Source organism: Mangifera indica, chromosome 13 (assembly GCF_011075055.1).
Source record: "Mangifera indica cultivar Alphonso chromosome 13, CATAS_Mindica_2.1, whole genome shotgun sequence".
In the NCBI taxonomy this organism is placed as follows: Eukaryota; Viridiplantae; Streptophyta; class Magnoliopsida; order Sapindales; family Anacardiaceae; genus Mangifera; species Mangifera indica.
This window is the reverse complement of record NC_058149.1, coordinates 9443116-9515204: the sequence shown is the minus strand read 5'-3', so window position 1 is coordinate 9515204 and position 72089 is coordinate 9443116. Positions and strand designations below refer to the sequence as shown.

The 72089-nt window shown below is 30.9% G+C and overlaps 8 protein-coding genes across 12 annotated transcripts in view; 3 read left to right on the top strand and 5 right to left on the bottom strand.

Moving 5' to 3' along the window:
* Positions 1–70, top strand: part of LOC123194390 — a 2824-nt gene extending 2754 nt beyond the window's left edge. Inside the window, exon 2 of the mRNA XM_044607579.1 lies at positions 1–70. This exon is cut by the window's left edge and continues 318 nt beyond it. The gene's annotated coding sequence lies outside the window, so the exon portion shown is untranslated.
* Positions 71–2404: 2334 nt separating this feature from the next.
* LOC123195355 (probable flavin-containing monooxygenase 1) lies at positions 2405–4932 on the bottom strand. Its single transcript, XM_044609059.1, has 5 exons — positions 4474–4932; positions 4006–4246; positions 3286–3464; positions 2850–3199; positions 2405–2763 (listed from the first exon to the last, which is right to left on the bottom strand). Exons 1-5 carry the CDS (start codon positions 4930–4932, stop codon positions 2421–2423), a joined length of 1572 nt encoding a protein of 523 aa, XP_044464994.1. The 3' UTR covers positions 2405–2420.
* A 7280-nt stretch (positions 4933–12212) lies between these two features.
* On the bottom strand, positions 12213–16052 carry LOC123193843 (3-ketoacyl-CoA synthase 10). The gene is made up of 3 exons (XM_044606910.1): positions 15584–16052; positions 14877–15502; positions 12213–12920 (listed from the first exon to the last, which is right to left on the bottom strand). The coding sequence occupies exons 1-3, from the start codon at positions 15995–15997 to the stop codon at positions 12359–12361; spliced, it is 1602 nt and encodes a 533-aa protein (XP_044462845.1). The 5' UTR covers positions 15998–16052; the 3' UTR covers positions 12213–12358.
* Positions 16053–34372: 18320 nt separating this feature from the next.
* Positions 34373–36034, bottom strand: LOC123194350 (protein WHAT'S THIS FACTOR 1 homolog, chloroplastic). The gene has a single exon (XM_044607531.1). It carries the CDS (start codon positions 35822–35824, stop codon positions 34508–34510), a length of 1317 nt encoding a protein of 438 aa, XP_044463466.1. The 5' UTR covers positions 35825–36034; the 3' UTR covers positions 34373–34507.
* An 8800-nt stretch (positions 36035–44834) lies between these two features.
* LOC123194084 (ethylene-responsive transcription factor ERF017-like) lies at positions 44835–45622 on the top strand. The gene has a single exon (XM_044607230.1). The coding sequence runs from the start codon at positions 44900–44902 to the stop codon at positions 45524–45526; it is 627 nt and encodes a 208-aa protein (XP_044463165.1). The 5' UTR covers positions 44835–44899; the 3' UTR covers positions 45527–45622.
* A 2472-nt stretch (positions 45623–48094) lies between these two features.
* LOC123194083 (DNA cross-link repair protein SNM1) lies at positions 48095–55244 on the bottom strand. Of its 2 annotated transcripts, XM_044607228.1 has the most exons (10): positions 54578–55244; positions 54297–54491; positions 53579–53980; positions 52874–52937; positions 51632–51849; positions 51422–51535; positions 50670–50775; positions 50385–50596; positions 49161–49264; positions 48095–48439 (listed from the first exon to the last, which is right to left on the bottom strand). In XM_044607228.1, the coding sequence occupies exons 1-10, from the start codon at positions 55193–55195 to the stop codon at positions 48295–48297; spliced, it is 2178 nt and encodes a 725-aa protein (XP_044463163.1). In that variant the 5' UTR covers positions 55196–55244; the 3' UTR covers positions 48095–48294. The 2 variants fall into 2 exon arrangements, with proteins under 2 accessions (XP_044463163.1, XP_044463164.1); XM_044607229.1 differs by lacking the exon at positions 54297–54491.
* Positions 55245–59541: 4297 nt separating this feature from the next.
* Positions 59542–61944, bottom strand: LOC123193820 (peptidyl-prolyl cis-trans isomerase Pin1). The gene is made up of 2 exons (XM_044606875.1): positions 61472–61944; positions 59542–59938 (listed from the first exon to the last, which is right to left on the bottom strand). The coding sequence occupies exons 1-2, from the start codon at positions 61704–61706 to the stop codon at positions 59814–59816; spliced, it is 360 nt and encodes a 119-aa protein (XP_044462810.1). The 5' UTR covers positions 61707–61944; the 3' UTR covers positions 59542–59813.
* Positions 61945–69037: 7093 nt separating this feature from the next.
* LOC123194436 (3beta-hydroxysteroid-dehydrogenase/decarboxylase-like) overlaps positions 69038–72089 on the top strand; it is an 8577-nt gene continuing 5525 nt past the window's right edge. For 3 of the 4 annotated variants that reach the window (XM_044607629.1, XR_006497277.1, XR_006497276.1), the window contains exons 1-5: positions 69038–69203; positions 69283–69522; positions 70008–70097; positions 70192–70325; positions 70583–70753. In XM_044607629.1, coding sequence (XP_044463564.1) covers positions 69288–69522; positions 70008–70097; positions 70192–70325; positions 70583–70753 — 630 coding nt within the window. In that variant the 5' untranslated portion in view covers positions 69038–69203; positions 69283–69287. The remainder of the gene's footprint in view (positions 69204–69282; positions 69523–70007; positions 70098–70191; positions 70326–70582; positions 70754–72089) is intronic. The other variant, XM_044607628.1, reaches the window with a different exon arrangement.

Here is a 72089-nt window from a genome sequence, read left to right as displayed (position 1 = left end):
ATTTTTCTCCTCGCATAGTGACATTCAGCACATTTTAATCATCTATTAAAGGACATTTGACGTTACCATGTATTTGTAGTAATAGTATTTTATTGTACAGTTGGAAAGCATCTAAAGTAGGATTGGATAGAAGTAGACATGGTAATAGGTTGTACCAAGCCGGCCTTGGCATGGCTTATCATGTTGGTGGGTCAATTCGTGCCAAGATCTATGACAATGTGGGTCTTATGAACTAAGTTGATCCAGTAGATAAAAAAGGTTTACGATGCGGTTAGGACCTCTTATATTATATCATGCCAACTTTTAATAGGTTAATCCACACACTTTTATAGATCAGTCAATCAAATTATCAATTTTTTAATTATTTTTAATTTTTACTTAATTTTTTAAAAGTTTTCATAGAAAATATTATGTTAGTCCACAAGTCTTACACCAATGCTTTGACAGGCTCCATTATTTAAAAGTTTTCATAGAAAATATTGTGTTAGTCCACAAGTCTTACACCAAGACTTTGACAGGCTCCATTATATTAGCAGGTTATGCCCCTATGGGCCGTGCCAAAAAAAGGACGAACGCCCTTACCCTTTGACAAATCTAAATAGAAGAACCAACAAATTATTTGGCGTAGGGGTAAAAATCTTTCTACTTCCCATAACAAACAAAGCTAGCATCATTGGTGGTAGCCCCGTTCAAGCCATTGGCATTCGGCCTAACACTAATGATAAAACCCAATACCAGAGAACTCAAAGACACCCCTTTGACTTGACTTCTTCCACCACCATCTTCATACCCATAAACAACTACTCGATTATCAAACGTTTACTTATCAAACCCTAATTTAATAATTTGGAACTTAATTTACGTTTTGAGAAATAGATTGCAAGTTTTTTTAGTCAATAGATTGGAACTTAATTTAATAAACAAATAGATTGGAACTTAATTAATTTGTATCTATAATGTGACAAATTTAGATATTATGTGTTTTTTTTTTAATTTGGACAAAACCATATTTTCTTTTGTTAATATGGGATTTAGAAGCAATTATCTTATTATAAAAGTTTTAAGATTTTTTATGATTTTGAAAACCAATTTTTTCTTTTTAAATTTGAGTCACCCAAGTAATGAAAATCTCTCCATGGACAAGCAAATATCTTTCACAGTTGAAGACAACTAGGCATTTTTATATATTTGCAGAATTTTATATGGTTAATTTTTTGATTGAGTATATCTTAGTATTATAATTAAATTGTCCCATTAAATATATGTAATATGAGATGGATCAAATGTGAAAGAACCAGTGCGTTCTTCAAAGGTCAAACCACAGCATTTGGCCACCCTTGTTGACCTCTTCTATACACTATCACGAATTCACCAATCATTTAATGTTCTAATCTATTCTATACATTTATTTTCTATTCTTCAACTTTGCATTATTGTTGTGAAACAAACTTACCCAGATAAGTAAATAAGAAAAACTTATTCATACAATTTAATATGATATTATTTGATTAGATAATTTTATAATAAAAAAAGTGAATAATTTTATCATCCAATTACTAGTTGTCGCATTAATTTGTATAAATAAATTAGTATAAACTTATTTTGCATAAATATATAAATAGTACAAATTTATTTATATGATCTAATATGGTAATATCTGATTATGTGATATTATAATAAAAAAAAGAGAGTAAATAATCTCATCACCCAATTATAAGTTACCATTTTAGTTTGTATAAATAAATTAGTATAATTTATTTAAACACATAATTTTAATGGTAGATCAAAATTTTAGTGGTGGACCTAGACATATAATATACAAAGGTCAAATTGTGGAAAAGTAAAATTACTGAGGGTCAATTAAAAAAATGATGAAATCTAAGAAAGATTAGTATCATATTTCAGAGATTATTTTTATATTTTAAATATATTAAACTAATAAATTTTAGTCCTAAATGAATATTAAATGTTTATTTTTCATACCTAAAGGGATAACTAGATTTCCTTTAAATTTGTCACTGTATAATTTTATTCTTTTATTTTATGTTATTTGATACGTTAAATCGATCTTTGTATAATTTAAGTTGTTCAACTCAAATATTATTGATTACCAAAATTACATATATTCATTGGGGTAAGAACAAATTGTTTTTCATGATTTAGATTATTATTTTTCATGGTACTAAATCCATATATTTTCTAATAAATTTTTACCAGAATCCACTGCCCCGTTTATCCATTTCTAGCTTTTCTGCCTTATAATATATAATTAAAATACTAAGAAATCCTTTTATTCTATAATAATAACAGCAACTAGTACATAGGATAGGAGAGACAGAAATTAAAAATAAAACTAGTGGTTACATGAAGACACAGAACTCTCAATTGTTCTCATCATAATTTTTTTAGGTTTAAAGATTCTATTTTTCTTCTCCATAGTCTTGGCTAGTGTAAGGGCTGAAAGCTTCCAGGAGCCAGTTCTTCTTCCTCCATGATTTCCACCCCATCTCTTCACAAATCTCATCACTGTGATTGATACTGAATGTTGAAATGCAATGTCTCGTGAAAAACCTCGTTGTTCTCCTCATTATTTCTATCTCTTTTCCAATTTGCTCTATCATTTTCTCAACACTCGGAAGCTTGAATTTCTCCTCGGCCAGTCGAGCCAGCCATTTGCACCGTAGCTCTGCCGTGTGAAGATTTGAAACACTCTCAATATACCCCACGAATGCCATGTTTGGAATCAAAGGATGAATTGTGCCCCTGTGATCATATTTATAAACTTAATTAGTTTGAATTAATACATGAAAAATTGAGAAACTAATCAAGAGTAATTCATTTTTGTTTACCTGTATAAGGGCATGATCCCGGAAGAGTCGACGATAAGACTAGCAAAATGCTCAGGCAGTAAAGATTGAAGCTTTTTCTTCCCATCATAACCAGTGGCAAGAAGCACAACATCAGCTTCTAGCCTGGATTTGTCTTCGAATTCGATTCCTCCATTCCAAAACCACCATTTTGATGCTCTTTTGAACAATATTTTCCCCTTTTCCGCCTCCGGAAAGAAATTTTCCGGCAAGATAGCCATTTGGCAAGATGCATAGTCCTCCTCAAATGGATGGTCTGGTTTTAGTCCAAACTTTGACAAGGGTAACTTCCAGGCCAAGTAAGACTCTATAAACTTGGAAATGGCTCTTCTCTATAATCAAAATAGTAAAAACTCGATCATTAATAAAAAAAATATAAATAAAGAAAATATTTTAAGGTAAAGTTGAATTTAATTACCATTGGAGAAAGCAGAAAACAAAGCAATTTCCTGATGAAGCTAAGATTTGGCTTTTCGTGTAAAAATTGAGAAGACCTTGTTGAATAAAACAAGAAAAATGGCAATCCCCATATGGAATAAGATGGAACAGTCCAATGCAAAGTCCTTATCACCATAGTGCATGGTTGTCCATTTGGTCCTGCCATGGAAAAACCAAATCAAAATTATATAAAGGTGCCAATGTGATAAAAATAGAAGACCTCATTTTCTCAATCACAATCAACTGGCATCCAATCAATTTCTAACGGAGGACAAATCCATGAAATTGACTAACTAAGAGGAAAAATATTTACAAAGAAAATTTGTAGCCATCCTGAATATTCGTTAATATTCTTTTACCCCCAGTGGTTAGTAGTAAAGTCACATAATTAATCAGTTAAGTTAATAATATTAGGACAATCATGTGAGCCTAGGAGGGAGAACTAATAATTGGCACTTTTAATTATTATAAATTATTTGGTCCAAGACTCGAAGATCATGTTTACATAAAGATTTCAGAAAGTATTTAATTTTCTATAAAGACGAAGATTGCCCTGGAATAAATATTTTAATCCACAACTTGATTCCTTGGTCCTTTTCACCTGAACCATTCTTTTTTCTAGCAAAAACTTTTGCAATTTTCTTTAAAGGATCTGATGCAAATTAACAGTATACTTGGTTAGAGTTAATTTGATATATACCTTGATTTGCCTCAGCGCACTCAACAGCAAGATCAATGGCTGATTTCTTGTAACCAATAATTGCAACCTTCTTTCCTTCAAGTAACTTTGTAGCGGCCTTCTTGTCAAGCTTGGAGTAATCCATGGCGTGCATGACCTTACCACCAAACACTTCTTCACCTTTATTGCAAGGGAAATTTGGCATTCTTGACATGTCTCCATATTTTCCAATGCACACCACAAGCAACTCAAAAGCATACCACTGCATGTAACAACAAGATTAAATCATTATAAGCACATAAATTCTCATAACGAGTGTAAAGTAACAAATGCATAAAACATTGTAACATGCATGCAACGATGCTTATGGGTCCTTGATAACTAATCTTTTCCTTTTTTTATGATCGGAACCTGTAGGTAAACCTAGGAGACAGTGATTGGACCCTTTATAACTAATCTTAAGAGAAAAAGAAGCAAAAAGTGTGTAACCTGAGGGGTTTTGTGCCCGCTAGTCTCCACAGCAACCTCCCAAACGGGATGGCCTCTTAAAAGAGAGCCATATTCTCCTGGAACTATGGCTGCTTGGGCGATTTCTTTGTCACCAACACATCTCACAGAGACCACCCTGGAGTTGAACTTGATGTATTTGAGCACATCAAAGTGTTGAGCATAGCCATGTAAGTAATCCAATATCTGAATATAAGAAGGAAAACTTGCATTATCCCTTTCAGGCCAAGGATAATCAGAAAACTCAAAATCGCATCGAGGGGTTTGGAGTTTGGTTGAAGAAAAGGAACAATGTTTCCAAACACCTCCGATTGAATCAGTGGCTTCAAACACCACAGGATCATAAGCACGAAGCTGTTTAGCGGCAGCAATACCACTAATACCAGCCCCGATGATCCCAATTTTTGAATACTGAACATGGTTTTGCAGCTGCCTAGCCATATTGGTTGATAATAATAGAGCTACTAAGCCTTAATGAATAAGATTTCTGTCGATGCTGGAACTACTAGCAATGGTATGGTATTTATAGAGATGGAGGGGTGACCATTTCCTCATTAATATATAATTAAAATTTTAATATAGCTTCTAACTGAATTATTGTAGGTTCAATACTATTCCACGCTTTCATTTTCCTCGGCCAGTAAATGATTTCATTACTTATATTGATTTGTATATTTAAATACCCAGTTGAAAGTTTCAATTTTAAATTAAGTTCGTTCATTACCGGTTTGGTACTTGGTTAACAAAACCGCACCACATTTAGTATTAATACAATGTTTGGTTTGTGTAATATTTTATTATCAAAATTAAAAGATTATGTTAAAAATAGATTACTTAAAATATTACTGTATATAAGTTATAATTGTATTTGATAAATTTTGATAAGTATAAATAATTATTATGTTTGTTTAAAACAAATAAAAGAATACTAGTATATTATTTTACTTCTTAGGGTATAATTGTTTTAAAATATTTTTATATTAATTGAAAATAAAATTATTTTTATTTTATAAAATTAATAAATAAGAATATAATTATAATAAAATCAAAATAAAGATGATAATAAGATTACCTTTTATATTATATGTCATATCACTATTGATAATAAATAATTATTATAATGTTTTATTATTTATAAATTAAACAAAATAATATAAATTATAAAAATAAATTACTAAAATAATCTTTCAAGCCCGTTAACCAAAGGTTAACTAGGTGTTTAGTTGATTTTTTTTTTCTTCTTCTGCAAAGAGTATATACAGTCATTGATTTTTTTTTTTTTCCTTTGAAACACAAGGACACATGGACTTGTTTTAAATATAAACATTAGTTAGGAAGTTAGGAAAGACTGCCTTGAATTCTGAGTGTTCCCACCCACAAACACGCAGAGATATTTATAAAAATATATAATATATATATACTTATTAATTTGACTGTGTAAACCCTTGCCCTTCAGTTCCTCCTTGAAGTCAATGCATATAATTTTGAGGTCTAATGATCTACTAAATTAGTTGCTTGATGTGTTAGTGATGCAAGTCACAATGGCATTGCCTATTCGCTTTTATGTATCCGTTGACTTAAGGCTTAATTTAAACTTAATTCTTCCAAAAAAAAGTTAAACACTAAATAAAATCTTTTCCCTATTCAAACTTATGAAATAGCATAAAAGATGTGATTAGCTCCACCAATAGTTTACAATGACTTGTTACATCATATGTCTATTGATTAACTTATATTATAGATAAAAACTTATTTACTTAGGAATAATAAAAATGACAAATCTTAGTAATTTGTGATATACCTATTATATAATAAACTTTAGCATATGAAATATATAACTTTCAAAGAAACAATTAGCTAAGTTGTAATCTGTATCTTAAATTGTGGATAGAGTTTCTTCATCAAAAGAACGCAATCTACCAATTAGTATTTTTTCTATGTCACTTGCCTAAAAAGTAATAACTTTTTACATTATGAAGTCTCAGTGGTTATCTTATCTCTAATAAATAATGTATTAGCTAGACAACCAAGCTTATTAAAGACATGGACCATAGTGGTGACTTACAAATACTATTTCTGATAAAAAAAAAAAGTTTGTCACTTTCCAAAATGACCAAGTCTACTTGGCTACCTCAACATATAACTTCTAATCCTAAGGACAAGAATTTTGTCAATCAAAAGTGAGTTAATGTTCGATTAGAACAATCGAGATGACTTGCATTATCAAACTAAAGTATAAAATGATAATTAGTAAACAACACCTCTCAACATACAAAACATGTCTTTATTCGAAGGATAACATTTGCTCAACATCTCACACATTGGTGTTATACCTAACTTTGACAAGTAAAACAAAATTGATTGTCAAACCCAAACCACCATTTTAATGCTTGTTGAGCCTTTCCAAATACGGTGGCTGAATGTAAACCTTGGAATTAGTCTCAACATGTTAGACTATAGCTTGCATCTATTCCCATGTATGAGCAATATCAACTAAGCAGAATGTACCTTTGACATTCTGTGTGCATGCTAGAGTTATAACTCATATTAAGAAGTTGAGAATTGACATTTATTGTACAAAAAAATACTCTCCATCATGGAGGCATCAACCTTTGACATTAAAAAATTAATTCAAGTCTCATGGGTTACACCAATAATAAGTCTAATACTGAGTATAACTTGTTTTAAGGACAATCCAACCTAAGCAACTTGAGTAGGACTTACACAAAGTGAGGATAGTGTAAATTTGCAATATCTAGAGATAACTCATATCAACAAATTTCCACTTATCATGTGTAAAACATCACGATAGAATAACTCTACTTGTATGTCTAGGGCCTAATCCTTTAAAAGGGCCTGAGGCATTGGTGATAAGGATCCACGTGGATCTTGTCTCCAAATACATGATTTAAATCGAGCCTTGGTTCAAACCCTATGTAAGAGTCGACCAAGTCAAAATTTGGCTTTTGGGTCTGTTGGTTCTTAATATATTAATTTAAAATTTTAACTAATTTGTAAAAATGAAATTAATATGTCAATAATTTAAAATTTGAAAAAAAAAATTATAAGTGATAAATATGATTTTATATAAGTTGTAAAAATGGAAATAATCTAGATACGTTGTTGATTTGGATATGGCTGATTAACATATAAAATATGTAAACTATTAATTTCAAATTATAGGTGAATGAAATTAGTTTGTAGACACCTCCGTCCATCTAAAGTCTCATACAGTGACATCTTAATAATCGTCTGATAACTATTATTATAAACAAACTTGAATAATGAAAGTAGCTCCACCCAACTAGCCCTGTGGCCAAGCCACGTGCTCTAAGCATGTCCTTCAGTACTTGATTGGTCCTCCCCTTTAGACTTTCTATCCAAGGGCAATCTTTTATACTGAAAGCTAAATTTGCACTCTTTGATTCTTGAAGGCTTGTAACATTCATGTCCAAATACATACTGTTACATAGAATATGACCTAAAAAATGTACAAAATTTGATCTTTTAACTTATACAACGGAACAAAAGAGTATGCAATTTAAATATTTACTCAAATGCATGTAAAAATGTGCAATTGAAATACTGAATAATATCATTACTAATAAAAATTGTTCATAACGACATTTGAAATGTCAATTACACTCAAATAGTGTTAGGCATTGACAAATTCTCAAATTGAAATAAGTACAATATTTTATAGTTATTCAGTCCAATTCAATAAAATATCAATGAATATATGCTCTCGAATAGTAGGGTGATCTATTTTAAAAAAATTGATCCGATTGTCTTACTTATTATTTACTGTTGCTTGCACAAAATTATACCCGCAATTTCGCTCATTTTTCATCCTTTTGCATCAATACCGCACCTTTAGTCTTGCATACTTTTCATTGGTTCAAATTTTCCGGCAATTATTATCGTGTGTTTGAACTAATTGGTTTCCTCAACTAGCACTTAGTTGCATCCATCAATTAATTTTGTTTGCCATAGCGAAGTCAACTTTGATTAATTATTAATCATAAACTTGATATATTAATTGCTCAGTAATCTGACGATCATATGGAAGAAAATATAGTCCATGTGGAAGATAACGAATTTCTACACGCTTTCAAAGACCAGACTGATTCTACCTCCACTCTCAAAGCGATGTCGTATACTTTAAATAATTGAAGTGAGCTAAGACTCTTGGGCGGTTCGGAAAAATAATAGGAAGACGAAGAATAGAAGCATCTGGGAAAGTTATAAGGAGGTCCTCGGAACTTCATGCGTTCACATGACTTCAAATTCACTTGGAAAAATCAACTTTTGTAAAAGGAAAACTTATTTCTAATTTGTCGAGATGTGCATGCATGTATTGGAGTTGAAGCTGTCGTTTCTGCAGCCATGCCTAACGATGGAAAAGACAAATATGCCTTGAATTTTGCAGTGTCATAGTAATGTTATTTAGAAAATTGTAGCAAGTGCTTATCTTCTTTTCCATTTCAACTAATAATACATCTACCTGATTCTTAAGTATTTAAATAAATATATATTATTATATATTTTTAATAATTTAAAATTAATAATAAAACAATATTTATTTATTTTTTTGATATATAAATAGACACATATTTATAATTTTATATTAAAGATAAAATAATACTTATTCATATGATAATATACATAAATATGTGTCTATTTATATACTCAAAATCAATATATATAATATTATATTAATACTCAATCATATAATAACACACATAAATATATATATATATATATTTATGTATTTAAAATAGGTACGTAGAGTATTATTCTTTCAACTAAATATTACTTTCCAGTAGTGTTTGAAGTTATTAGAAAGTGTACAAGCCGTCGCACTATCACAGCAATTTCCTGGATTATATGAAGATGTCCTGGTGCGTCTGCAGATTTTTAAGGGAACCGAAATATATGCATGCATGTTAATTTCTTCATGAAAATGAAACATATCCAGCTGGCGCGCAGCCCCCATTGATTGATTGATGCGTGAAGCTATTTAACACTTCATTGCAACTACATTGAAAGGGAGCCAAGACAAGTATTAATTTATTTCAATATTATAATTTGGTTGTCAATATGATGATTAACATCAAGTATATATTATGGGTTAGGCCGGTCCCCCGTAGACTAAGAAGTTTGGAACTAAAAGTCAAACAAATTCTTCATCTGTTTTTATCAACTTAATAATCAAGTCAAAAAGCAACATGTATGTAGTATATATTTTCAACTCAACAACTTTTCATTACTTCATATATAATTGTATTAAATATATGCATATATAAAGTTTTGAGAATTTTATGATGATTTCTGGTGGTTTATTGTCAAGATATTATTTACTTTTGAACACATAGTTAATTATGATTTTGTTTTTGAATTTCGTAACTCAAAACATGTTTTGACAGTTTAAAAAGTTTACAAACATTTAACCAATCATCATCTTAGCAATCCAAGCAATGTGGGAGGCATAGACTAACTCATCATCTTTCTTGTGCTTTATCAATGTGAAATTTACTTAAAAGTGTCATATATATAGTCAACCATAGGGCAATATGTAGTATGTGTTGAAAATTATAAAATCGTGTTTCAATTCAGATTTCATATATAATTCAAGTTTCATATATAATTTATACAAAAAGCTTTACTTGGGCTTGATAGTTCGGTCGAGACCCACCCAATCACCAAACAAATGAAATCCCAAATCTAATGACGTACCTATAACATTATCTTAGATAAGTTGAGGAAGTATAATATTACTGCACTAGGCAAACCATCTTACCCCATGTGCATGAAATTAAAACACTGAAATCCTTGGATGTACAATGAAAATGAAGCTATTACTCTTGTTGGTTTTCCGGGCAAACGTAGCTTAATTAGATATATTCATGCATCAGTTATTTAGCCAAACATTTCAGTAAACGATTAACCGCCTAGTGGCTTTGAATTTTCCATATGAAAATGAAGTAACATCCACAACCACCGTGTACATCCCTATCGTGGTAGAAATTTATTAAATAATTCTGGCAGGCCATCACAAAGTGAAGAAAATTTTAGTTCATTTTTAGTATATAGATATAAATTAATTAAAAGTGCACCATACTCTTATAATTTGTTTGAATATAAATAGAAAATCGAATTTTGACTTTTTGAATGAAGTCACACCGACACATGAATTTATCATATTTCTGAGGCGATTTATTCTTGAGTGGTAAGTGGATCTTCTTCATTATTACATACTAATTTTAATTTTGACCAAATCTGGGGTTAAAGTTGGTCTTCCATTTTCCAGATTTGAGCGAACAGAGAACATGATAAATTATTATTTTTATCCTTTATTCAATTTGTTCATCTGACATTCTTTTATTTTTATTATTTTTATCCTTTCTTCACTCATTATCTTCAATTCTTCACCATCAATTGTCGATCATTTTTTTCTACACCCGTTATCTTCACTGCCACCAACCAACCATCTCTCTCCTTTTATCATCTTTACTACTACTTCCTAATTTTAATGTCTAGGAAACTCTTTTGATAACCGCTGATATATACTTTTTTGAATTTAGGAGAAATGAGGAGGATAAGGAAGAGGAAAAGATATAATGACATGTATTGGAAAAAATGAGTGGGAGAAGGTTAAGAAAGAGATAGGAGAAAGAAGAGAGAGAAATTGTCATTTATTGTAAAGAAATAAGTGGAGAAAGAAAAGGAAAGAGGCTGAAAAGAGAAAATGAATGGCAGAAAGAAGAGTAAGAGACAGACTGATACTTGTTGAAAAGACCTGAGTGAGACAGGACGGGAAAGAATCAATGAGAAAATGGAGAACGAAAAATGTATAGATATTGCAAATAAGATAATTTTTGTTTGGGTTTGTGTTGAACTTACCTTTTTAACACTTTCGCATAACATAATTTACTAATTGAAGTAGACGTCAGATGAACAAATTGGATTTTCTGAACTTAGAAGTAGGAATTTGTTGTATCACCAAACCTTGGTTAGAAAAATAATCATTTGGCCTACTAAGAAAAGTATACATGTTTATTTGTCTAATTAATCACCAAAAATATTTTAAAACACAGCATAGAGAGAAATTTATTTTGAGCAATTATTTTATTAATAAAATTATGTATATTCATTTTAAATATAAAAATATATCGTATTTATATATATTATAATGTGAATAAATGATTTTAAATAAATAGTAAAATAATACTTAATTATATGATAATATAAATAAGTATATATTTATTTATGTACTTAAAATAAATATACATAGTATTACCTTTATTTGAATTTGTGTACTCAAACTATACATACTCATTTTAAATACACAAATTCAACCATCGATGAAATGAAAAAAACTGACAAATATTGGCCTGATAGGGCCAATTATACAAATTCATAATAAATAATACAAAATAAATAAGAAATATAATGCAGGCATGCAGTTGAATCATTAATGGAAACTCTGTGTTATTGTATACTTAAAATTTGTATATTTCTTCTCCAAATATTCATTAGTAACCTCATCCTTAGGTTTTTTCACATTTTCCTTCACTTTCTTGGAAAATCCCAACAACCATGAAACATTGCAATCAATAAAAGTTTCCCTAATTAAATTTACACCATGAATTATTCATTGGTTGCTACTAGCTGGATCATATTGGTGACAGCTGAGGACTGCACCAGACAGATTTACAAAATTAATTAAAACCTTCATAATTTCATTATTTTTTCGTACTAAAACCATATAATATAGATTATCTGTATCGCACATGCCAAGGTGCTACAAACTTAGAAAAGAAACTAGTGGCTAATACATTATTATCATCCTTTAATTTGATTGACCCTAATTAGATGCCACAGGATATCTGTCAATGCAGTCCAGCCATGGATTCCTGGCAGTAGGCTTCCTTACTCGGCGCATCGCCTGCCAAACCACACTGTTACATTTGAACCCAGAGCCGAATGAGATTTGCCAAACCCTATCTCCTCTTTTAACTCTCTCTTTAGCTTCCAAGTACGCCAGTTCGTACCATATACTGCTGCTAGATGTGTTGCCGAAGCGATGCAATGTCATTCTTGAGGCCTCCATGTTGTTGCCGCTCAACTCCAGGTTCTTCTGCAGTTCATCCAGCACGGTCTTGCTTGCTGCATGCACGCAAAAGTGCTCAAACGCCAGCTTGTAATCAGGAATGTATAGCTTTTTGGGCGATGTTGGGGATCCGGCGCCACCGAATAAGTGCCTCCAAACCAATGTGGCAAAGAAGAAGAGCTGCTCAGAGAAAGGAAGGACAAGAGGTCCGAGGGTGGTGATGTTGGTTTTGAGAGCTTCTCCGCCTATTTCTACAAGATCTTTGCTCACCTTTAAGCCTCTGAATCCTTGTTCATCTTCCTCTTGGTAAATGCACCTGTAATTAGTACAAAATTCACATACTAGAATGATGAATTAATTCACAAATGGGAGGTGACGAGAGAAATGCACCCAATTACCAGGCCAACATTAAGCTTATTCTAAATTTCACACTTAAACAATCATATAATTAATTTTCACTATCAACAATTGTACCAAAATAATTCAATTGAAGAAAAAAATTAATTTCCTCTACAACTATATTAAAGTTGTAAGAAAAGGAAAATTCAATAACAATTATATAACATCTTTACCTCCACTCTATTTATGATTGATATTTAATATACCAACAAAATTAAATATATTTACTTTAAATACATAAATAATACACATTTATATAGATTATTATATAAAATTAAAGATAAAATAATATTCAATCATATAATAAAATATATAAATATGTATATATTTATATATTCAAAATGAGTATATATAATTATTAAATAATGGAGACAACTCACAATAAATTATGCTTTCAATATTTTGAACAGCGATAACAATGTAATTATGAATTACTATACTTACTAAAGAAAATTTTATAATTACTTTAGACTATGCAGATTGAACTTAAATGAAGTTCCTAGAATCTAATTTATTTTGCGTGGACCACGTGATATGATGCATCAAGATTCAATGGGGTCACCCCTAGGGCTAGTCAAAATAATAAATAAATGTTGTCATACATAATTATCTGATTAAATATTATTTTATTTTTAATTTAAAATTATTTATTTATATAATGATATATTATTTATATATTTAAAAATATATGTATATAGTTTTATTAAAAATACTCATAAAATTAATAAAATAATGATATATCATTATGTAATTTAATAATTAAAAATTAATAATAAAATAATATTCAATTATATAATAATATATTATTATTTATATATAAAATTATCTATATAATATTATGGTTTATTAAATTAAACTCTAAAATATAAACAATTGTGAATATGACTAGTTTATTAATATTGATCTCCTCTCTTAATTTCACATCACCAACCCACTTTAATGATTTTCAAATCAACAGCCCACTTAAATGATTATTGATAACAATAATTTCCTTTTCCCTCTCCAGGATTCATCAGAATAATATACCCCTCTTAAGTATCAGAAATAAAAATTGACGCCCCAGCATCATTCTCTTATTAGGATTTCGTTATTTAATTTAACATTATCCAACCATAATATCTCCCCACTAGCACACCTAAACATGCCAAACAACAATTAAATTAAGAGTAATACTATATATATATATTTTTAAATATAAGAGGTCATTTAGTTTCAGATATTTAAAGATTATTTTAGTAATCAATATTTTATTATTTATATTACTTTGTTCGGTTTATCAATAATAAAATATCACGATAATATTTTATTACCAATACTAATGTGAGAAGTAATATAAGTGGTAATCTAATTATCATATTTATCTTAAATATTGAAATATTATCAAGATAATCTTAATTTTATTATAATTATATTATTATTTATTAATTTTTTGAAACACAAATAAATTTATTTTTAATTAATATAACAAATAATATAAAAAGTATTTAAAAATAATTATATCCAAAGATATTCAAGTAAAATAATTTACTAGTATTTTTTTATTACTTTTAAACAAACACAATAATTATTTATATCTATTTATTTTTATTAAATTTTATTAAACATATGAATCATTTATATTCAGTAATTTTCTAAACAATTTATCTTAAAGATAATTTTCCTATTTTGGTAATAAAACATTATCCAAACCAAATACCTCCTAAGTGTATAGTTGATGTATTATTATGTAAGTGAATATTATTTTATTTTTAATTTGAAATCTCCTAATTATATGATGATATATTAAATACATATTCAATTTGTATATTCTAGAGTACATAAAGATAGTTTTATTTTTAAATTAAACTACTTAAATTTAAGAACAAGAGCAAACCTGAAGCTCCGATCATCGGCTCCTTTATGCGTACGAACGATATGTTCAAGGCGGTATTTGGCACGGTGGTAGTCACGCCGCCGGTTGGATAGGAGGATAGCAGAGCAGCCCATCCTGAAGTAGCAATTTGGAATAAGCATGGACCGGTCCTGGCCCGGGTACCAGTTGTAGCCCACCATTTCAGTGCTCACCACAACGGCATAATTGTTGGGGTTGGCTTGCAACATGTCACGGGCCAAGTCCACTGCTATGATCCCAGCGCTGCAGCCCATCCCGCCCAGATTGTAACTCAAGATGTTGCCTCTCATTTTATACTGGTTGATTAACATGGCTGAGAGCGACGGTGTAGGGTTGAAGATACTGCAATTCACAACAAGGACCCCCACATCCTTCGGACGAACTCTAGTCTTCTCGAAGAGCTCATCCAGAGCTCCAAACATCACCATTGAGGCTTCTAGGCGACCTTGTTTCATAGTTAAGCAATTTTCATCTGTCATCACGGCTTTGGGGATGTATGTTTCATCGCCAATACCGGATGATTCTATAATTCTTCTTTGGAATTCCACGCTTGCCTCATCAAACTTGCCTGATTTTCTTGCTTTTTCGATGAATTGCTCTTTCGTCACCTGAAATTAAGATAATATTTTGTGCAACAAATGAAACCAAAAGATTAAACATAACCATTCAGCAGTAAGTTTGTTGTGTACCTTGAGTTCATCCGGAGGACGATAACAGGCGAAATCAATGAGATAAATGGAGCGAGGGCGAGACATGAAATAAACCGAAAGAGTAAACACGAACACACCAACAAACCCAAGCACAGGGGCAAGATCATAGCGTGCATCTTCCCACAGTTTCTTCCAGAGCTCTTCCCGACTGAGACTCCCAACCTCAGCACCAAAAACAAGTAATAAAACGGGTATGGTAGCCAAATATATGCCGTGATTGATGAGATAATGATAGCCCAACTTCACATACTTCAAGTTAACCGAGTGAAGAAAATCCGGCAGGCGTCTGCGAACTCTCACAGAGAATGTAAGAGAGCCAGCATTGGGCCCGGAAGATTCAATCCCACGGTTGACAATTTCAGTTGACAAGAGGTCTTGTTCATTTCTAGCCATAATTATAGTAAAGAAGAAGAGATTGAAGTACGTTCTGATAAGAAATGTCAATAGAGGGAAGGGGTGATATATATGAGGATGGGAGTGTAATGAAAAAAGGTGGGTGACGGATAGTTAATGCTGGCAACAACTAAAGTAGGTGAGCAGTTGAAAGATTTTCAACCGTCTTAAATTCTTCATTAATTGGATATAGAGTTGGTTCAGATTCAAAGTTGAACTGGGTATCGTTTTCTGTATTTCTGGGAAATATTGATAAAGGTAATAATGCAACTGTAATTGAAAGTTTCTTTCTCGTGATGAAAAGGAAGTAGATTTACGGGGTTTGGATGGGGAGCTTTTGTGTTTCCTCGTCAGTACCAGCTGGCCTGGTTGTTCGCAGTTTAGCTACTGCATGTCTTCTCTTTAAGAAAGCAATAATGAATTTTCGACAGTTTTGCAAGCCTAACACTTTCGAACATTTTCTTAATGTAATATAATACAAAGGAAACTCACATCTAAATATTAATTGCTAACCAGAATACACGTTTTATGCAAAAAAATAAAAAGAAAAAGAAAACTCCTCTGTCAAACTCACACAATATCGCGGCATGTTATATGGACAATGATTAGGCATATCTCCTACATATGAATCGAGTATTACGGTAGAAACCTCTAGCTCGTGTCTAAAAAGAAAAGTAATTGTAACTTACAAAATTAAGATTATGTAATTACCTTGTATCCATACAAAAGGGTATAGGAATTAAGTTTGAATTTAATGTACTTATTATATCATATAGAATTTTAATTCCACATCTTATCCCATATAAAATAAAAATGAACAAAGGTATAAGGGATTTCGAGGACTCTTCTAATGATAATTTTTCTATAATCATAAAGATGTATTGTTGGAATTTTCCAGAGACATAAATAATATTATTGTGAACGTATACTCCAAAGCAACAAACCAAACCATGTTTAAAATACTCTTATTCTCATAATATTTTACACAAGATTACACTCTCAATTTCAAATCTTGCATATGATCACACCTCTAGCCTTATATACTTCTCATTAATGTAAATTTTCACATCAATAATTCGGTGCTAAAACCTATAGCGAGGGCCTCCAACAAACTGTCGTTGACATTCTAGTAAAGTCTCTCGTTCCCTCTATCACATGCATACTTATAAAGAATAAATATAAAAGAAAGTTTTTACTGTTACCGTTAATGAAATTAATAAAAGTGTCTTTCCAATAAAATCATATGATCGTCGCCAACAAAACCAACCTATCCTAATAGTTTAAATACAACTAATAGTGCCCAACACATGACATGACTAACACCAAAACACATTGGTCCAAAGATTAGATAACGCTACCCAATAACAACACTAGGAACTCTTCTCCCCACTCAATTGGTAGTCAAACCTCCCACACAATAATTCTTCATCATTGCCAATAAGGGCAACAATATGGTGCATTCAAAGAGGGGATCTAGAGTCCTTTCCAACATGCATCATGTCACAGACCTACTGTATCCCTCCAAGGGCTCCCTTAGTTGTGACAATAATAGGATGCTTCCAAGTAAGGCTGTAAACGAGCCCAACCTCTTGCAATGTAGCTCAACTCGAGAATTATACTCGAGCTTGATAAGAACATACTTATATCATTTTTTATATTCCCATGTACTTAATTTTGATTAGTTTTTGTCTATTTTACTTTAAATATTACCTTAATTTGGTTATATTTTACTCTATAAGTAAAAATGGGAAATTTAGTTGAAAAAAAAAAAGAGAGAGAATTTTGTTCTCAAAATTAGGTCATAAATTAGTTGTTGGTATATGAAGGAAAATTCCAAGAGGAATAGGCATTTGAAGGAAGAACGGTCATTCCAAGGTAAATATCCAAATCAAGGCAGACCGTCTAATGGATAGAGGAATAATGTTGCTCCTAATGGAGCGATCTTAACTAATCCTAGACCAGGCATTTCAAGTTGAAACTCTAAATTAAGGTTGAATGTCTAATGGTCAAAGGAATGACTAATAGAACAATCATGACTTAAATCCAAAATGGGTGTTCCATCAACTATAATGCTCGTTCTATCATAAATATAAATTTTTAATTTGAGAAAATTTTGGTAGAGAGTGTAGATCTAAGAGGTTTTTATTTAGATTTATTCATTTTATTTTACAGAATCTTGAAGTTTGGGGTTTGAGAAGAATCGAAGGAGACCCGATTTGTTGCTATACACTATAGATTGATATTCCTTCCTTTCATACTAAAATTTTCAATATATTTTCATGTCAATGATAGTTGTAATTTTTTGGTTAGTTATGAACTAATTTCCTTATACTAGGATCACAGAATGGTCGAAACTATGTAATGCAAGATTGTGAGATTTTATATTAATTGAATGTTTATGAATTTTGCTAGGTAGTATGGTATTGCATCTAATGCTTGTGGGTGTTTGGTCATCATTTACATGATTAGATGTTTAGTTTTGAGACTGAGAGAAGTTAGACCAGGTTAAGCAGCATATATGTAAAATCTTGGTCCAATATTTTAATTCATTGTCAATATATTGTCCACTTTAAAAACCCAATCTATTATAATTTTGCAATCCAAAAACCAAAATACATCTTGATAGTTTTAGAGCTCATGGGCTAAATAAACAATCTTGTTTTATCATCCTTAAGAGATGTGAAATACCCATACATACCTAACATCTCTCTCATGTTTTGTTGATATGAGATTTATCTAGGAGAATTAGATTCACCCCTTTAAGAGACTAGCATTCTACTAAGTTTGTCCCACCAATACTCAAGAATACACACAAAGTCGTTCTAATATCATTTATAATATTTTGAACCAATAGTCTAGTCTATTATCAAGATATTATCCACTTTTGATAGAAAATTTGTCACAATTTTGCATTTGAGTTTTACCATCCAAAACACATCTTAATAGTGTAGAAGCTCACAAACTATTTAATTACTTTTGTCTTATCATCATAAGTGATATGAGATGTCTATGCATACCTAATATATCATTATATTTTGTTAATGTGAGATTTTCCCATAAGCATTGCAATATATATAATACATAATAAAGCAAAATCAATTAGAGATTGAATTTGATTTCTTTGTGGGACTTTTTATGATAAGATAACCTATAAGTCTCATCGTAAGCTAGGATTTTCACAAAGCATAATAAATGCATTAGAAGATTTGGTTGTTACATATTCAATCAATCAATTCAATTGTGTAAAATCCAAAATTTGAACTACAAAGCTACACCACAACATTATGCATATCTAGTCATGTCATTCATTGTAGTTAAACCTACCAATTTGCATAGCTAAATGTTACAACTACAATTGTAATTTTTCGTAGCTGATTGTAGCAAGAAGTGGAATGGCTAAAAGTGAGTCATCCAATTTACTTTCATAGCTAAGAGTTTATAGCATTTGTCATGGACGAGATCATCATGCATATAACTATAAAGTTAAAATTTTTTGCTATAATGATAAAAAGCTTGTAGCAAGAGATTTACCTTTTTAGCCATGAAAAATAGTATTTATAGTTATAATTGTATTTTAGCCACAAGCATATCATTTTATAACTAAAACTTGCAAATTCTTGCCACTAAAATATTATCAACGACAAATATATTAACACCTTACCTACGTGATCACTAAACCCAAAACTAAATGCAAAAAGTATTTGCTATAGACATAGCCCATGGCTAAATATTAAGTTATTTGCTATGGGCATAGTGAGTTCATCGCGAAATACTAAAAATGCATGTTATGAATACTTTTGATTCATAGCTAAATATTAGAATTATTTGCCATGGAGCACATTAATTTATAGCAAGAATTTGGAATATATTGTTTTAGATAAAAGTTGTTGTAACAAATATAATAATACTTAGTATGAACATGAAAATTTGATGAATAACATTTGAGAACTTTTACTATGAATATTATAAATTGATGAATAACATGAAAAATCTCATTTTATTTTACAGAATCTTGAAGTCTGGGGTTTGAGAAGAATCGAAGGAGACCCGGTTTGTTGCTATACACTATAGATTGATATTCCTTCCTTTCATACTAAATTTTTCAATATATTTTCATGTCAATGATAGTTGTAATTTTTTGGTTAGTTATGAACTAATTTTCTTATACTAGGACCATAGAATGGTCGAAACTATGTAATGCAAGATTGTGAGATTTTATATTAATTGAATGTTTATGAATTTTGCTAGGTAGTATGGTATTGCATCTAATGCTTGTGGGTGTTTGGTCATCATTTACATGATTAGATGTTTAGTTTTGAGACTGAGAGAAGTTAGACCAAGTTAAGCATCATATATGTAAAATCTTGGTTCATATATTGTCCACTTTAGAAACTCAATCTATTATAGTTTTGCAATCCAAAAACCAAAATACATCTTGATAGTTTTAAAGCAGATGGGCTAAATAAACAATCTTGTTTTATCATCCTTAAGAGATGTGAAATACTCATACATACCTAACATCTCTCTCATGTTTTGTTGATATGAGATTTATCCAGGAAAATTAGATTCACCCCCTTAAGAGATTAGCATTCTCATTAAGTTTGTCCCACCAGTACTTAAGAATATACATAGAGTGGTTCTAATATCATTTGTAATATTTTGGACCAATAGTTCAATCCTTTGTTAAGATATTGTCCACTTTTGATAGAAAATTCATCACAATTTTACATTTGAGTTTTACAATCCAAAACATATCTTAATAATGTAAAAACTCACAAACTATATAACCAATTTTTTCTTATTATCATAAGTGATATGAGATGTCTATGCATACCCAGTATATCCTCATGTTTTGTTAATATAAGATTTTCCCATAAGCATTGCAATATATATAATACATAATAAAGTAAAATAAACTAGAGATTGACTTTGATTTCTTTGTGGGACTTTTTATGATAAGATAACCTATAAATCTCATTGTAAGCTAGGATTTTTACAAAGCATAATACGTTTAATTTAATTTAACTTTCTAAGTGATATATAAAGTTATTAAATAAAAATAGACTTGTTATAACCTATAAATAGGACAATAAATGTGCTAGGAGATTTGGTTGTTATATATTCAATCAATCAATTCAACTATATAAAATCCAAAATTTGAACAATATAGCTACACTGCAACATTATCCATATCTAGTCATGTCATTCATTGTAGTTAAACATACCAATTTGCATGACTAAATGTTACAACTACAATTGCAATAATGATAATAAGCTTGTAGCAAGAGATTTACCTTTTTAGCCATGAAAAATAGTATTTATAGTTATAATTGTATTTTAGCCACAAGCATATCATTTTATAACTAAAACTTGCAAATTCTTGCCACTAAAATATTATCAATGACAAATATATTAACACCTTGCCAACGTGATCACTAAACCCAAAACTAAATGCAAAAATTATTTGCTATAGACATAGCCCATGGCTAAATGTTAAGTTATTTGATATGGGCATAGTGAGTTCATCACGAAATACTAAAAATACATGTTATGAATACTTTTGATTCATAGCTAAATATTAGAATTATTTGCTATGGAGCACATTAATTTATAGCAAGAATTTGGAATATATTGCTTTAGATAAAAGTTGTTGTAACAAATATAACAATACTTAGCTATGAACATGAAAATTTGATGAATAACATTTGAGAGCTTTTACTATGAATATTATAAATTGTAAAAGTTGCTATACTTTCAATTTTTAAAAGATAAAATATTATGGTAAGAGTAATGAATAAATTATAACAAATTTATTTTAATGTGTAATTTTTTATGAGATAAATTCATAGTGATATTTTTTTTTAAATTTAAGTTTATACTAATATAGTGTCATAAATAAATAAAAGTGCATTTTAAACCAAACAATTGTCACCACTTTAAAAATAAGCTCTCAAATGATAGTTTGTGTGGTAAACCTAATTAGTAAATATGAGAACGGGAAAAAAATGATATGCGAATTATATAGATATAATACAATGAGTAATGAAAAATATGTTTGTTAGAAAAGCTCTTAAAATTCATATACGGGAAAAGTACAGAACGTATATATAGAGTTTAATACACACATCGTCAATAATACGTTTCTAAAAATATGACAATATCATTATAATTTTAATACTTTTCATGAATCTTTTATTGAAAATCAATATAACAATTCAAATGTAAAGTATTTAATTAACTATTAAGTCTAATATAATATAATACATAATCAAAATTCTTTGTAAAATAAGTAATATATCAATCATTTAAAAAAACAAACAAATTAATCAGCTTGAATTTCATATTGCAAATCACAATGAATCTCTGTACAAGCCACAAGAGAGGAAAACGCAAAATTAAAGCTTGGAACTAAGAAAAAAAATGTTGTTGGATTTTTTTTTTTAAATGACAATGATATTTTTATAAATAATTAAAAACAGAATGAACAATTTTATACTTTAAATTTAATCAAAAATTCAAAAAAAGGCAAATATAAAATATGACGTATAATTCGTATTTAATACGAAAAGATGTAAAATACTTCTTTAATAAGTTTTAGGTTTAAAAATTCTTTTAAACGTATTTAACACGTATTTACTATATAAGATGGTAAAGAAGTGGAATATTAAATATGAAAGTAATTATACAAATTCTCTTTGATAATATTTCAAAATTAAGCTCCTAATCTAATTAATATAACAATTATGAGATGGGTCATTGAAAGGGAGGCTCTACACTAACATTTTCAAAATAAAGTCTTGTACCATCTAATTTTCTAGAAACAAAAGTAGAAACCTTGTAGGATCATTTAAGAGTTTCCACCAACCTGCGGTAATAACAAAGTTCAAAAAATATTAAATCGTATACGTGGGTTATAACATATAGATATGTTAAAGAACCATTGCAAATCACTTTATAAATAATAATAATAAAAGAAAACTGATTTAGTAGATATATGGTTTCAATAATGACCCAGAAGAATCTCATAAGTCTCATATAAATGAAAAGAGTAGCTTGAACAAACATAGTAATGACCTAAAAGGAAAAATATTTAAGCAAAACCATAAAATCCTACTTAATGGCTGTTTAATTTATATCTTTTCAAATAGTGCAGACTCACACTCACTCTTCAGCTAAAGCTACATAGAATCCTTAACTTCATAAATCTAAATAGATTTTTTAATAATATATATATATATAAAAAGATTATATTTAAGTTTTCTCTGATAATATATCAAAATTAAAAATTTGACTTATATGATTATAAAATTATTTATTAGATCTAAAGTTTCTCTTGTTCAGTGTGATTAATTCAATTTTAAAAATAATAATCTGATTCGAAGAGGGTTTTTTCTGTTTGAAAAAATAAACTTTAACAACTCTGAATGAACACAAATCAAATCAACTCTTATACCCTCTTTTCCATATACCTGAAACAGTACCTGGAAAGCATATGTAACAACAATTGTGTGAGTAGAGGTGACAGAGGAGAGAGATCAAAAAAAAGGGATTTTAAAGATAATTAGAGCTTTTAAATATTTTATGAGTCGACTAAGACTAGTTTATAATTAATACTATTATTTCAAAATTAAAAGCTTTGGAAAAAGCCAAAACAAAAAATGTGGTATATGAAAATTCTAGGAAGAAATTTCTACAAAATAAGATGGAGAAATATTAAGTTTGGGTAAGAATACATGTTTCTGAATCCGATAAAATTATGTGTATATATTTTTAGTATATAATTTAAAGAAATTTATACATTCCCTTTTTATTTTAAATTTTTTTTTCCTCTCTCTCATTAATAACCATAGGAATGAATGAAAATTCAACAATTATTAGAAGCACGAAATACTCTTGAGCAACCATTTTTGGTCATCAACGAAAGAGTTACAATCAATAGATAAACATTTAAATATACATAGTTGTGGGAGAGAATAGAGGTCTCTCCCGTTCTATTACTTTGACATATGGAATAAACTTTTAAAAGTTATAAGATAAACAAATTAGTTCGTCAAAGTTTGGGCGAAATATAACAACATATTCGTTCGGCCTTAATTATGCTATTAAAGTTTGTTGGGCGTTGGGTTGAGTCTGAAATAATGAATATTAAATTAATGCAATAAAAATCATGTATAAAGTCAAATTGATAAAAGTGCAAAATTAATACAGGGTCATGAGTAAGGCTGGACCCAAAGTTTGAAAGATAGTCCGTCTCGATTTAAATTTGTTTATTTTGAATATGAGTTAAATTTAAATTAAGATATTCAATTTATTTTAAAATTAAACTAAACTTGAGTCATAGAGAGTTTGGCTCACAAGTTAGATAGAGGACTCGATTCAGTTTGAACTTGACTCATGATTTGATTCAAATTTGTAGTTTAAATTTATAACTGAGTCATAAATTTAAATCATAAATTTGAATCAAACTTAAATTGAATTTGAACCAAATCATTTTCATTTGAACTGAACTTAAACTACCCTTAATATTGACTTGACGAATTTAAACTAAATTTAAATCAAACTATTTTTTATACAAACCTAACTTGAGCCTTGAAGTATTTGAACTTAGTTTGGTTCATATATACTCTTACCCAGTGGGTATGAAAGTACAAAGGGCTTATTTTATTTTCCCAATCAAAAAGTTTGAATACTTATCTGGTATGGAGTTTTTGTTAATTTTATAAGAAGATGTTAGTTTCACACTAGTTAGTTTTGTTGTTCTAATTATTTTTAATGAAGGCCAAAAGACTTCAAGTTTTTCTAATTATTTTTTACGAAGGCCAAAAGTCAAATTGATAAGAGTGCAAAATTAATACAGGATCAAGTTTGGACCTGAAATGACCTGGTTCAAGTTTGAAAGATAGTTCAACTCGATTCAAATTTGTTTATTTTGAATATGAATTGAATTTGAATTAAAATATTCGATTTGTTTTAAAATCAAACTAAACTTGAGTCATAGAGAGTTCGACTCATGAACTAGATAGATGGCTCGATTCAGTTTGAACTTGACTCGTAACTCGATTCGAATTATGTTAAATAATTGTTAAACAATATCATTTTGTCAATAATTTACAAATTCAAACTATAAATTTAAGCCACATATTCGAGCTATAAATTTAAGTCATAAATTCAAGCTAAACTCAAATGGAATTCAACCCAAATCATTTTTATTTGAATTGAATTTGAACTACCCTTAATATTGACTCGATGAATTTGAACTAAATTTGAACCAAACTATTTTTTATATGAACCGAACTTGAGCCTAGAGGTATTTGAACTTAGTTCAGTTCATATTCACCCTTATCCATTGGGTATGAAAGTACATAGGGCTTATTTTATTTTCCCAATCAAAAAGTTTAAATACTTACTTGGTATGGAGTTTTTGTTAATTTTATAGGGAGATGTTACTTTGACACTCGTTGGTTAGTTTTGTTTTTCTAATTATTTTTTATGAAGGCCAACTGTAATACCCTTAAGTATATTTCAGGGGTATCTATGTCTTTTGACCCTGTTTCGAGATATTTCCAGTTTAAATATATATGTTCACATGTGTATATATATATATATATATATATATATATATATATATATATATATAAGATTACAAAGAAACTTTAAGGCTTTTCCATCATCTTCTCCCGTCCATTCCAGCAGCCAACATTCTTCATGCTATTTTCTTTTGTTTTGTGAAGATAAAGGAAAGAATTGAAGGGGTTTTGGAAGACAAAATAAGAAAAGGAAACAAAGAAGCACCTTGAAAGTTTTGGTAACCAAAAGATCTCCTTCCTTTCCCTTTACCTATGTTTATATGCACGTTATGTGAGTATGTTAGTGTATTTTGATGTTGATTTAAAGTGGTTTTGGTGATAAAGGAAGCAAAACAAAGAGGAGGGAGCCAACTTGTAAAGATTTGGCTTGAAACAAGGTAATGGGTATTATCCTTGATATGTTTCATGTTTTATGTTTTTAATTCCTTGGATCTATGTTATAAATAATGATTTTAAAGTTGAGAAATGTAGTTTTGCCATTTGGGGTATCTATGTGTGTGATTTTGTTGATGGCAGAGAGTTGGATAATATTTATAGGTTTGCCACTACTTTCGTCCCATGTTTTGGTTGTCTTATCTGATGCATCATAAGTGCTATTATAGCTTGTTGGAAAGCTCTTTGAATCATCTTTTCAATGATATATAGCTTATATGAATTAGAGACCGTTTGGACTATTAAATTGCATGAACATAATAAACTGTCTTACCAAATAAACAGTGAAGATAGTTTTTTGCCACTGACATCATCCCACGTTTTGGCTACCTTATCTGATGAATCATGAGTGCAATTATAGCTTTTCAAAAATCTCTTTGAATCCTCTTTCCAATGATATATAGCTTGTATGAATTAGAGATCGTTTGGAATGTTAAATAGTGAAAACAGTTTTTTACCACTGATTTCATCTCATATTTTGACTGTCTTATCTAATGAATTATGAGTGCTATTATAGCTTGTTGGAAAGCTCTTTGAATCCTCTTTTCAACGATATATAGCTTGTATGAATTAGAGACCGTTAGGACTATTAAATTGTATAAAAAAAAAAGTTGCCTTACCACATAAACAATCTCGTGAACAGTATTTTCCATTTTTTGGAAAGAAAGAAAAGGAGGAGAAAAAGGAAAGAAATAAGAGAAAAAGAAAAGAAGAAGAAAAGCAAGAAAAAGAATTTAGGGTTCAACATTCAGAGGTCATCTCAATAGTATAGTATAGTTATGGATAGTTTTAAATAAAAGCAAGATTAGTAAGATATAATGCACGCATGCATGCTATGAACTGTGAGGGGGCACTTTACACTACACCGCCCGTAATAAGGCACATCCGTAGTAGGACATAGACCCATAGTAGGGTCCGCTCGCAGTAGAGCATGCTCATAGTAGAGTATAATTCAGATTCAAAAATGGTGTAGTGAAAGAAAAGAAGAGAGCTCGAGCTTAGAAAAGTGTCAAATCCCTATAGTTAACTTTCAGAAAGTATCAAATAGACATCAGATAGGACAAAGTATGACCCAAATAATAAAGAATAAACTAGATTATCCCTTTGATTTCTTATGGAGGTTATAATGTGGGGTTGAGTTCCGAAAGTGAGTTAGAACAGGAAATGAGATAATTTACTTAATTTTTTCCCCTTATTGAGTGGTTTTATCTCTCACTTCCTTTTCTTTCATGATTGCAAGTATGGGTGATCGAGGTAGCTGCGAGGTAGGGTCAGGTCAGCGAAGATAGACCTAGGCTGAAGCTAGTTTCCTATGGTTTTTGTTACATACATATGATATTGTTGATTTTTGGCCCTATTCAAATAGTTGCATCCAGAAGCATATATATTATTACTTCATGATCTTAGATGTTTCAAATGAGTTTTCATATGAGATATATACATCTTTTGTTCACTTCCAGATTTTCAGTTTTCTTAGAATAATTTCTAAACACTTTTTTGTGATGCATTCATTTTAAAATATTTTAAAAGAAATAAATAGATACTTCGAATATTAATTCGTAACATTTCTTCTTTGATGGGTAGTACTTTTATAGAGGGATATTACAAGTTGGTATCAGAGCATGATTTTGGGAACCCAAAAGATGTTTCTAAAATAAAATGGAGTAATCCAAGTAACACAGAGATGGAATACCCTCTAGCCACGCTGACCGCCCTTGCAGCTGATCACTGTAAGTTAAGTTTTCACTTATATTTGCTAAGTTTTATAAGACTAATGTGTTCATTTTCAAGACCTATGAGTCGAACACCAGTAGAACCCTCTCAGAGGAGTCAGAGTGAAGGAGCAACCCCTCAAGTGCCCTAGGGGGCACTCAGTGCACATGATGTGCGAGAGATTTTTAGAGAAATGATAAGAGAGCATAAAGGTGCTCCTACGCAGGGAAGTGAGACGGCGCATAAATCGCCGACCCAAGGACATGATATGAGAGAGGTTACTTCAGCATCTACAACAGCCCCAATGAGGACTCAGTTGCATCCTATTTTCAACCTCCCTAGCATGCACCAACCTAAAAAATTTAATGGTGCAAAGGACCCAATAATAGTTGAAAAGTGGTTAGAATCAGTAGAGAGTGCAATGACCCTATTTGATATGACCGACCAGAAGAGAGTGAGATATGCCACCTATCTTTTCAAGTCAGGGGCAAGAATATGGTGGAACTTAGTTAGAGAGACGATCAATGTCTCAGAGATGACTTGGTATGAGTTCAGGTGTCGATTTGAGGTAGAGTACAGAGATGTCGATGTTACTTGTATAAGGGCCTAGGAGTTTATTAATCTAATGTAGGGAACAGATTCAGTAAAGGAATATTTCACGATGTTCAATCAGTTGTCCCAATATGCCCCCGAGATAGTTAGCACATAAATGGGGCGTATATAGAAGTTTGTGTACTAGCTAGATTCGGAGATAGCCCTAGATGTTATGATAAGGGCACAACCACCCAAGACTTATATAGAGGCCCTCGATAGAGCTTTGAGGGCAAATCTTTTTGTAAGGAGGAGGTTTAATCAGACCATAGGGTAAAAGGCTACACCTCCTACTACCATGCCAGTTCCTCCGATGAGCAGTGGTTCAGTTTCAGCAAAGAGAGGTCCTCCTCCAGAATGAGACAGGAAGGGTAAACGAGCTCTCCAGTTCAGAGGCATGAAAGAACTAGAAAAGTGGAAAGAAATAGAGAGGCCTTGAAATACCATCTTGCCAAAAATATGGGAAGCAGCATAGAGGAGAGTGTTTGATAGGCCAGATAGTTTGTTTCAGATGTCATCAACTTGGACATATCACCCGTTTTTATACAATTACTCTAGTGAGAGTAGAGTAGCAACAACCTATAGGAGGGGCCACAGCCAGAGTTTATACGATCACTTAGGGCCCAGCCAGAATCAAGGGCAAATTCTCTATCTTGATACTCCTATTTATGTTTTAGTTGATTGTGGGGCTACTCATTGTTTTGTAGCCAAGAGTTTGCTTGAGAGGCTAAAGGTACAACATATTAGAATAGCCTAAAAGATTATGATCGAGTTGCCTAATGGAGGATCAGTCATTAGTGAGATGATGCTGCTAGGACAGAGTATTGTGATTCAGGGTCAACAATTACTGGTGGACCTGATTGTGTTCGAAATACCAGATTTTGACATGATTTTAGGGATTGACTTATTAGGGAGATACGAAGCTGAGATTGATTGTAAAAAGAAGAAAGTGAGATTTAACCTAGACTCTGAAAATCAATTTGAGTTCAGTGAGGGTCATATTCAGAGTTTGATGATCAGTATGTTGAAATCTAGTAAAATGTTGAAAAAGAGGTGTACAGGATATTTGGCTCATGTAGTGAGCAAGGTTGAGTCAGGCACAACTATTGATGAGACGCCAATGGTATAAGAGTTTCCAGATGTGTTTTCGAGTGAGCTATCGGGATTAGCTCCTAAACAAGAAGTTGAGTTTAGTATAGAGTTGGCACCGGTCACAACACCTATTTCGAGAGCACCCTATCGAATGGCCCCTGTCGAGTTACAAGAATTGAATAAGCAACTTCAAGAATTACTAGATCATGGTTTTATCAAACCGAGCCATTCTCCTTAGGGAGCTCTCATCCTATTTGTGAAAAAGAAAGATGGGTCCATGAGGATGTGCATTGATTAGAGAGAGCTAAATAAAGTCACAATTAAGAACAAGTATCCATTACCCAGGATTGATGACTTATTTGATCAGTTAAGGGGATCTATGGTCTTTTCTAAGATAGATTTGAGGTCTGGTTATCACCAGGTGAGAGTAGCAGAGAAGGATATACCCAAGACAGTTTTCTAAATGAGGTATGACCACTCTGAGTTTGTAGTAATGTCATTCAGATTAACAAATGCCACTACGGTATTTATAGATTTGATGAACAAGGTATTCAATGATTGCTTGGATAAATTTATTGTGGTATTCATTAATGATATCTTAGTGTATTCTCACAGTCTAGAGGAGCATAAGCAACACTTGAGGTTTACCCTCTAGAGATTGAGAGAGAAACAACTGTATGCCAAATTCTCGAAATGTGAATTTTGGCTAGATAGAGTTACCTTTTTGGGACATGTGATTTCAGCAAAGGGTATATTCGTGGATTCCAGTAAGATTGATGTTATAGTTGAATGGCAGAAACCAAAGATAGTGAATGAGGTCCGTAGTTTCCTAGGTTTGGCAGGGCATTACTGGAGGTTTATGGAAGGATTTACCAGATTAGTCAGACCTCTTACAACCCTCACAAAGAAAGCAACGTCATTTCAGTGGTCAAATGCTTCTGAGGCAAGCTTTCAAGAATTGAAAAAAAGATTGACTACTACTCTTGTGTTAGCACTTCTAGAGGAGGGAGTTGAGTACGATTTATACACTGATGCCTTACACGATGGTTTAGAAGCAGTGTTAATGCAGCGAGGCAAGGTGATAGTAAAAAAATAGTGAAGATCGTTTTTTGCCACTGATTTCATTTTATATTTTGACTGTCTTATCTAATGAATTGTGAATGTTATTATAACTTGTTGGAAAGCTCTTTGAATTCTCTTTTCAAAGATATATAGCTTGTATGAATTAGAGACCGTTGGGTCTATTAAATTATATGAAAAAGAAGGTTGCCCTACCATATAAACAGTCTCACGAATAGTATTTTCCAGTTTTTGGAAAGAAAGAAAAGGAGGAGAAAAAGAAAAGGAAGAAAGAAAGAAAGGAAAGGAAAGGAAAGGAAAGAAAGGAGAGAAAAAGAAAATAAGAAGAAAAGAAAGAAAAGCAAGAAAAGGAATTTGGGGCTCAACATTCAGGGGTCGTCCCAAAAGTATAGTCTAGTAAGTTATGGATAGTTTTAGATGGAAGCAAAATTAGTAAGATATAATGCACGCATGCATGCATGCTATGAACTATAAAAGGGCACTTTACACTACACCGCTCGCAATAGGGCATGTCCGTAGTAAAACATAGACCTACATTAGGGTCCGCTTGCAGTAGAGCATGCTCGTAGTAGAGTACAATTCAGATTCAAAAATGGTGTAATAAGAGAAAGAAAGAGAGCTCGAGCTTAGAAAAGTGTCAAATCTATATAGTTAGCTTCCAGAAAGTATCAAATAGACACCAGATGGGACAAAGTTGACCCAAATAGTAAAGAATAAACTAGATTATTCCCTCGATGTTTTATAGAGGTTATGATGTAAGGTTGAGTCTTGAGAGTCAGTTAGAACAGAAAATGAGATAGTTTACTTAATTCTTTCCCCTTACTGAGTATTCTTATCTCTTACTTCTTTTTCTTTCATGATTGTAGGTACGGATGATCGAGGTAGCTACGAGGCAAGGTTAAGTCAGCGAAGATAGACCCAAACAGGAGCTGGTTTCCTATGGTTTTTGTTACATACATATGATATTGTTGATTTTTTGCCCTATTCAAATAGTTGTATAGTTGTATCTAGGGGCATATATATGATTACTCTATGATCTTAGATGTTTCAGATGAGTTTTCATATGGGATATATACATCTTTTGTTCGCTTCTAGATTTCAGTTTTCTTAGAATAATTTCTAAACACTTTTAGTGAAGTGTTCATTTTAAAGTATTTTAAAAGAAAAAAATAAACGCTCTAGATATTAATTCGTAACATTTCTCCTTCGATGGGTAATACTTTTGGGGAGGGATATTACACTAACTCCCACCCAAGGTATAGTGAAATTTCAAACTTCCACCCTTTCACTTTCAAAAACCCAAACGCCCACTCATAACCAAATTTTTATTAAAAATCTCAATTAGGATTAGGGGCAAAACTATCATTTACTAAAAAAATTAAAGTTTTATCACATTTTCCTCTCCCATATTTAAAAGCTTACATTTTTCCCCCAATCCAAAGTTTGAAAAGTAATAAAAATCCTCTTTGGGTTTCTTCCTCTGGCCCTGATTTCTCCTTTTTCGGTGGTCAGTTGTCCCCCCTCCTCCCTTATCTCTCTCTCTGGTCTCTCTCCATTGCCTCTCCTATGATGAAGATGATTTTATCTTTGTCTCCAATCGAAGACGGCCAGAGAGGCAAGAGAGAGACCGAAGGAGAGATAAGAGGGGAGAGAGGATGATCGACCACCGAAGAAGGAGAAATCAGTGCTAGAGAAAGAGGAACAAACCTTAGGGGGGTTTTGTCACTTTTCAAACTTTGGGTTAGGGGGAAAATATAATTTTTTAAATATATGAAGGAAAATGTGATAAAACTTTAATTTTTTTAATAAATAACAGTTTTATCTATAACTCTAACTGAAATTTTTAATAGAAATTTGATTATGAGTGAGTGTTTAGATTTTTGAAAATTGAAGAATAAAAGTTTGAGATTTCACTATAGCTTAGATGAGAATAAGTCTTTTGGCCTTTTATGAATATGCATAGCTAACATCAAGCTTCCTAGCTACAGATGGTTTTAGCTGGAATATACAACTTTGAAGCTGCACAAGGTCATTTACTTGGGATAAATTAAATTTCCTCTCTAATTCTCTTGATTGTCAGTGACTTGTCAATTGTTGCACATTTGCCTAACACAGAATCATCCATATATTATAGAAATGAAATACGGACACCAAATTAATTCATGGTCTAGGATATGCTCGTGAAAACAACACATATTATTATGATAAAACTATATGTATTTATTTTATATACATAAATATATACATATTTATATATTATCAGATAATTAAATGTTTTTAAATTAAAAATAAAATAATATTTAATCATATAATAATATATATAAATACATATATATTTGTATATTCAAAATAAATACGAATAATATTGCTTATATTATTAACTGGTTAAAGCAGCAGCAAACAACGCCAATAAACACATGTAATGTTATTTTCTATCACTTTCCTGATTAAAAAAATAATAATAATAAAGAAGCCATGAAAATGACAAAATTACCTGATTCACATGGAGAAAATTGATTTTCTTCTTTCATGCTTTGCATTGTGGTTTCAGTTCCCAATTATAGAGAAATTTATGCTCACATACAATTGTTCATCTTTACTGTTTTTTCCTATATTAGCATAAAATGTGGTATTCGACGTAAGGACCCAATCAAGAGCACCTGAATTAAAATTTCAGGAATTAAAAAAAAAATCACATTTTTTCAGTGTTAAAACATGGGACACCTTAATTTGCCCTCTGTTCGCTTTGACTACAAGCTTCTAGCCATTGAATAGTAGGAGTGTCCAAAAGCAGCACAACAAGTATTAACCATTTTTATATGCACTACGTTTAACAAACGAATAATATTATATATATATATATATATTTTTTAATAAATAAATAGATATATACAAAAATTGTCACCATGTGATTACGTGTTATTTAAATTATTTAATAATATTCAATCATATGACGATACTTCTATATATACCCATTTATGAAGTCAGAGTTGTGCATGTTGGGTTTTCTTTTTTATATGAGAGAATGACTTATTTATTGTGTTACTCACTTTTGATTTTTTGGTTAAACATGGATGGAGACTATTTTAATCTTTTCACCAAGTTTAATGAAAACTTATAAATACTCATTCAGTTGGAAATCAATAGAGTTAAAAACTCTATTAAAATAGAGAGAGAAAAGAGGAGAATAAGGGTCATGTTTCCATTTTTACTCATATTCTGATAGTTTTTGTAAATCTAAGTTTCAAAGTCACTCACCATTGAATCAAGCTAAAATTTTTTGAAGGTGTTCACGACATAAGGCTCCACATTCTGAGTGTGGAGATCTGATTTCGAGATGTCTAGACCTGAATCTGAACGTGCAAACAGAAGTCTTGTTTTAGTGATTTCTCTCTATTAAACTTGTGTTATTTACTTCCTTGTTGTCAAGAATGGTTGTTCTTAATGTATCATTAATTATATGTCTCTGGTTTTACTAGAGAGAACTTTGTTTATACCCATTATTATTGTCGATAGTGGAAAATTTATCTAGACTGAGTCTCGTGGTTTTCCTTTCCGCATTAAAGAGGTTTTTTATGTTAAAAATCTGATGTCTATTGATTTATTTTAATTTTGTTATATTCGCTTTACTTGTATGATCCTAATAGATTTACATAGAGGATTGGAAAGTTTTTTTGATCTTAAACCATTGTTTTATTTTGTTTAATTATTAAGGTATCAGATTTTATTTTCTAGCCATGCACGCATAGATTTATTGTTAACCAAAAAGAAAGTAATTTTTTTTCAAATTGCATAATAACAAAATGCAAGCACATATTCCTGCAATATGCATAAGGGATTCCGAGCTTCTGAACTTTCCGAGATCAAAACAACACAAAGATGGTGCAACCAAACCAGTAGCCAATGCTTCTACTATATAAAGGGATAAGGCACAGAGAACTTTTATTATCAAATATTTGACGTTTCACCGCTAAATTAAGTTCAGAAACTAATAACAAAGAAAAAATTTATGACCTCAAGTTGTATTAGAATCCTTGTATCCACTGCAAACTTCTCCAACCTCCATCTCATCATCATCTGAAAGTAAAGCATCTTCTAAATCTTCCATGGTCTCCTCTCGCTCAAACTGTGTACTTATGCTGCCATTCTCAGACTCTGACCCAAATAAATCCTCATCCTCCATGCCAGATTGGTCACTAAAAGTATCAATCTTCTTCTTCTTTCCTCTATAGCCTATAAGACTTTGGACTTTTTCCTTCCAAAGAACATATGGGCCCTTCTCAATCAACTCTGAACCTTCATAAGCTTCTGTCAAGAACACACTAAATCTCTTTCCCCTTTCCGACACATAAAATATCCCAAAATGCTTGAGTAGAAGTCTCATTAACTTCTGTGGCATAACAAGTTCCCTTCGAAAATGAGTGAGATGATCAGTCACCAATTTCTTCTCGATGGTAAAGCTAAGAAGTTCATGCATAACAGCAACTGCCCTCTTATCAAATTCCAACGACCCAGCTTTGAGATCTGTGGCATCTGCATACGGAGACAAATAAGCCCTTTTCTGAAAATGCTCAATCTTACCACCATATCGATAAACTTTCTTGTACTCAGGAGGAAACTTCAAAGGAAATGGCAATGAAAGCATTCCTGGCGAATGCTCACCACCACCCTCAGTTATCCCCAATGCCTTCTTCTCCAACTCCGTGATAGCCCATTTAGGATTCCAATTTGTGAGTTCCAAATACTCAACTTGAGGTTCAGTCTTAGACTTAATCACCCTAAAAAATTGAGGGTACCTGTGAACCCATTCAGCTCTAAAATCAAGTGGCAAGCCAAAGTCTCTTCTAAAATGTGCAATCTTGTCTAATGGTAAACGTTTATCGACTGACATCATCAGAAACCTTGTGACATACTCTGCAGCTTTGTCTGAGTGTTCCTCAAGTAACTTCTCTTCTTCTTCAAGCAAATCCTCAGCTACTTTAGTCATTCCACACCATAACACCCCATTTTGATCCTTATACAATTCAAAGAGTTTCGGTGTCTTTCTAATAAAATCTGATACTTTATGAGGCTTAGGCAGATTAATTTGCCTCCTATATTCATTTAACGATCTAACGGGTATTACCATCTCAGGTTCTTGCTTTAAAATGTCCATTAAAATCTTGAATTTGGTGAATATCTTCCACTTCTCTGTGGCGATCTCAAGCCCGCGGACTCTCTTATTCTTGCTGCGGTCTTGAACACGCTTACTGGTGGTCATTAATCTGCTCTGTGACCACAAAAATAAACATTGTCTGTAGGAAGGTCTTCTCAGAGACAAATAATCAAACATGTTGAGCTTATGGAGTAAAATTGCAGATTTTTAAATGTGGGATGACAACGCAGAGAGTAAAGGAAACCAAATGGGAATCCAACAAGTCTAGAGCAGGTTAAAGAGTGAGATTAATGTAGATGAGAAGCAAGTACTGGTGACAACATTTGACAATGAATTCCGAGGTTAGAACGGGCCTTCAATTTCCTTACAGCCAATCTATCTAATTTGTAACAGGCGGACGGATTATTATTTATTTCCCCGCCTTTGAATTCCAAAAATACTCTTTTTTTTTTTTTTTTTTCACACCATATTATTTTTTTTTTCACACCATATTAAATGAGCAGTGTTATAAAATACAAATAATAACATATCATCGTATAATTAAATATTATTTTATCTTTAATTTAAAATTATTCAATCATATAATAATATATCATTATTTATACATAAAATTGTATATTAAATTAGTTAATAGAATTATTTAATTTTTTTATAAAATTAAATTATATAACAGTTTACCTCAGAAAATAAGGGCAAATGATTATTTTTAATCCAAAATTTGATAAAATTATTTTTTTCTATCCTTCTATTCTTTAAATTTGAAAGAAAATCAAATTCTCAATCATTTGTTAAAAACTTAAAATTAATCATTAGTTTTAACAGTTAAATGATTTATGTTATTTTATTTAAATGTCATGATATAGAGTGTAAGTGAGGGCATAAGTGTCATTTTCTCAAAACTTACTTGGAGCCAAATGGACATTACCCCTATCTCATTTTAGAAATTATTATATTCATCTCATATATTTTTAAAATATATTTATACTCATAATAGTTTAATATGGCATTTATGTTAATAATTTATTATATTTATTCATTTTTAAGATGCAATTGTAATTTTTAAAATTATTGAGGGGTTTAAAATTTGGAAAATGTTAAAAAACACCCCAAAATTTTTTAGAATGCTAAAACCCCTACAAACTTACATTATTACCCATTGTAATTTTAAAAAATTACAATTAACTCGAAACATATGATTATATGTTATTAACATCTCTATCTATATTTATCTATACTTATATGTCATTAACAACCATATCTATACTTATACTAGTAATTTTTTATTTTTAATTGAAAGTAATATAAATTAGGAGTATGAAAATTATTTAATAAACTTGTTCGGGCAAAATGTTATTTAGTTTATGGGTTTTTTTTTTGTTTTTTTCCATATTTTAACAGATTTTTCAATAAATTTAATAGATAAATGAGAAATTGATTTTTTTTTTTTAAACTTAAAAGGATATCACTCTTTCATTTCATCAAACCTGGGGTGGGACATAGTCATTTAGCCAACAAAATAATTATAAAAATTATAAATTATAAAAAAAAATCACCTACAAGAAAAGTTTCTTTTATTGTCATCATTTTTATGTCGATGTCAACTATCCTTTCAACTTCTTCACACTGAGTGATTAGGTCCTCCTAACACCTTCAAAATTTTAACCTTGTGTATAACTTATCGATGTCACTACCTTGCTCAATGCAAATTATATATGAATTTATTAGATCTCACTTAGATATTTCGTCTCGTGTCTAAAATTGTTGATAAACTCTATTGTAGTTAGATTTTATTGTATTCACCAATTTTGAGATATCTTACCATCTTAACGAGCCCTACATGTAACCAAGTTTATGGGTGTTTTTCAACAACCAAAATATGAGAAAATAGAAAAAAGGAAAATATGAAATGAGAGAAGAAATAATAATAATTAGGGTTAAAATGTAATATTTTTATACTATTCGGAATGTACATTTGAATGTAATATAAGTTATATTAACCCAATTATATTTTGTATAAAATATCAAAAATGTTCTATCATTATTAAAACTAACTCCTGGTTTTCATGGATAAATGTTAAAAAGAAAAACTATTTCAAACTTAAAAGAATACAAATTTGTTGTTTTATTAAAGGTCAGGTGGGACATTTTCATTTGGGCTTTGTTGTGCATGAATGCATTAAGATAATAACTATTATCTCTATAAGAGGCCCTTTGATTTAGAAAACCTTTTATTATCAAAACTAAAATATATTTATAAAGATATATTATTTTAAAGATTATTGAATATAAATTATTGTTATATTTGATAAAATTTAATAAAAATTGATGGTATAAATAATTATTATGTTTTATTAAAAATAATAAATAAATATTAGTATATTATTTTACTTAAATACCCTTGAGTTTAATTATTCTAAAATATTTTTTATATTATTTGATATACTAATTGAAAATGAGGTTATTTTTACCCTAAAAAAATTAATAAATAAAAATATAATTATAATAAAATTAAAATTATTTTAGTAATATTTTATTGTGAAAGTAATAATTAGATTACTTCTTATATTACATGTCACATCATCATTAATAATAAAATATTACCGAAATATTTTATTACTTACCAATCAAATAATTTAACAAAATAATATTTTTATCCCTTGAACCAAACACCCCTTAAGTATTTCATATCATTATTTTTATTTTTTTATTGGACTTATTTATAGGCTAAAAATGAATTTTTAAAATTATAAGTACTTTTTAAAAAAATTTACTTTGCATTTTAAATATATTTACAGATTTATAAATAACAGCATATTACTTTGAATTTCTCTATTTATCAAAAGATTTTTGTTTAATTTAATTTAAAAAGTGCTTGTACATTTATGGGGAAAACAAAAACAAAAACTATCTTATAGCTCTTTCAAGAACCTAAAAATTTAAGTTGCCCATAAGCTTTAATGAAAATTGTTGAAATTTAAAAAATATCCCTATTCATATTTTAATTTTAGAGTGAATTACATTTTCCCATCCAAGGTTTAGTCTTAAACACTTTCCCACCCCTAATTAACATAAATTAAACTTTGTTATTGAAATAATAGTAGTAAAACGTGAAATTATCATTTTATTCCAACTATTTTATTTTTCATATTATCATATAACCATAAATTAATAAAAACTAAAAAATAACTTTTTAAGTATCTAAATTATATAAGAACTCACTTATTTTCTTTTTCTTTCAGTTTCATCATTTTTTCGTCTCTTTTTATGGATAGAAGTGTCTTTGTTATATAATCGTATATTAAATAGTAAATTATACATTTTTGAAAATATCATGGTTCCTTATAAAAATTTTTTGGGGTTATTGACAATTTTAAAAAGGTCAAAGGACTATTTCCCACCCAATGTATGTTGCATTCCTAAGTTTTCCCCATTTAATTTTGAAAATCTCAAATACCCACCCATGAACAGTTAAATTTAACGGAATCCTAACCCCTTAAAATTTTATCTCTTTTTCCCCCCCTAACCACTAAAAACTAATCATTTCCCTCTAGGCCAAGTTTTGAAACATAGCATTCCCCCCCTATGATTTAGTTCTCAATCCCCAACATCAAATCCAGCGTCATCGCCAACAACAAAGCTTTTTCGACATACCACCATGCTTCGACGACCTCTCCTCTCTCCTTTGGAACATCGATTGACCTAGATCTAGCGTTGTCTTTGCCTGAAAAGTTAAAGAGACGAAGCTCTTCATTTTCCCAGACAAAGACGACGACCTCGTCTCCTTTTGGGAAGACGATTGTCTTCCTAAGAGACGTCTGGAAAGATGAACATCTTCCCAGACGAAGAAGAGACTTTTCAGGCGAAGATGACGTCAGATCTAAGTCGATCAACGTTTCAGAGGAGAGAAGAGAGGTCGTTAGAGCATGGTGGTGCATCGGGAAAGCTCCGTCAATAGCACCGGATTTGACATCGAGGATTGAAAAATAAACCCTATGGGGGGAATGCTATTTTTCAAAACTTAGCCTAGAGGGAAATGGTTAGTTTTTAGGAGTTAGGGGAAAAAACTGGATTAAATTTTAATTTATTTTTAATATTATAGATAAAATGATGATTTTGTCTTTTAAACAATTAATTTTATAACCCATGGGTGGGTATTTGGGATTTTCAAAGTTAAAGAGGGACAACTTGGGAATGAAGCATACCTTGTGTAATACCCTCAGGTATGTTTCAGGGGTATTTATGTCTTTTGACTCTATTTAGAGATATTTCCCATTTTAAGTACATATATTTGTTTTACATGTATATGTGTGTTTATATATATATATATATATATATACCTAAAGAAAAAGAAAAAAAAAGAAAAGAAAAGGAAAAAGACAAAGAGAAAAAGAGAAAGAGATAAGGCTTATTATATAAAGAGAAAGAGAAGACTTTTCCATCATTCCGTCCATATTCCAGCAGCCACCATTTCTTCATGCCTTTTCTTTGCTTTCTTGAAGCCAAAGGAAGAAATTGAAGGGATATTGGAAGATAAAATAAGAAGAAAAGAAAAAGAAGCACTTGGAAGCTTTGGTAACCAAAGATCTCCTTCCTTTCCCTTTCATCTATGTTTATATGCATGTTATGTGAATATGTTAGTGTGTTTTGGTATTGATTTAAAGTGGTCTTGGTGATAAAGGAAGCAAAACAAGGAGAAGGAAGCCAACTTGCAAAGATTTGGCTTGAAACAAGGTAAGGGATATCATCTTTGATATGTGACATGTTTTAGGCTTTTGGTTCCTTAGATCTATGTTATAAATGTTGATTTTGATGTTGAGGAATATTGTTTTTCCATTTGGGATGTCTATGTATGTGATTTTGTTCATGGCAGAAAGTTGTATAATATTTACAGTTTTTGCCACTGAGTTCGTCCCATGTTTTGGCTGCCTTATCTGATGAATTATGAGTGCTGTTATATCTTTTTGGAAAGCTCTTTGAATCCTCTTTCCAATGATATATAGCTTGTATAAATTAGAGATCATTTGGACTGTTAAATATTTGTATGAATCGAAAGGACTGGTTTACTAAATAAAGAGAGGAGGCAGTTTTGTCACTGAGTTTATCTCGCGTTTTGACTGCCTTATCTATGGAATTATGAGTTCTATTATTTCTCGTTGGAAAGCTCTTTGAATTATCTTTTCAGTGATATATAGCTTGTATGAATTGGGGATCATTTGGATTGTTAAATATTGCATGAACCACAAGGACTGCTTTATCAAATAAACAGAGGAGGCAGTTTTTGCCACTGACTTTATCTGTTGTTTTGACTGCCTGATTGAATGAATTATGAGTGCTATTATAGCTTGTTAGAAAGCTATTTGAATCCTCTTTTCAACTATATATAGCTTGTATGAATTAGGAACCGTTTGGACTGTGAAATTGTATGAAAAAGAAGGTTGCCCTGTCAAATGAACAGGGATGTGAACAGTATTTCACAGTTTAGAAAGGAAAAAGAAAGAAAAGAAAGGAAAAAAAAAAAAGAAGAGAAAAAGAAAAGTAAGAAAAGGTTGGGACTCAAGATTCAAGGGTCGTCCCAAGAGTAATGTCTGGTGAGTTATGAATAAATTTAGATAGAAGTAAAATTAGTAAGATATAAGACTCGCATGCATGCTATAAACTATGAGGGGGCACTTTACACTACACCGCCCGTAGTAGGGCACGTCCGCAGTAGGACACGTCCGTAGTAGGACATAGACCCTCAGTAGGGTCCGCTCGCAGTAGAGCTCAATTCAAATTCAGAAATTGTGTAGTGAAAGAAAAAGAGCTTGAGCTTAGAAAAGTGTCAAATCCCTATAGTTAGCTTCCAGAAAGTATTAAACAGACACCAGATGGGACAAAGTATGACTCAAATAATAAAGAGTGAACTAAATTACCCCCTCAATCTCTTATAGAGGTTAGGATGTGAGGTTGAGTCCCAAAAGTGAGTTAGAACAGGAAAAAAGATAGTTTACTTGATTCTTTCCCCTTATTGAGTGTTCTTATCACTCATTCCCTTTTCTTTCCTGATTGCAGGTACAGGTGATCGAGGTAGCTGCGAGGCAGGGTCAGGTCAGCATAGGTAGATCCGGTTGGAGCAGGTTATCTCTGATTCATATTACATGCATACAGTGGCATGTTCTTATCGACTTTTGACTTTTTGAGATTATGGTATAGTTGCATATGATTACTCCCTGTTTTCAGATACTTTCAGATGAGTCTTCATATGAGTATATACATCTTTTGTTCGCTTCCAGATTTTCAGTTTTCTTGGAATACTTCCTAAACACTTTAATGATGCATTTATTTTAAAGTATTTTTAAAAAGAAAAAAATAGACGCTCCGAATATTAATTCGTAACATTTCTCCTTCGGTGGGTAGTACTTCTAGGGAGGGATGTTACACCTTAGGTGGGAAATAGTCCTTTGGCCTTTTAAAAAATTTAAGAGTCTTTTAGAAATTTTAGGGGTAAATTGTAAATTTTGAAAACATCATGGATCTTTATTTTTGCTCCTAATAGTTTTAAAATGACAATTATACCCCAAAAAATTGAATAAAATGTAATAAAGTTTTCAAAGGGTTAAATAGTTACGTTTAAAACATTTGGGTCTGACAAAAACTTGTTGTTTTTTATCTTTAAAATTAATAGATATTAAAATTATCATTTTACCCTTACATCGTTAGTTTTTTTAATAGAGTTTGAATTTGGGTGGGAAAATGCTATTTATAAAAATTAAGGGTGAAAAAGTACTTTTAGACCAAACCTTAGTGGGACAACATTTTTTACTCTTAATTAATTTTATCTTAATCTATCATTGTCCATTAAAACTAGGAAATTAATTTAAAAAAGCAGTCAGTTTGCCGCATAAACTTTTTTTCTGTACGAATTCTTAGCTTTTACTTTTTTAAGCAAATCATATTTTTCTTTCCAAAAATACCACTCTTCTAATTCCTTAACTTTTACAGTAGCTTTCACAGCATTAATCTCTTATATTTCAAACGATATACATTAAACTTAATTTTTCTGTAAAGAATAATATCTACAGATGAAAAACAGATTATTTTTTTAAATAATAATTGATTCTTATATACATTTATACAATTACAAAATGATTGATATACCGGACGTTTTCTCAAAACGGTGCATTTTTTTCGAGCGGATGCGAAAATGTGCGAAATGATGCCTAAAAGGGTGTGGGTGCGTGGAAGGGTGCGAAAATTTGGAAAGGGTGCGGGAAGGGTTGCGAGTGTGTGAAAGGATGTGTAATGAATAATATCTACAGATGAAAAACAGATTAATTTTTTATATAATAATTTATTCTTATATACATTTATACAATTACAAAATGATGGATATACCAGACGTTTTCTCAAAACGGTGCGTTTTTTTCGAGCGGATGCGAAAATGTGCGAAATGATGCGTGAAAGGGTGTGGGTGCATGGAAGGGTGCGAAAATTTGGTGCGGGAAGTGTTGCGGGTGTGTGAAAGGATGTGACAATTTGGAAAGGGTGCGTGAAGGGTACGGGAACGAGTGCAGGTGCATGAAGGGGTGCGGCAATTTGGAAAGGGTGTGAAGGGGTGAGGGTGTGTGGAAGGATGCAAAAAATTTGGAAAGGGTGTATGAAGGGGTGTAGGAACGAGTGCGAGTGCATGGAAGGGTGCGACAAATTTGGAATGGGTGCGTGAAGGGGTGCGGGTGCGTGAAAGGGTGCGACAATTTGGAAAGGGTGGGTGAAGGGGTGTGGGTGCGTGGAAGGGTGCAGCAAATTTGGAAATGATGCGTGAAAGGGTGCGCAATTTGGAAAGGGTGCGTGAAGGGGTGTGGGTGCGGGTGCGTGAAAGGGTGTGGCAATTTGGAAAGGGTGCATGAAGGGGTGCGGGTGCGGGTGCATGGAAGGGTGCGAGTGCGTGAATGGGTGCTGCAATTTGGAAAGGGTGTACCCTTCACGCACCCTTTCCAAATTGCAGCACCCTTCTACGCATCTGCATCCTTTCATGCACCATTTCGCACATTTTTGCACCCACTTGAAAAAATGCACCATTTTGAGAAAACCTCTGGTATATCCATCATTTTGTAATTGTATAAAAGTATATAAGAATAAATTATTATATAAAAAAATTAAGTTTAATATGTATCCTTTGAAATATAAGAGATTAATCTACGAAAGCTATAGTAAAAGACGCTGAGATATAAGATGAGGGGTATTTTTGAAATGAAAAATATGATTTGTTTAAAAATATAAAAGCTAAGAATTTTTGCCAAAAAAAGTTTACGCGACAAATTAGCTACTTATTTTAATTAATTTCTCATTAAAACCCTTTCTGTGTGTATTAATATTATAATATTTAGAGTAATATTATATATATAATTTTTATATATAAATAATGATGTATCACCGTATGATTGGATAATTAAAAATTAAAGATACAATAATATTTAATTACATAATAATATATCATTATTTATATATAAAATTATACATATAATTCTATTATAATATTTGTTTTAGTCAAACAACAAACAAAATTTTCATACAAACTCTACTCTAGTAAGTTATTTCCTTAAAAGCTCAAATCAAAGAAGTCATACAAAGCTGAGCTCATGCCATTTTAAATTTTAGGACTTCTTGGAAGAAGGTCAAATTTGAAGCTCTTGCCGTAAGCCTTTTTTTAAGCTTATTTAAAATATGAAAATTCCGAAAATATCCTAATACATTTTATAAATTTGACCAGATTTATTAGTTTTTTGGGAAATTTGTATTCGAAACTCTTTTGCACTTAAAAAATTTCAGAAAAAAGCCTTGAAGAAGCATAAATGGCAGCAACAAGCCATGATTTATTATTATATTCACTAAAAATTGTAGATTTTTATTTTACTTATTTGATTTGATTACTATAATTTATTTGGTAATTAATTAATAATTAAAAAATATAAATTTGACGTAATTATCAAAATGCATTAAGAATATGACACGAGTTAAACCTTTTATTAAAAAAAAAACACGAGTATGACAAACAATAATCCACGTGCTTTTAAACTGATCCTACCAACCGCGTGATCAGGTTGTCGTAATCCTCTTTTTCACTGCCACGTGTCCTCTCTGTCCACGATCTTTCTTTGTTTCTTTCCTCTGACTCGCCGTTCCCGATCAACGCGTTTAGAGTTCACTATATTTTGTTGAGCACCACAGCCGCCATTGTTGCTATCAGTGTCAATTTTGATGCTTCCTTAGCATATGGTGAAGCCCACCGCTGAGTCCATGGCCGAAGCGTCATCATCGACTAGTCATGAGCCAAAATACAAGGGTGTTCGTAAGCGAAAATGGGGGAAATGGGTGTCGGAGATTCGGCTTCCCAACAGCCGTGAACGTATTTGGTTAGGTTCATACGAGTCACCCGAGAAGGCTGCGCGTGCATTCGACGCAGCTTTGTTGTGTTTACGAGGTGCCACTGCTAAATTCAACTTCCCCGACAACCCACCGGATATTAACATAACCGGACCAGGAGGACGACCGCTTCATCCACAAGAGATTCAAATGGTTGCCGCAAAATACGCCAACGAAGAGCAAGAGCGGCCCAGAGCTTCATTGGAGTACAATGTATCATCATCAGAGGAGGCGGTGGTGCCCGTGAACGAGGACAGTAACAGTTGTGATAAATCGACCATAGATTGGTCGTTTTGGAGTACGTTGGACAGCCATGAGCGAGCTGTTGCATCTGATTTTGGGCTTTATTCTGGGGTTGACATTGCCATGGATATGAATGTAGATGAACTGTATCCTCCACCAACACCCATGGTTGATGAGAACGGGGAAGATCATCACAACGTCTATTCTCACTCTTCATTTCTGTGGAACTTCTAAATTATGGAGGTTTCTATTTTAAAAGGCTTATCAGGATAGTTCGGCTCATTTGTGCTGTCCATATCACTAATTATTTTTTAAAATTTTTTCTTTCCATCTAAATTATAAATTTATAGGTTGGAAAGTAAAATTTTTTTTTTTTTGTCAAGAGCTCCCTTAGTCAAATTGGATAACAATTTTTTAAAGTTGAATCAATTATATCGAATATATAAAACTTCAAATTTAATAATTAAACATACGTTTATTATACCAGATAATTTAAGAATCTCATCTTAATCAGGCACATGGGAATCTCAAATTCAATCATTTTTTTTGAATTATCGAGGGATTCTATACATTTAACCTCTCAGGATACTCTTTGGCACTCTTTTGGGCAGCTTAGAAACTTCCTTTCAGGAGAGAATTTGTAAAGCATATTGGGCTACGCTACGATTGTTAATACGTATGGAAAAAAGACTTGTCAAGAAGGTTCTGTGCAACACCTGTGTTTAATTATTAAAAAATCTATATATTGTTACTTAATAAGTGGTTTAACACCATATTTATTAGGCACCAATTTATGACCTTTAAAAAAAAAGCTTCTAAAATCTTGTGTGAGCACAATTAATGTCATTGGACATGATGGATAGTGGCAAAATGTTATATAAACTATCTCCATCTCTTTCTAGATGTCCATTAAGAAATGATGTCTCTTTGTCTCTGTCAACGAAAATTCATCTAATAGAAATAGTTACCGTTTTTCATCTTATTTTAAGATAATCATCTTCACAGAAGAGAGAAAAAATAAAACTTAAAGATTTAATAATAAAATTATCATTTTTTAAAATTTGAAAATTTTGAGTAGAAAAGAGATTATGAGATTTTTGAACTTATGAAAGAAAATATAATAAAACTTTAATTTTTCAATTATTTTTAATAAATAACAATTTTATCCTTAACTTTAACCAAAATTTTTAATAGAAATTGAATCATGGGTGAGTATTTGAATTTTTAAAATTATAAATATGTATTTATCTATACATTAAAACTTAGATGGAAACTAATACTTTGGCCTTTAATGTCATTGGGAGTTGGTCAATATTTTGGGCATGATGGGCGGTGGCAAAATGTGATAAACCTTCATTTATTTTTATTTGCAATCCGCACTTGGTTCCATCACATTTGTAACACATATCTCCATTTTTGGAGGTAAGAGTTATTCTTCCTGATACGACAATGATGCGATGGAAAAGGCTCATTCAAAAGTCAACTATATACAAAAGTTTAGTCTATTACAGACAGCCAGTCTTTCTCTAAGAATTGAGTTGGAGATACCGTACTTGTACTAAGAATGTTTATATCTTACAAATAAATGGTATAATATTTCGTGTACACCGACTATAGCATCGTTGAATTAAATAATTTTTAAATTAAAAAAAAATAAGTACTCATATTATTTAATTACAGTCTATTACTTTATATTATATATAAAAAGTTATATAATTTATTTATACTTAAATCGAATTGATGTAATCATCATCCTTCATCAAATATAATAACAATATTCCCATCTCTAATTGTTAACCGGATAAAGTAGGGATAAATATAAACCAAATTGAGTTAAACTTAAATACCCTTTAGTTCGAGTTTAACTTAAATAAAAAATAACTAGTATAAAATTTGGTCCAAATTTATTGAGTCAACATTAAAAGTGGTTAGAGTTTAGTAAAAATAAAAATAGTTCAATTTGAGTTTAGCTTGAATTTACAACCCAAATTTATAACTAAAATATATGATTCAAATTTGTGATTCATTGACAAAATAACACCGTTTAATAATTATTTAATATAATTTAAATTGAACCACAAATTAAATTTAAATCGAATAGAGTTATTTATCCAATTTATAAACTCAGCTGAATTAAACTCTTTATAACTCGAGTTCTATTTAGTTTTAAAATGAATCAAAACTCTTAATTAAAAATAAATAAATTCAAACCGAATTATTTTTCAAATCCAAATCAACTTAATTCAGATCCAACCTCAAGATAAAGTAAACCACTATGATGAAAATGAACATACCACCAACATACAATATTAATTATCTCAAGTGTAATTAAACCACGTAACCTGTGCAGTTTTATTTTACGTGGAAAGCCGTCAAAGGAGAGCGGTCCCTTGTTTTGCTACTAATCAGCATCAGATTATACCACTCACCGATACTTCGTCTGATCTATTCATTTTTCAAATAATATATAACTAAATATATAAATAATGTATTATTATATAATTCAATAATACTTCATTTTTTATTTTTAATCCAATAAAAATATATATATATCCACTTTAAATACATAAATATGTACATATTTATATGTATAATCACACAATTGAGTAATTTTTAATTAAAAATAAAATAACATCTAATTATGTAATAACATATATAAATATATACATAATTATATACCTAAAATAGATACATATAATATTACTCTTTAAAATCATCTGATCATATATATCAGTTATATACTCAATTGTATATTCAAAAAAATATACTCGTAGTATTACCCTACCCGTGTACCATCTTCACTTGAAAAATCCTTAAACATCAATTATTATAATATTATGTTCCACAAAATATACATGCACTTCATGTTCTTATCATGCAATTGGTAATAAAGGCATTAAAGGCATGCCCTGGAGGTTCACCGATCTCCTTTATAGCACTTCAACTGCAGATTCACATGAAAATACAATAAGGGATTGTATTTGCTGCTACCAGTGAAACCTTCAAGACAACAGAAGGGAAACCATGCTATTTGCAGAAGCTGGTCCATCATTATTCACACTTGGTATTATGCTTTCCGGAGATACAAGCTTCACAAATTCTCTCAGCTCTGTAAAGCTGCAATGCTCACTATATGGCACTTCATATCTGCAATAAAAACATAAGATCGAACATTTGCATCCACTGTGACAGATAAAACTTGCAAAGTACTAGCAAAGAAGAAAATATTTGTACCACAGTAAAATTTTGTTTTACCCAACTAGTGTTTGGCAAAGGACTTCATCAAGAAAGAAGAAGATATTTTTATAATCGGAATCAAGACTAATCAACAGGACTTCAAAATCTTCACAAGCAGAATAGGGGACAGTACATTAGGCTGTTACTTGCTTAGTTGTTAACATGCCTAAAGGGCTAACAATATTTTGCCATAATAGGCTAGGCAACTACCAAAATATCACTTTCCATTATTAAGTAGCATAATGACAAGACCTTTTCCTCAATATATCAATTGTGATTCAGGTAAACTTCAAAGCTGCTCACTTAGCATAACTGTTGTGCTTTTGAAGTGTTCAAATCTCAAAATACAAAACCATCCCCTTCTACAAATGATAAAACCTCTTTGCATAATTTTAAATTTGGCGTGACTTAAAAAATTTGATGTGGCTTATTTGATAATTGGTGACTAATATTGTAATCTAATCAGTCCAAGTAGGATTTTATTAAGGATGCCAGTTCAGTAAACAGCTTTACTTTGGAGCAAATCATGATAAGCTCCATGTACACCATAGCTGGTTGCACATCACAAGGGGCAAGGCAAAGACTGCAGATCTATAGGAATTTAAATTTTTCTTAAAAGTGGAAGGCAAACCTTATAATTGTGCCCTGCTGCCATCTTCTCCCTATAGACTTCTTCTTCCCTTTACTAAATGTCCAGCCAGTAGGAGAGAAAGCAACTATAAGACTAAATCGATTCTGACAAGAAGCAAACAAATAAACTTGAATAACCATTCAAAATATTTAATGATTTTAGATAAATTGAACATAATTCTATTGACTATCTATTGTTAAAATCAAATATTAACAATAACCATGCATATAAGAATCATCCAAGAGAATCTTAGGACTAGAATTTTTTTTTCAAATGATAGTTCACTTTCCATACATGAATATAAAATGGGAAGAGAAATAGAAATTAAAAATACATATACATAAAGTCAAGCTTGACAGAACTCTTGTGCAAACTCCAGATTTAGTAACAATACTCCAGTCAACTGCAACACAATCACATCAACTTCCTGAATCTGGGATGCCATTGGCATTGATATACTTCACTAAAGGGAGATTATAGGCCAGTCTTTCCCAGATATATCACAAAGTCAGTATATGAGAGAATTAAAATGCTTATAATCCTTCAATATCAATACGGATTTCATTCACTCATTTTTGTTTCATTTTATTATATGCACTTTAACTTAAACTATAAGATTTTTTTTTTTTTTTCTAAAGATTTCCAGACAATCACTGCTGGTCTAATTCTCCACAACAGATAAAGCTGGAACAGTGCCTTTAATAACAAGAAGAGTGTACTAGTGGATATCTTTCTTCTTCATTCACTTAGATTGGGAAAGAGTTTTGGTTTTACCAACATACTAGTGGCATTGGTGAAAACATGTTAAGTTTTTATAACTTTTTTTATTGGCTTTTTTACTGTATATAGTTTTGTGATCTTTCATATGTATCTTCAACTTTTGTGGACATCTTGTTCATTCTTTTGTAATTATTTCAATTAATAACATTTATGTTTCTTCTCAAACCCAAAAAGAAAAAAAAAAAAGAAGAGAGAGAGAGAGAGAGAAGAAGAAGAAGATCATAACATAATATGCATTACTGCTCTAGCCCGAACCAACCTAGCTGTTCTTGGCCCTAGCACATATAGGCACTCACCAAGCCAGAATCTGGAAGCACTTATATATTCAATGCTTCTAATTTATCCTCTTCATCGTTCCTTTTATTTTGTACCTAAATAAATAACTGAACTCTTCACAAACACAGATTGAGTTTCACATTTATTGTTGAAAATTATGCTTCTCACCTTATATTGATCGGATACATGTTTAAGTCGTTTGATGCTTGCAAGGGTCCACATAGGCACAACATGAATGTGGCTTTCCTGTTCATTCATAGTAAACCATCGCATATCTTCCTCAGAAAACTCCAAACATTTTAAGAGACGGTGCTTTGCAGCATTCACATAAACCTTTCTGTGGAGGACACGAGCAACCTCCAAAAAAAGCCTTTCCTTGCCTATGATAATTACAGAAGTTATAATATAACATGAAAGAATGAATCAAAGAGTGACAGAGACTGTGGCCTGTACCAATTGTGTAGCTTCCAATTAGAAAAAGAGTTCCAGGGTTGAAAGCTTCTGCTTGGATGGCCTCAATAACAAACTGTATTACAGCTTCCTGCTTTGGAAAGTCATACTGCAAAAAATCATCAAATGAGAGAGAATTCAATTATACTGACATTTCATATACAAATACCATGAAAGTGTTGATGTATGTAATCACTCTCACTTTTCAGATTATATATGATGTAATAAAATTTGAATGCAAAGTTATTTATTCTAAAGCAATAAAACAAACTAAACTAATTAAATTCCAATGGATCTTAGATATTATATATTGAAGCAGAGTTAGGTAATAGTAATGTAAACACATCATTACATATAACAACAAGAAATAACTAAACATTTCAAAAACATACATCCCACAAGAAAATTTTCTCGTTGCAAATTATGTTCTTTTTATGGATTGAAGCTATTTGCACACTAGCCAATTTGTTTTATTCCTCATGAAGAAAACTTAGGCCCAAAGCCGATCAAATCTCCTGAGACTAACCTCAGCAGAGCTCAAGTAGATCCCGAGCATATAAAATCTGCATCATTGACTTTAACTTTATATATTGGTGTATTCAGCATATATATTAGATTTTAATAAGGGATTGGTTATAGATGGAGTACTAGGCTTAAGTTCAACTATGTAAACTCACTACCATTCTTGTTTTTTTTAACTCAAAGCAAATCTAACTTAAAAATTTCAGCTTAACATGAAATAATTGCAGACTTACCTGGGGATTACAGTAAGTGGTATCAAGGATGAGAGTATGGATAGGACATGATTGCAAAACCAATGTGCTCGCCATTTGCTCACTAAAACGAAAATCGCCAGTGTGGAGAACAGCCTGAAGTTATAGTTACATTAGGATACTTCTTAATAATGATGAGAAGGTGATAATCAAAATAACAATGAGTATCTTAAAAGTCAATGTGGACCACACCTTACCATTAGGTGGTTCAAAGAGGATTATGATGGAACCTGGACAGTGGTTTGCATCTAAGCATGTCACATATATACCATCAATTGTGATCCTTTGGTTTAGGGATAAAACTTGTATTCTATCCCACGGTATTCCAATCTTCATATTCACAAGCCTTGCAGTGATCAAAGAGCAATAAATCTTCCCATGACAGAAGGATTTCGTTAAACCTTGATAATCTGAAAAGATAAATGCAATACAGGTTTTAATTGAGTTTACAAAAGGGCTCATCAATAGAATGGTCAATAAAACTCTCAACATTGCTGCTGTCTAAGGTTGCCACAAAAAGAAACACTGTCAAGACTTTGGAAGGGCTAAAGTAAACGTATGTAAGAATGTGTCTCTTGTCTTCTTAGTGAAATGTGTAAGAAAAACTGGGAGACCTCAAAACCATATCTTTCTACTCTATCAAGTGGTTTCTTATATGTGGGCTAGGTTTATACAAAGAAGCCAGGATTGCTTGGATCAATCTCGGTACCTTTGATTCAGTTGTAGAAAAACTTTTGCTTCTAGGAAAGGGAAAAAAGCCAGGATTCTATACAAATGTGTGATATTGACCATCTTTTGGGTGATATGTAAGAGAAACACAATATTTTGCGCTATCAATCAATCCAAGTTGGAACTTGCGAAAAAAGTATGCTAGCAACATGATCATTTTTTAATAACTCTCTACCTCCTGCATAATGCAACTCATCCTGAAATATGGTGTAGGCTGTAGAATTATGCTTACGTCTGATTCTTTGCAAAGAAACAGGTGGAACTTAGCAAAATTCGTAAATCATCCACACAAGTTGCACTCAGAAAGATGACTTGATATGGTAATAATGGATCAGTATGTGATTAAAAACAGTGCCCAAGATGAATGAAGAGAAGTTTTATTGCAATTTTCTTAACCTATTATCATTAATGCTTCCCTTGATCCATAATACCATGGAAATATAATGATGAAAACAGGAAACAAAATGCAGAAAATGTAACTCTAAAGCTTGAAAAGTATTTAGAAGGGCTTCATGAATGAATGGATTGAACTAGAAGAGTAGGTGGGAAAGCAGCTACAAGTTACATGGGTATGCTATACAAATTTAAATGATAGGACTTCATGAATCATTGATATATTGAATTAGTAACTGAGAGTAAATAAATCCTACCTTAACTTTTCAATCTAAACTATAAGATTGGAGAAGAAGAGAATAGTGAACTTACGGTCCATATGAAAGTGAGTAAGAAACCAATGTGAACAATCTCTTCTAAGATACTTGAAAGCATCCTGTCAAAGGTACATCAGATACAACTTAGCAACAAGACCAGCTCCACTGATAATAAAGAAGTTGAGGAGAGTTCTTATCAATCACAGCATATGGTGCTTAATCTTTCACTACTACACAGACACATACAGACAACAAAGATGTAAGAATTTTATTCCTGTGATGTTTGTTTATATTATTATAATACTTCAAATCAGTCTATGATATGTCAGAAAAGTTCTCTCTGTCACAGTTCACATTTGGAGGCATTATTTTGATCTGTAGAGCTGCTTTATTTAAGTCGAGGGCCAAATGAGTATAGCTAAGACTAGACTTGAGCCAAAGCAAGCCGAGCCCAAACATGGGCTTGTTGGAGCTCGGCTCAAATCCATAATGGTCAGCTCAAGCTCATTCAACTTGACAAGAGATTGTCTAAGGGTCATCGACAAGATGAATATGATAGTGTAACCAGCGTGAGGAACAGTGTCACCAAAGAGGGATTCGAGCCAAACTTGGGTCAAATTGTCGAATTGAATCTCCAGTTCAAATTCGGTTCGAATCGAGTTAAGTTGAACTAGTTCAGTTCAAATTCAGCCAAAAGTACACAACTGTAATTGAGTGGGCAGCAAATAACATTAGTCAAAAGATGAAAGGTTATCTTTACCACTCGAAATGGTGTCCCTGGAACACAACACCATGTGGGAATATCTTTGAGTTTTCCATTTTTGGCATGATTTTTTCCAACAAGTTTATGACCAGAACCTGAATAACTTTTGTTCGTTCCATCTGATCTACCAGAAGAGGAGAGTTTCTTCCCATCAACAGTGGAGACGGGAAAGAAATCCGTAATCAGCTTGTTTGCAGCTGGCTCTCTATTTTCATTAACACTAGTTGCGGATGCCTTATTGTGCCTCTCTGATCCACAATTACTACTTGATTCTTCACTAGCAGCATGTGAATTTACATTTTTCTCAACTGCACGGGAGCAACCTTTTCTAATTTCACTAAGAGCATGCATGATTTTCTTCCTAGGACCAAGTGCAGTAACGCCTATACTGACTATATCCTGCAATAAGAAAAAAAGGGATAAAAGAATGCAAATATAAAAATTATTTTATCCTGAACCGAAAACAGTAACAAAGTTGTTTCCATGACAGAACTGTAAAAGAAATGAAGACAAATTTAAGAGCTTCCTGAAACAGTTCGCTTTCACATTCATATCAGGGACAATTTCTTTTTTTAATTAAGTTGACATAGCAAGAAGCCAGCCGTTCTGACATTATAGCCTATAACCACAATATCTTTTGATTATACAAAGCACTGATTTCAAAAAAAAGATATAAATTGGCCATCTAAAATGTAAGTTTTATGCCGAAACAAACCTCTTCTGTCAGCCTAAGTAAGGTGTCCCAGTCAATCTCTTCCCGTACAAAGGCTTCTTCGTATCTACCCAAACCCAGACTGTGTAGCAATTTAACAACGGGAGAAACATCAACAACTTGTTGAGGTAATTGAAAAAAACCATCACCAACTTGTGGTGGCAATTGAGGTACTCTGTCCACATCAGGACAAACAACCTAAAAGAAATTTTGTCTAATTAGAAATCATATGTCAACTTACATACACTATCACAAATTCTCGATTAAGAGATTATGAAACTTACATCTTCAGCTTGGTTCTCGCATTTGTCAAGACAGTCATTGGTGTGAACTTGTCTCAGGTCCTCACTCAGATCCGAAATATCAACTCCACACAGTGGACACTGAACTAGGCCATCCACTTCAACTTCGTTGTAATCATCGTTAACTTCCTCGCACAACTGGAGCAGTACATCAAGCTCCGAATCGTCCTCAGACTCCCCGTTCAAATTGCAATTCTCTGTCCTCGACCTCAATAACCTAGACTCAATCGAATTCCGTGAATATCCCTCGTTTTTTTTCAAAATACCCTTCTTGTCCCCGCAATCCGGAGAGCGATGACTGCTTGTGATCTTGTAGCTGCAGTCGATGCTCGAGGGTATTGACTCCAAGCTACAATTTTCGTCTGCGTTGAAGTAAAAGCCCTCGATATTAGGGTCCACGTTCTCCTTTCCAGGATTGGAAGAAGGCTTGGACTGACGGTGGAGATTATTAGAGGGTTTGAAGGGGATTCTTCGTTTTTTGGAGGCGGAAGTTGTGATTTTAGGTGTTTGTGTGAGTGGAACTTGGAAATCGTCATCGTCGTCGAAGGCAACGGCACAGGCAGTGGGCAATGGCTGAGAGGCGTTGCGTTTTGCGGGCATAATTCCGAACTGGTGCTCTCTGGTTATCACTTTCTTTTCACCATAGGTTTTTAAATGAAGGTTTTTCTTTTATTTTTCTTTTTAAAGAGGCTGGCAAAGTGGAGGGAAAATGGGGCCAAAATCAAACTTTCAAAACGACGGAAGGTTCAAATAATGGGCCTAACATCAAGGATGAAATTTGATGAAATTTGAGTGTTTTCGGGCTTCGTTGCTTTACGATGGGTCGGGTCTTATAATTTGGAACGACTGTTAACTGACGTAATGGCCCAACCGTTACTGCTCTAAATTTGTTGGCTAACCCTCATGTACTAAAATTAAACTTTTTTCGACTTCAAGAGTAAATAAAGCGGTTAAAATATTAAAATTTTTAAAGTAAAAATTAGAGTTTAAGTTTTTATCATCCTTATAAAACTTTAATTTATCTAGTATAATAGATGTTTATAAAATATTAATTTACTTAGTATAGTAGTTATAGATCTGACATTATGTTTCGGGTTTATTAGTCTAACAAATACAGTACAGTAGTTGTGGATGTAAACCCATCTAACAAATACCGGTTAATTAAAATATTAATATTATACATATCTATTTTGAATACACAAACAGATACATATTTATGTATGTCATCATTTATTTATGTGTTATTTTATTTTTAATTTAAAATCATTCAATCATATGATAACACACACAAATATATACTATTTATATATTTAAAATAAATACACATAGTTTTATTATAATTAAAATACCCATTTTTAAGTGATTAGTAGAAATGTAACTAATAACCCTAATTTAATGTAATTAACTTAATTAAATATAATTTTAACATTCGTCCCGAAATTCTAGCCACATTCTAAACGTAACCTTAACCTTATAAAAAGTGCCCTATCTTAAATCTCTACCTCTATCAATCTTTTAACTGTCTTTTACAATATCTTACCATGAATATACGAAATCTTGTAAGAAAAAGCATTACATCAAGGTGGTAAGATCAATCTTAGACAAAATTCGGGAATTCATTCATAAAAATGATTGCATATATTTTAAAGTTGATTAATTGTTACCGTACATAAAATATTTGTTTAATTTTAATAAAAAAGGGGAAACATCGACTATGTGTAGACTAGATTTAATCGATTGTTTATATTACTCAATTAGTGTAATATATGTCATTTAGGTAAAATATTAAGTACACACATAATCATATAATTTAGTGTTATTTTATCTTTAATTTAAAATTATTTAATCATTTAATAACATAAATTAAATATATACTTATTTATATATTTGATATGAGTATGAATAGTTTATTCATACATTTGTAATGATTACTTCAAAAGAAAAAATACAATCAATAAGATTTCTTATAATATCGAGGATGATGATAATGTTGCTTGTTATATTACTTTTGTATTATAAGATGAACAAATTTATTCATACATTTGTGACGTTACTTCAAAATCAAGGAAAACCATCTTCAAGCCTTAGTCTTGAAACAAATAGTTTGGAAGTGAACAAAATTTGTATAACAAGTTGTTATATGATCAAAACTCATTTTTTATGAACTTACGAATTTGACTTTCAAAGGCAATAAGTGACTAGCGGATAAGCCTTGCTCTAGCTCGTCACCTATAGAAGAAACCTTAAATAAGACATAATTCCTTCTAGAAGCCACAAACAGGAAACATGGACTAAATCTACCATGATTTTCATAATCTACAAGGCATTAACTAATTATTTTCTATTATTAGAGAGCCATTCTTCTCAATTTCAACAATCATAATTGAAATTTAATTACTGTCCTATTACATTGAGGTCATGATAGCACCAATTAAGACAACAACTTTCACATTACGTGAGACAATGTGCATGTAACCCGGTTAAAATTTTTTAGTAGTAATTTTATAATTCTATAGATTTAAGTATTGTAGTGCTTCCTTCTAAGGGTGCGTTTGGTTGACGGTAAGATAGATTACCTTGGTAATCTATCTTTTATTCCCTTGTTTAGTTTGTCAGTAATAAAATATTACAGTAATCTTCTATTACCAATGTTGACGTAACAGGTAATATAGGTGATAATCTGATTACCACTTTCACCTTAAGTATTTAAAGATTACTGAGGTAATCTTGAGTTTATTATAGAAAAATTATTATTTATTAATTTTTTGAGATAAAAATAAATTTATTTTTAATTAATATGACAAATAATATAAAAAATATTTAAAAATAATTATATTCAAGCGCATTTAAATAAAATAATTTACTAGTAATCTTTTATTACCTTTAACCAAACACAATAATTATTTATACCTATCAAATTTTATCAAACATAGTAATCATTTATACCCAGTAATCTTCTAAGTAATTTATCTTCAAGGTAATCTTTCTATTTTAGTAATCAAACATTACCCAAACTAAACGCCCCCTAAAGGGTATTGCTATAGAAGGGGTGTTAGAAGTAACAATTGTAGATCTTTTCTTATTTTGCGTTCATCCCTCCAATTGGCTTGTTGCAAAAGGGTTATTGGCTTGTATGGGATAAAATAAGCCATTTTCATTCATATTGTAAATATCTATCCAAGCCTATTAGTCTAATTCCTCTCTTATTAATGACAAAATAGCTTTGATTTTCTCCATATTAACATAACCACTCTCCCCAAATATTTGAAATGAACAAATTGCATGTCATTGTTTAAACTTTTTCAACCATTCATTTGAAATTTCAAATGAGGTAGCTTTGGGATAGAGTTGCCTTAAAAATATTTCGTCTTTTTTTTTTTAAGCAATTCATTACTCAAGCTGACATGTCATTAATGTCATACAAATTAGTCATAGAGGGCAAACTCTATTTTTTAAGTACTTTACCATATTTGAATATTTTGTATTTGGTCTAATAAATACAGACAGAGTCTTAGTTATAAAAAAAATTTATATTTGGGTTCAACAATACTTTTTTTTTAAAAGAGGTCAGTTGATCATTTAAGTATTTTAGATATTATTGCTCATGATACCTTAAAGCTATGAGCATCTTCTAACCACTTCACAATATTTTTTTGCTTTCAGTTGGAGTTTGATTCTTTTATTTTGCACAACTCAATAAGAATACTTCATGTCACTTGAGTTTGTGTATTACCTTTGGTGGCATGGTTGATTTTCTACATGAAAAAGGAAATGTATTACTTGAATTAGGCTATGTTATATCCAATGTATTTATAAAATTTACACTGAAAAAAACAATTAAAGAGAATATAAACTTTTAGATATTTAAAATAACTCTATATATTCCCAATAATAGATAGATAATTACTTTATTGGTCTTGATAATCCCTTCGCCACTCTCTTAAGTTTTATCTTTGAAGAGACTTTGATAAGAACTTAAAAAATGTGACCTTAAGAGGTTATGTTATTTACCGGTTTTATTCTTATATATTTTTTTATTGTTTTACCTTTTGAGAGGGCATGCTTAAGTTGTTTTCCTCTTTTTAATATATTTTTGCTTAACAATTTAAAAAAAAAACACTAAATAGAGCATGTTTTAATTTTTTTTTTTTTTTAAATCATGTCTATCTCTTTTCTCAAAGTAAATACCTGAGGTTGAAATATTCTATTAATTAATTATATTAGTAAAACTAATATTTTAATTCTAAATCACATCTGATAAATGTAATAAAGTATAAATACAAAATTTTCTGACTAAACCTTTTAATATTAAAAATAACACGATTTTGTCTATAGAGGGATAGATAATGTCCGAGCTCAGTTACTGTAACGTGCATCAATACTTTTAAATTGATTAATAATTTTATTTGTGCATCAATACTTTTAAATTGATTAATAATTTTATTTGTTTAATCTGTAAAAAATATATTAATTTATCAATATTATTAATAGATTTTTATTAAAATTATTGGATTTATGAGAATACTAATTACATAATATTTTCTTACATGCATAAACAAATTGACCTAATGGTTAATAGTTTGGAATCATATATCCAAATAATAAAACTATATTCATAAATAATATATACAATTTTATGTATAAATAATCATAGCTCGTTATATAATTAAATATTTTTTTATTTTTAATTTAAAATTATCTAATTATATATATTATTTTCACATATAATACTACTCATTCTCTAAATCGGTAAGTACTCAACGCAAGAAAAGGTCAGACACATAGGGTTGGGGATTGGGATCACTTTTGCGATTAGATCTCTTTTCTGAAACCACAAATATCACCAAGGGCAAAACACGACATTTTAAAAAAAGAGATTACCAAAATTGATAGAGCATATAACTTAAAAAAAAGACTTTTCTCAGTAATAGAACATAACAAGTCAGTTCTGAATAAAAGCACGCTAAAATACTGTCATAGCACGTAACAGCTTTCAATAAAAAATGGCCAAACAAGATGTGATTATTACAGACACTGAATGTATGCCAAATCATAATTAGGAATGTTTATAAACTAAAATGACTTAGAAAACAATTTGATTGATTCAAGTAACACTTCCCAAGTGTTAACATTATCATAAGACAGTCCAATTGACCCAGAAAGAAGCAAGCAAAATCAAACATCATTCTTGGATACTTTGTCCAATGCACTGAGATAATCAACCAGTTCTCTTGATAATGTGAACCCCGCTATCAGTTTCCACGATATCACTTATCTCACCAATCTTAAGAGCATATGTAACTTCCTCAAAAGGCTTCTGCATCTGGCCTCGTCCAAAAGGACCTGAAGCACAATTTTAAAGAGTATCATTTAGATTAACATATTGAAGAGAACATGTTTCTGATGTGATATACAATGAAGCTTCTTTGACAACAAATGCAGACAAACAACCAAGCAGGTTAAACCCTGAGAATAGTGACTGACCCGATAACTACTACACAAAGTAAGTTAATAATTTAATCTTGAAATGCTGCCAAAAGGGATTTGAACATATGCCCCTTTTTATGCATGGAACCCCCTTCAAGGCCACTCAAGCAACTGCTCGGAGACACCAACAAACAACACCCTCACAAATAACTTGAATTTTTTTGGAAGGCATCCATCCTTTTGATACATACAAAACACAAAACTCTTGGGTGGGTTAGACATTTAAATGATGTCACTACTCTTAGGTATCCCCTTCAGCAAAAAGTTTGTGCTATTAGATAAAGTCCTAGCATTAATATTGAAAATTCGACACATTCCTTCACAAACAATGTGTATCATAGATATGAAGAGACTCATCAAGATTTGAGTTGTGTGTCATGGATTCAATGAGACACATCAAGATATGAGTTGATTTACATATATTGATTGAGAAACATAAATGATACATGAATTATTAAAATAAAAGTTTTAACTTGATAACGATTATATGTAACCACTAACCAAAAGCTTGATCTATTTGATAAGAGGTCAATACAAAAATTTCAGATTTGGTGACTATAGTAGTTAAAAGAATAGTATCACAACATGAAAGAACCAAAAGGATAGGCATTGTAGGCACTCAAGATAATCCATCATTATAGAGACTTTTATATGGCATTTATTTTAAGAAAAAACTATAAAGCAGATCAATTCTTCCCAATTCCTTCTAAACATGCCAATTAACTAGAGTAACAAGAAAAAAATTTACAGAATTTATTTCTTAAAGCTCAAATAGTCTGATTGCTATAGCGCAGCACAAAGGTTAAAGTGACTACTGTGCTTTCTTTGCAAATGATCAAAAAATAAGAAAATTCAGTTCAATCAATTAATACAAATGCTCAAATGGTAGAAATTACGCTACCATACATCTCATGCATCGATAAACATATACATTATATCAACAGTGCAATCAGCTATATCCCCGTTGAAATTATAATCTGTCATATGCCTATCCAAATTATAAGCTCAATCTACAAACTTACGGTAAATAAAGCCCTCAAACCACAAGTTAAGAACACTAGAGCGTGAATGCTACAAATTTGGAGCAATTATTTGCTTTCCGCTACGTGAACTTTTTTGACTGCTTCCACACGTTCAGAGTTCTTTCCACTTAAATCTAGCAAGAATTTCAGATACAAAACCCTAATCTTATTATATTCAATCAAACTATGACCCAGGCTCAATACTTCTCATAACTATAGAGTACTCCCTAATAAAATTCTAGGGCTAGTCCTAAGTTGTTATAATACAGAAGTTTCAGCAAATCAATAAAGGCAGATAAACGCAAAAGTTCGCTGCAGAGAACATGAAAATTATAACAATAATAATAAAACGGAAAGGGGAACGGACCGAGATCGCCACCGCGTTTTGCGGAGCTGCAATCAGAGATACGAGAGGCGACTTCGTCAAACTTGGTCTTGCCGGAGACGATGTCTTCGCGGATAGCTTTGAGTTGAGAGATGGCACTGTCTTTGGTGGTGTTGTTGATGACCCTACCTTCTGGATCCTTCCACGATGCCTTTCTTCGTGAGCCTTGATGCTTGATCAAGATGTGAGATGCCCTAACCTGATTGGTCGACGACATTTTAGGCTTTTTCTTATGACTCTTATCTCTTGCTGCTGTTGTTGACGGCTTTCGATCTGCCGATGAGATCGAAGAATTTTTCCTCTTCCGATCTGACTCAATCTTCGCTACCGCTGCTCGGCTTTTGCCTTGAGAAGGAGAGTGTGTAGAATAAGTGAAAGAGTCGAGCTTCGTAATCTTGAGATTTCAATTTCAAAGAAGGGAAAAGGAATTTTTCATCCCTGCACTTTAGGCCTACTGCCAGTCAAAGGTACTGACTTTCTCCCAACCCCGAGATTTTAAAAATTTACGAAATTTCCCTTAAAGATTTCTAAAATGACATGAATCCCCTATCATCGTGTTTCATTTCAATATTTTTCATCAACAAAAACTGTTTGTCCACATTTTTAACATATGATTATATATATAAATGATATATTATTATATAATTAAATAATTATTAAAATAAAATTTAATTATATAATAATATATTACTCACATATTTAATTATATAATCAAAAATATATTCATAAAATATTACTCTTTTTTCAAATCAAATCAATAAAAATGACTTAACAATATCTAAAATCATATCAAACTAATCTGAATTTTAATTTAAACTAAATCAAACTAAAAAATTTTAGATTAACTCGATTCAATTTATAATTTGGGTCTATTTTAGGGTTCTTAATAGATCTTTTGTAAATTTTTTTAATATGTTTCAAAATAAAATAAAAAAAATCAGTTTTTCAAAGATTAATTTCGATATTTTTAATAATTATTAAGATCATATCTACTTCATATCAGTTATAATTAGTTCACACCCACTTACTAAATCAGAAACTGCAAATCATTTTATTGTTTTCCTTAAACAATTCAATGTTCTAAACCAAACTAAGATTATTAAACAATTCAATCTAGTTTAGTGAGTTTGATTATTTATAATGTATATTTATTCATTTAATGTTTTTATACAAAGTGGGGTAAGCTTAAGTTCAATAACTACACGTTTTATACACAAACTACAAATTTTAAGCCCATGAATTATAGATTACTTGAAGTTGAGTTGATTTTCAAAAAGTATATTCCTATACAAATGCCCGATTTACGTGTATTCAAGTTTGAGTATTTAATTAAATATGTAGATAATATATTATTATATAATTAAATATTATATAATTTTTAATTTAAAATCATCGAATAACATAATAATATATTATTTAAAAACCTAATTAGATATTTAAAATTAGATACTAGTTTTATTACATACAAATTGCATTGACTCTCAACTTTCATAAATTTCAATACAATAATTAAAAATAATAAAATTATATATATCTATTTTAAGTATATAAATAGATATATATTTAATATATATTATCAAATAATTAAATAATTTTAAATTAAAAATAAAATAATATTTAATTATATAATTACATATTATATATATTTATTTATTTATTTATGTATTCAATAATAAAAATACATCATATTTCTTCACTGAAAACTAAAAAGGTATTAACTCACTCTACTGTAGAAGATATTTCTCTCATCGTGAAAACGCTGCAATTACATCATTTATTTTCCACCCAATTTCCAGTGCAGATTTCTTCACATGATCAAACTGTGAAGGAAGGAAGAGACGATTCCACAAAATGCGGAAGTAGTTCATCACAGATCTTCTCACCCCATCATCTTGGTTTATCCACAGCACTACAACATTTTCAATATCTGTTCACCCGTATTCCCTTCTCACTACAAAAGATACTAATTTTAGTAAGAGAAATAATAACAAAGACATAATATATTTTCATTGTAAGTATTTTTTTTTTATAATTTTAACAATTAATTATTTATATTCTTATTAAAATCAAAAAAATATATAATTTTAACAATAGAAAAATAACCGTTAAAAATTTATTTTTTATTGTTAAAAAATTTTAATAAAAAAAATTTTTTATCATCGATCGTCATTATAGCGTCTGTTAGAGACGTTAATGGATTGAGTTGGGTCAACTTTGGCATGGCCTATCGGTCTCATGGGTTGAGTAGGGCTCTAGACTTGTACAGTAATAGGCCTTCAGATTGGATTGACCCATACATTTTTGAAGACCCAAAGCCCAACCCTATATATAGGGTCGAGCCTTAAATGGATCGGCTCATGGGTTTTAATCGCGTTGTCCCATTTAAATAATTTTTTTAAATTTTAATTAAAACTTTCAATTATTAAAATCGAAGACAGTATCCCAAACATTTTATTTATAATCTCTCACTTGTGAGGGAGGAGTACCGTGGTTACATGATCAAAAATATTATAAGTTTATAAAATAATACAAATAAATTAATTTACATACTATATAATTACAAACATAAATAAAATATATATACCATGTCATTTATCTACTTATTCTCAACATCCAAATTTTTGAATTCATTTGACATTAAATTCATTTGATATTGAATCTATTTGTAATATTTTGTAATGATAAAATTAAAATAAAAATGAAATTATAAACACAAAAAACTATTATTTACAAATTCATACAGTTTTTGAAAGAAAGTTGATAAGATAAATTGAGATTGAGAATATAATAAAACAATTGAGATTGAGAGATTTGTAAATAAAATTAGAAATAAAAAAGATTTTGATTGCTTTATATAAAAAAATTAAAAAAAAAATAATTGTCACAAACAAAAGCCTTGCTTCTGCTTTTTTTTTTTAAATTTGTAAACAGTATTGGGTTGGATCGACCCATAAATCTAATATTAAAACCCACATCCTGACTTGAAAGACCCATGAGTCGGGTTCATTGTACTACAATGTCAGATTGAGCCCTTTTGGTCGAATTTGAATTTTGGGTTTCGAATTAAACTTCTATTTGGTCTAACCCAATTGTCATGTCTAGCTTCCGTTATTAAAAGTATTAACGACAAAAATAAAAGAAATTCCTTCTTCGCTAAAACCCTTTTTTCTTTTTAATGTCTCCAATAATATATTTCCCCTTTATTAACTTTTCATACAATGTGCCACATGACTTCTTCTCCAATTGTAAAGCCAAATTTTCTATGCCAGCACTATATTGTTTGGCTTCAACACTCTGCGTACGTGCTCGGCCATCTTGTTTCTCATTAGCATCAGACTTATGCGATTGCTTCTCTTTCCATCTTTCACATTTAGCTCTCTCCTGGGGGCTAGAAAGTCTTGGTTGGTTTGGGTTGAAGAAGAGCAAAATCCAAGTCCATGATTGCGAGGATAAATTCAACATCATGTTTCCACTTTGTCCAAGTCTCACACTCTAGATCTTTCAGTTCTTTCGTGGTTGAATGTACATTCATCCCAAAGTTTGTCCTGACTGTTCTATATGACATGGAAACACAGATTATGCTTGTATGTTTATAGTTTACTATTTTTTTTTTAATAATTGTAAGACCATAAAAATCAATTAATTCAATTCAATTTATATTATATAGCATAATACAACCTAGGTTGGAGCTGACGAAGATGCAGCAATGGACTTTTTGTCTTCGTGGAGACAAAAGATGAAGCCAATCAAAGAGAAAGAGTGCTAAGAGGAAGAAAGACTGGTGTAAAGAAGGTGGTTTATCGATCTAGTTTCACTTAGTCCAAAAAATGAAGAAAAAAATCATAAACCTTAAAAAGAAAATATTATTTTTTAAAATTTAAATTATAGAAAAATTATGAGATTTTAAAACTAAAATAAGAAAATGACATAAGATTTTATTATTGTTTTTAATATTATAGGTGAAATGACAATTATGCAAAATTTGAGATTAATAAAACGAAATGTGAACAGAAGAAGAGTGAAAATGCAAATTGAGATGCGTGAATACAAAATTTGTAGAGTGAATGTTTTTCTCTCTGCTGGATTGTACAAATGAATGGGGTATTTTTAGGAGAATTTTATTTTGGCCAAAGGATTATTTCCCACTCAAAATATTCCCTTATCTGAATTTTTATTGATTAACTTTGAAAATCTTATTTATTTACCCATCGATATTTAAAATTAATAGAACCTGAATTATATTGTTTCATAATAAATCATATCATTATATGTTATATTTTGACATGATTTTGTTTATTACATAGTTTAAGTTAATTCAAATAGAGTTAAATTAATCTAAAAATATTTCGGTTTAATTTAAAAATAAAAAAATTTAGTATAACTCTATTTTAGATCGGGGTTTAAAGTTTTTAACTCAAAACCCATATTGATATGATATGAATACGATTTATTAATACAAATGGTTCAAATATAAAATTTTTTGAGAATCTTTGGAAGAAACAAAAATAACATTTAAATTAGTCAATAAAACTAACACAAAAACTAATAAAACGATAAATTAAGTCAAATAAAATGAAAAAATAAAAAGTTGTACTATAAACAATAAATTCCGTTATGTTATAAATATAATGAAATTAATTAAATTGATGAAAGCTTTAACTAAAATTTTGTTAAAGGAATAGAATGAAGGCTTTTGAAATGAGATAATAGGTAGAAGGAAGAAGCAAGAAAGCTTAATTGAAGGAAGTGAGTGTTACACAAAGAGAGGAGGGGGGTACACTCCCTTTGGATTTCCACCACATGATTTAGACATTTGCTAAAAGATTATGTGAAGGCATTAAATGTCTTAGAAAATTGACTTTGAAGATAATCATTTTTGTTGACTGAAGGGGCAGCAAAATTTCCTATAAATATCCCCCTCCTCTCTTCATGTAATACACACTTCCTTCAGTTAAGCTTTCTTGCTTCTTCCTTTTACTTCTTATCTCATTTGAAAGCCTTCCTTCTATTCCTTTAATAAAATTTTAGTTATAGTTTCCATCATTCAATTAATTTCATTATATTTATAATACATTATCAGCACGATCAGTACAGGTATATTATAATCTTTTCATTATGTTATTATGCTATTTATATATTATATATATGGATATCCTAATTGTGATGTCCTAGTTAATTTTTAATTTATGTTATGTTTCTATTTAATTTTTCTATTATAATTATACGATATTTGTAACCCGAAGTTTACAAAATTATGAATTTGGATCTAAAGTTTATAATATCATAAATCTGGACCTGAAGTTCTGAAACCCTTAAATCTAGACCTGAAGTCTAAAATATCATAAATTCGGATCCGAAGTTTTGAATATTATTTGTAATCTGAAGTTTGCAAAATTATAAATCTAGACCTAAAGTATGAAATATCATAAATCTAGACCCGAAGTTCTGAATCTTATTTATAACTTGAAGTTTCCAAAATTACGAATCTGGACCTGCAGTCCTGAATATCATGAATCTAGATCTGAAATCCTGAATATCATTTATAGCCTGAAGCTTACCAAAACCAAAAATCTGGACCAGAAGTCCTGATATTATTTAAATATTTATTTTTATTATAGTAATTGTATTCAATTTATTTGAATATTTATTTATTTACATATTTAGTTATTTGAATATTTATTTATCTGAATCTTTATTTTTATTATGATAATTATATCCGATTTATAACCTGAAGCTTGTGAAATCGTGAGAATATATATATATGGGCCCAAAGTCTCAAGTTTTACGATTTACAACTTGAAGTTTGTAAAATCATGAGAATACATTTTCTTCTCTTCATCCGGAAATTATATTTTCCTCAATTGCTTTTGCTCTCTTCCTCTCATTTCTTCTCAATTTTTTTTAATCATTTATTTTTTTTATATTTGTGTATTATATTTATAACACGTTATGATTTTAATCATATATAATATAATAGTACCATCAACAGTTGCATAAATAGTAACTTCCATTAAATTTCTCGTCGAACTTAACTCAAATAATACCATAAACAATTCCGTGAACAATGTGGCTGAGAAAGCGGAGGAAAGCGAAAATTTGAAGCCAGCATTCGTTCAAAAATGGGAGAAGAATGTGAAATGTAGGAGGAAGCTATAGGTGCAGTGATGAAAGTATTACTCTCATGTTATATATGAGTATAATATATGATATGTATCATATAATATGATACGCTACAACTAAAAAATGATATATATTATATGATACGATATAGTGAATATATCAAACGATATAATACATATCATATAATACAATATATATTACTAATACAGATCAATACAATTTAAAAAAAAATGATAATATATAATGATTATACAAGAAATTATAAAATTTTAAAGATGATTGTGGTATTTTCTAATATAATGATGTGTCATCTAGATTTTTTTTAGGGTAAAAGAGTATTTCCCACTAAGTTTTAGTCCGATCTCAAAAGTATATTTATATCGGTTAAAAAACCCAAATACACATAATGGACTAACTTCTATTAGTGTGAAGACTAAAATCGCTATTTTATTATTAAATTATAAAATTAAACATTTCTATTATTTTTCCTTTTTAATTTAAAAAACTTACAATTTCCCCTATAAATTGAACTTTGAAAAACAACATTTCCCCCGAGGGTTTTTTTTTTCCATCTCCAGCCATCAGATGTCATTCCTGCCATCGGTCGACGTTCCCACTATCTTCTTCTTTAGCAATTGACATTCACTAGACCAATTTCGTTGGACAAAAATGAATTATCTTTATCCGATCGACGGATTGACATCAAAAGATTCTTGTGATGTCGATCTTTCGATAGAACGAAGATGATTCATCTTCGTCCAATCAAAAAGACAAAGATGATATTGTCTTCGTCTCTTTGTTAGAGAAAGACGAATAATCTTCGTTCAATGAAATCAATCAAGTGGGAGCGTTCGCTGGAGGAGAAGAAGATAGTGGGAAAGCTGATCAACGACGAGAATGGTAATTAGTCGTAGGAGATGGAATAAATTACCATTGGGGGGAAAATGTAGTTTTTTAAAGTTTAATAATGAGGGTAAATTGTTGGTTTTTTAAATTAAAGAGAAAAATAATATAAATTTTTAAAGTTTTAGAATTTAGGATAAAATAATAATGTTACCTTTGTCTCTAACACAAAATTATAATAAAAGTTAGTCTATGAATAAATATTTAAATTTTTAATTTATCACATATATATTTATAAGATAAATTTTGAGTAAAAAGTTATCTTTTGATCTTTTTAATTATTTTATTTCATTAAAATCATATCCTATAATATTAAATATATGATATAAAAAATTAAATTTTTGATGTTCGTGATCCTATCATCCACACACGGTAGCAATTTCCATAAAAATCTTATTATTAGTTAAAATTGTATAACATAATTAAGAAAAACTAATTTAATTAATTTCTCTCATTCTTATCGTTCATTTCATTCACAGTTTAATTGATTTTTGAATTTCGAGATGGTCTCAATTTTAAGGGAAACGACAACAAAGAAATGCTGGCCACTGCAAACTCGCACCCGATATTATTTAAAAAAAAAAAATCACACTGACTGCTCTACTATTGAAAAACACAGAGTCCTCTGACTCTCCTTTCTCTTTCATTTCCCTCTGTTAACTCTCAGATCCTGAAATTCAAGATCCAATCGGTAAGCAATTGTCATTACTTGATCTTCTTTTTCTTGTTTATATTGTTTGATGAATGTGATTTGGTTGAGCATGGTGCAGTCGTGATGTCCGGGGGGGAGGAGAGATGGTGCGTGGTGACGGGAGGAAGGGGATTCGCTGCGCGCCATTTGGTGGAGATGCTTATCAAATACAATATGTTTTCGGTGAGAATTGCTGATTTAGGCGCCACCATTGAACTGGAACCGCACGAGGAGCAGGGAGTCCTTGGCCAGGCTTTGAGTTCTGGCTGTGCTCAGTATTTCCCTGTTGATCTTCGACACAAGTTTCAAGTACTTCAAGGTCGCATTTCTTTCTTATTTTTAATTGGTCAAATTGAATGCAAAATAACATGAGATGCTACTAAAAAAATTACGACAATTCATGCATTGCTCATCTGCATTTTCGTATTGCCAAAGTGCCACGATTACACATGGATTTTTTATTCACAATAAGAGACGGGATATGGTGTTAGTAATGAGACGTGTGTAGTCATTTTAGTAATATACCAAAGCGTGATTGATAAGTGTTATCATGATAATGTTATAACTGGTCTTCCAATGTTATGGGACAGTTTTGTGCTACTTTTTTCATTTTGCATGGTTGTGATTATGACGGTGCCAATGTTATTGCAATTCTGACTTGTTTTCCCATTAACTGTTTGATTCAGTAAGGTTACCAGGACTTGCATCTTGTATCTTGGATTTTCCGTTGTAGAGAAAGAAATCAACTGATGCATATTTCTGAAATTTTTTATAAAGGGATACTGAATAAGTCTATGTCTACAGCATGTCAAGGAGCTGAGGTGGTGTTCCACATGGCTGCACCCAATTCGTCCATCAACAGTTACCAGCTCCATCATTCAGTTAATGTTGCAGGTAAGAAATTGTTTGGCCATTGTCTATAGGGTTTGAATTTTTATTTCCTGCCTAATGTTTGTGATTTTTTCCTTATATAATGTCCAATTTGCAGGAACGGCTAATGTTATTGAAGCTTGTATTTTAGGCAAAGTAAAGAGACTTATTTATACTAGCTCTGCCAGTGTGGTTTTTGATGGAATTCATGGAATTATCAATGGGAATGAATTATTACCATATGCTTCTAAGGTTTGCATTTTGTCTACATATCTCCTTATCTTGAAGATTAGCACTATTAATACTACCTTATTTAGAATTTATCTAAAATGACAGGTGAAAGTCCTGTATACTATTTTACTCTCAATTACACCCTCAACCATTTTGTCAACTTGGATGTGCTACATATGCTAAGTTACATACTGATATTTTCCTGTAAATTAGGTTGTATATATTTCTAACTGCAACTGACATGAGTTTCCCTTGATATTTATCTCCAATTGTTTCAGCACATTGATTCTTATTCAGCTACAAAAGCTGAAGGAGAGAGGTTGGTCATTAAGGCAAATGGTGCTAATGGGCTTCTAACTTGTTGCTTACGCCCCAGCAGCATTTTTGGTCCTGGTGATAGGTTGCTGGTTCCCTCTTTGGTTGATGCTGCAAGGGCTGGAAAGTCTAAGGTACCATGATAGACACTACACTTATGACTATGGATTTTGTAAAATGCACACTATTTTGTTGCTGCCTATTATTTTAACTGCTTCCATTGATGGCACCAGAGCCCGTCTCATTAGCTTTGTGATTCAAGTTTGCACTAAATGTTTTCAATCTTTTGTTGGGAGCTTGAGTCTACATTTTGTCCTAATTGCATTTTTTAATAAACTCTCACTTTTGATGAATTTATCTGGGAATGATGTATTATCAGTATATTGGAGATTTAGTAATTCTCTTTTTCTATCTGCCTGTCACTTGAAGTCATTTGGTATGCATGGCATGTTAATGTGGAAATTGGTTTTAAGGAATTTTACAAATAGTTTAGATTGAGTACTTTGTGCAGCTCAACAAACTTCTGGTTGGCTATGTCATTCTGTTTTCACCAGTCAGTATATTTTTGTTGCATTATAGAAAAATTTCCCTATTTCATGCAATCTGAACGTAGTTAGTTCTTGGATTGCATTTTGACCTGTTTATGTTATTCAAAATAATACCTTATGCTTTTCTAATATATATATATATATATATACACCTATTCTCATTTTGTCAATATTCACCGACCTTTGTTGGTGTCTTCATATAGTTTATTTCTGTTTCTATGTGTGTGTGTGTGTATTTTCTTGATTGATGTTATTGTGACTTTATGGTTACAGGTTATTACACAATCTTCATATTACTTTTTCCTAGGAAAGGAAAATAGATCCTCTATTTCTGTACCATCCATCCTATTTTGTTGTGAAGAAACTAAATGGTTGTAAAATATCTAGAAGTTCGAAAGAGTTTTCAAAATTTCACACAATTAAAATTTGATACTTTGCTGGACCCTAATAGGGTGTTTGAATGAATAAAAGGAAATCCAAATAGGGAAATTGAGGACCAAATTTATCATGGCTACTCAAGAATTTCACCTTTTGAATTAGAAGTTCATTCTTATTGTACAGTTCATCTGCTTTTATCAATTAGGAATTTTTTCTTTCTTGAACTCAAATAAATTACAACTTTTTCTAAGGATAGTGTTAAAAATCTGATCCGTTTGTTTGTGGAAGTTGAGAATTCTATAATTAGCTTGGAGGCTTCTCTCAACAGCCTGTTTGAAAGTATATCATTGACATGACACTCATGATTCTGTGGTCAAACCTAGACTTCTAGTTATTGGTTAGATTGAGTTGCTGATTCTAATGACTCTTATCACACTTTATCTCAGTGATTTCTTTTGTTTGGTCAAGACTCTTGACTGGTTAAGAAATGAATGAAATCATAATGGTTGTATAGCAGTCTCTATTTCTTGATTGAAGCTATCTA

What these genes read in the sequence shown, in the direction of transcription:
- LOC123195355 (XM_044609059.1), bottom strand. Translation starts at nt 4,932, where the DNA reads ATGGCTAGGCAGCTGCAAAACCATGTTCAGTATTCAAAAATTGGGATC. An exon ending in GCGGGCACAAAACCCCTCAG is followed by an intron (nt 4,247 to 4,473) that starts GTTACACACTTT and finishes TGTTACATGCAG; the next exon opens with TGGTATGCTTTTGAGTTGCT. An exon ending in GTTTTCTGCTTTCTCCAATG is followed by an intron (nt 3,200 to 3,285) that starts GTAATTAAATTC and finishes TTTTGATTATAG; the next exon opens with AGAAGAGCCATTTCCAAGTT.
- LOC123193843 (XM_044606910.1), bottom strand. Translation starts at nt 15,997, where the DNA reads ATGGCTAGAAATGAACAAGACCTCTTGTCAACTGAAATTGTCAACCGT. An exon ending in GTCCTCCGGATGAACTCAAG is followed by an intron (nt 15,503 to 15,583) that starts GTACACAACAAA and finishes TCTTAATTTCAG; the next exon opens with GTGACGAAAGAGCAATTCAT. An exon ending in GCCGATGATCGGAGCTTCAG is followed by an intron (nt 12,921 to 14,876) that starts GTTTGCTCTTGT and finishes TACTAATTACAG; the next exon opens with GTGCATTTACCAAGAGGAAG.
- LOC123194350 (XM_044607531.1), bottom strand. Translation starts at nt 35,824, where the DNA reads ATGTTTGATTATTTGTCTCTGAGAAGACCTTCCTACAGACAATGTTTA.
- LOC123194084 (XM_044607230.1), top strand. Translation starts at nt 44,900, where the DNA reads ATGGTGAAGCCCACCGCTGAGTCCATGGCCGAAGCGTCATCATCGACT.
- LOC123194083 (XM_044607228.1), bottom strand. Translation starts at nt 55,195, where the DNA reads ATGCCCGCAAAACGCAACGCCTCTCAGCCATTGCCCACTGCCTGTGCC. An exon ending in ATGTATCCGATCAATATAAG is followed by an intron (nt 49,265 to 50,384) that starts GTGAGAAGCATA and finishes GCTTCTTGTCAG; the next exon opens with AATCGATTTAGTCTTATAGT. An exon ending in CAGCAGGGCACAATTATAAG is followed by an intron (nt 48,440 to 49,160) that starts GTTTGCCTTCCA and finishes TTTTTATTGCAG; the next exon opens with ATATGAAGTGCCATATAGTG.
- LOC123193820 (XM_044606875.1), bottom strand. Translation starts at nt 61,706, where the DNA reads ATGTCGTCGACCAATCAGGTTAGGGCATCTCACATCTTGATCAAGCAT. An exon ending in AAAACGCGGTGGCGATCTCG is followed by an intron (nt 59,939 to 61,471) that starts GTCCGTTCCCCT and finishes ATTGTGCTTCAG; the next exon opens with GTCCTTTTGGACGAGGCCAG.